This window comes from Leptodactylus fuscus, chromosome 10 (genome assembly GCF_031893055.1).
Source record: "Leptodactylus fuscus isolate aLepFus1 chromosome 10, aLepFus1.hap2, whole genome shotgun sequence".
Lineage (NCBI taxonomy): Eukaryota > Metazoa > Chordata > Amphibia > Anura > Leptodactylidae > Leptodactylus > Leptodactylus fuscus.
This window is the reverse complement of record NC_134274.1, coordinates 19,004,023-19,076,111: the sequence shown is the minus strand read 5'-3', so window position 1 is coordinate 19,076,111 and position 72,089 is coordinate 19,004,023. Positions and strand designations below refer to the sequence as shown.

The window sequence follows — 72,089 nt, the reverse complement described above, 5'->3', positions numbered from 1 at the left end:
TATAAAACATAGTGTAGAACACTGTCAGGGCTCCTAGGAACCTATCTATAAAACATAGTGTATAACACTGTCAGGGCTCCTAGGAACCCATCTATAAAACATAGTGTAGAACACTGTCAGGGCTCCTAGGAACCTATCTATAAAACATAGTGTATGACACTGTCAGGGCTCCTAGGAACCCATCTATAAAACATAGTGTAGAACACTGTCAGGGCTCCTAGGAACCTATCTATAAAACATAGTGTATGACACTGTCAGGGCTCCTAGGAACCTATCTATAAAACATAGTGTATGACACTGTCAGGGCTCCTAGGAACCTATCTATAAAACATAGTGTATGACACTGTCAGGGCTCCTAGGAACCTATCTATAAAACATAGTGTATGACACGGTCAGGGCTCCTAGGAACCTATCTATAAAACATAGTGTATGACACTGTCAGGGCTCCTAGGAACCCATCAATAATACATAGTGTATAACACTGTCAGGGCTCCTGGGACCCTATCTATAATAACATAGTGTATAACACTGTCAGGGCTCCTAGGAACCCATCTATAAAACATAGTGTATGACACTGTCAGGGCTCCTAGGAACCCATCTATAATACATAGTGTATGACACTGTCAGGGCTCCTAGGAACCTATCTATAAAATATAGTGTATGACACTGTCAGGGCTCCTAGGAACCCATCTATAATACATAGTGTATAACACTGTCAGGGCTCCTGGGACCCTATCTATAATAACATAGTGTATAACACTGTCAGGGCTCCTAGGAACCCATCTATAAAACATAGTGTAGAACACTGTCAGGGCTCCTAGGAACCCATCTATAATACATAGTGTATGACACTGTCAGGGCTCCTAGGAACCTATCTATAAAACATAGTGTATGACCCTGTCAGGGCTCCTAGGAACCTATCTATAAAATATAGTGTATGACACTGTCAGGGCTCCTAGGAACCCATCTATAAAACATAGTGTAGAACACTGTCAGGGCTCCCATCGATAAAACATAATATAGGACACCGTCAGGGCTCCTAGGAATCCATATATCCAACTTCTAGCTCTCTAAGGCATATCACTGTAATAGTGACATTACTATACTCTGGAGTCTCTTCAAAAAAAAAAAAAAAAAAAAATTCATTACTGCCCTTCTGTTATTTTTTTGGGGCTTCCTTGCAGTGTTCTCTCTCCGCCTCCTCTGTGAGGTCATGTTCCCAGGGTCACCGCTGAAGACTGTAATTGGCCTCAGTGGAAACTTCAGCACATCGAGAGTCATGATTCACTGGTGGCTCAATCACAGGGCTCAGCATTGACCCCATGCACATGACGTGACCAGGAGAGTACCAGTTGCTATGAGAAGGCCCAGAAGAGGTAGTGGAAGGGTCTAAAAATAAAAAAATAAAAAATTGGAATATTTGAGTCGAACCTGACTTCGTACAAGTCATTTTGCCCATTTCTAAACAAAATATGCCCTGGGTCGAGAGTATTTTGTGGGCGTTTTACTACAAACTTGAAGAAAATAACATTAAATGCCTTTAAAATGTGCATAAAAGCAGCAAAATAAAAATATGCAAAAATAGACATCAATGTACTTTTCACTTGTTTTCTATCATAGTCTATAATACGATCATGCATTGCACAGAGGTGTTGTGAATTCTGCAGCTGCTTTCATTAAAGTAAAATGTTCTGATAAGTCGGAGTCTGTTCTTCTCTCAGCTCTAATATAGTTTATTATTAAAAACTTTTTCTACTCGGGTGCATAACTTTTCCAGCATACACAGATGATCGTTGTCATGGAATTCGCAACTGAGACATTTTATGGAATTTGCTGTTCACCTAGAACTTAGAAATGATAAAATATTCCCAAAACATTGCATGTGTAGAGATAAAACCAGGGTCAGAACACGGCTAAGTATTTACCACAGCTGCCAATGTACCAAGATATGTTCTTATTCTCAAAAACAAGACGAGCTGAAGATTGGATGGGAGATTTGGACACTCAAGCTTGGATTCAAGGTCATGGACAAGGGCAGATTAACACGTTTGTTGTCTTCTGCACTTTATATTCCTTATATATTGATAGATCCGAATTTCAAGAACTGATGGGACACTAGAACATATTGGAGGAAATGTATTAATAATGTCATTCTGTACGCCAGTCTTAATCCATTCCCTGGCTGGTAGGAGATGAGCTCCGGGCTCTTGATAATTTAGGCAAGTTTCTGGTGTGCCAAAATTGCAATCTACACCAGTTTGGGACTGGTGTAAATTTCAAGAATAAATTTTACAATCCAAGGTGGCCTACTTTAGTTCCCACTCTGCTCATTTTTGTAAAAAGTGGGACACAGAAGGAACAATATGGCACAAATAAATGGGTTGGGCAGCAAAGATGAGCCCCATCTGTGTTAGACTAAGGTATGGTAGCCAAAGAGTCCCTACCGGCAGGTCCAAAAAGTTGGAGTCTAGAGCCAAATGCTCTGCACAGGTCTCCTACCTCCAAGGACAGGAAACGCCAAGAGAAGGTCAGAAAAGATTTATGGGTATCCTCTCCTTGGAGGTGGACCCTTCTATATATTGGAGCCATCATGGTCAGTATACAAAATCCACAAGTGTAAGCATACATGACAAGGGCCAAGAAGTGTCAATTATACTGATTGACACTGATCTATATTGCTGCTCAACTCTCTGGAGAAACGGAAACACTCTCATTGCTACAAAGAACCAGTGCCGCACCCCTCATGAGGCGACCTGAAGCGACAGCTTCAGGCGGCGCTATGCCAGGGCTCCGGGGGAGGGGGGGTGGCATTTTTGCTGTCCTAAACCAGTCCAGGACAAGCTGTTCTGGACTGGCTTAGTGTAACAGTCACCGAGCGGTGGATTGGGGCTGCCCTGTGGACGCAGCGCTGCTCCAGCAGCCGCCCTCTCCCTACCTGCTCTCTGCCTGCTAACGTAACGCCGCCCGCTCCGCTCCCTCTGCTCCGATCCGCCCCTACGCTCTGCCCCCTCCACTCGGCTCCGCCCCCTCCTCCGGGGGTGTGTGGCTTTCTGACGTCCGCCTCAGGCGGCACAAAGACTAGGTTCACCCCTGCAAAGTGCTTATCTGTATATTGAGACCACCATATCATGGCAAGAACCATTGACTCAGGTGAGCCTAACCCATCTCTGCAAGGTTGGGTAGATATATTGGGGTCTAGCGACACAATCCCTTTAAGGAGCAGGAAGCCGATCGTAATGGACCACATTCTAGTCCTTCTACATCTACAAGGATCACAAAGAAAGCCGAATCTTCGCCATAACGCATATTGGGATATAAAATTCAAAGGTGAACCCAATGTGTGCATTCATACATGCTTTAGCACTAGGTGGTATATACGTCACGTCCTACATTATGCAAATATAAGCAACCTTTAAAATGACAGGAAAGGTTTTCTACTGTTTGAATAAATTGTTCACAATTCGGGATACATTATGCATTCTGCATTCTCATTTTACTTTCAGACGCACTTTCTACGGCGTTATAAACTTATTTCTCCTGCAAGAACAATGAAGGCATTAACATGATCTATTTAAATAAATTGTAGTGAAGCGGCCGCGGTTATTTCCAAAGACGCGATACCATATTTTAATACAAACAAAGTGAGATCAATTTAGCAAATGAATTTAAAGAATCATAAATTTATATTGTCTGTAAACCCCCGACCTTTAGAAGTTAGCACATTTACATTGGAGATGCCACAATCATTTTTGAAGCAAAACGATCTCGCGAAATAAGACGAACAATGAGGGTGATGAATTCATGGCGTGATCTCTGTCCTATCTGAGGTACTCGAAGAGACTGTCAGCTCTAAAACTTCCTAAACTACAGTAATCAGAGACTAGCTTAATAGACCCAGATACTGAATGTCATTTTATGTTGATGTTCACTCGAATTCACCTGCATGTATTTTGACATTACTCTATTGCTCCTCCTGAAAACGTAGGACTGAACTGACTGGGTTTTTTCCAGTAAGGACGGAAATATAACAGTGCTTGCTCTATGTTCAGGGTTTCCGTCCCCAAATCCACTTAAAAATGCAAAGAGTAAAGTCCTGTAAGCAGGACTTCTCTCCACTGGCAGAAAGCGGGTGGTAACCCAACAGACCTCATTATAGACTGTGAAGTCCACAGGTTTCTGCAGGTAACCCCTTTTTAAGCGAATTGGGTTTCCACTTTTTGGGCCCCCAAGTGGATCTGGAGAACGGAAACCCAAGCTCAAGTGTGAACCTAGAGTAAGACATGTCCTTACTAGAGATGGCCGAATCTCACGAGGTTTGTTTTGTCATTTTGGGCCATACTTGGTTGGCTCATACCAGAACTGCTATTATACGGTCTTACGATCCCAGAGTATAACAAATGGAGGCCCCGGGGAGGTAGGTAAACAGTGTTACACCATAACCCCCCTCTCCCCAAGAAGGACTACCTGTGACGTCTCGGGGTCACTTACTGATTCTGCCGATTGGCCACAGAAGTCACGAGTGGTGAGGACTTCCACTGGAAGACAACAATGGACCGGCAGGATTGGAGGTCATACTGTGGCTTCAGCAGAAGGGACCTGGGACGTCACAGCCAGTTCACTTCTAGAAGACACCCAAACAGAACGTCCTACTAGACCTCACCACCACCAGAAACTATCCTACAATTAAGCAAGCTAGTTATTTAATGGGGCTCTCAGGACTATACCATAGGAGGAAGGGGTTTAGAAAGTTGGTGGGAGGAGGTTTCCAGTTTTTATCTTGGACCACCAATGGAAGAAGAATTAGTACCGGTATTAGTATTCTGAAACATTGCAATGAGCAATATATGCAATAAATTGCTAAACTATAGTAAAGACCAAATCAGCGGATTCCTATGTACTACTAGGGGCCACGGCCTTACATTTCGGATCTGCTCTTTGCATTAATCTTTTACCACCGGTATATCCTCCGCAGACTTGTACTGACAGAATGATTTTAGCCTTCTAGTATAGATCGCGCTACACTTCTTCCCCATCTAACATCTGTCCGCAGAGTCTCCAGAGCTCAGTTTTATGTAATGTATGCCTTTATAAAGTAGTATGGGAAATAAGAGCAATCCGGAATGTATGATAAGATCTAAGAAGTGGGAAGGCTGGCGAATTTCCACTAAAGGTTCACAAACCGCTCAGGTTCAGAGGATTTGTTAGACAACTCGCCGACTCCCCTGATACCTGGAGAGATCATACAGAGAGATCAGCCACATTATTCATTCATCTTTATGATTTCTTTATGAGGGGTCACATATTTCAGATTTTCACTTTCTTAAAATGGATTTTTTCTCTGTTGACTTTGCTCTGGATCAACTAAAGAAAGTAATATGGCAGCCGATGTTTGTTTCTTTTTAATCTCATCTCCGGTTTACTGACAGAATGTTAAATTGTTCGAGCTTGACCTTTTCTATGGATCACATTGACCAACAAGAGTTACCGTAACAAGTTATTACTGTCACTTATCAGTTACTATTTCCTGGGTTTGTGGTGGGAAGGAAACCATATACGATGAGCTGCTCAGTCATAACAATTACCACTCTATACTAATGTACACTATTTCCATTTCAATATAGATCTCCATCCATGGTTTCTGGTAGGTGTATCATGCACTGAATCCTTAGAGGTGAACTGACCAATGTTGCACCAAAGGAGAAGTTGTTTGTTGCTTCCCTGTGATGCACCTCGTTGAGGTCAGGCATTGCCCAGTCTACCCAGGGTGGAAATGGCTCGATATTGAAGGGCCCATTTCTGTGAGTGGGCCAGCTTGAAAGACAGTTTAGGAGGAGGACTGCTTGTAGGAGCAGAGTAGAACATGGACCATCACTAGCTTGGAGAACTTTGAAAAGTGAAACCTTCTCTTATCCAAAAGTGCCATCACCATCCCAAGACTGAACAACTAAGGACACTTGTGAGTAAGAGGACGGGGATCTATGGAGGCGGGCACTGAATCCTCCAAGTCAGCAGAAGCTGGTTGTGACCATTACCCCTGACCTTACATGCTAAGCCTTATATCCAAACATTACTTCACTTCTGTCATTGTAGGCCACTGAAGAGCATCAGCTGTATAATATCTATCCCAGTAAAAAGGACTACAGCGAAGAGCAGAGTGTCCATGTGTTCTCTCATTGCCGGTGGGTGATTAGCAATGAGCATCAGCTCAGGAGAAGACAGGTTGGATACAATGGCATGTTGACCATGGAGGAGTGCGGTGCCGGCAGCAGCAGACCAGTCCATGACACACAGCATATACAGATTCTGCCTCCCCCCCCCCCCAAAAAAAAAAAAAAAAAAAAAAAAAAATCACTTTGTTCCCTCCCAGTTGGCTAGTAGACTCTGTATCAACACTAAAAAGGCTTATATCTTTGGAATGGCTGAACAGATTTGGATAAAACAAACACTGAAACGTTCAGGGTGACAGTACCTATCAGGTGATGCAAGTCATTGGGATTTTGACACCTGGTCATAGCTTCTCTTTAAACATACATACCATACTATATAATGTCATAATATACTGTATAGTATTGTATCTCAGATTATCTCAGTTATCACAGCTTGTGTGTTCACAGTTGGCCACTCATTGTATTGCTAACAGTATCTTACATGTAACAACCCTGTTTACTGGAAGGGTTCTTAAGTGAGGCTGGCTATAAGGAAGTCATATATACACACACACACATTACAAATCCTCTATTATATGCTCCATCTAGTAAACTGACTTCATTAAATACTCTGGATTGGCAATGCCTGAAGGCATTTACATCATCTCCAGTCTCATAATAGATGCATGAAGAAGGATAATAAACAGAACGATGGCATTATATTACATAACATATGAAAAATATTCTCTTTAAACCAGCAAATATGACAATTCAAAGTAAATTATACATGTACACAGAACCTTCAGACATTTTGAGTTTGCACAGAAAACCTTTATTTCTCCTTATAGGTCAAGAATTTTTAAGACCATTAAAATGCACGGATGAAACAAGTGTTAGAGGCGGATTTTGCTGATCAGGGACAGTCAGTGGGTTCCACTTTATTGGTAATTGAATATATTTTGCTTATAAGAAATTCATGTCATCTACCTTGTCCCTACTCAGCAAAACACAAACAGTGTGATTTAATCTCAGCCGCTGCAATGTATCCAAATACCTTCCATGTTCAGCGTGTAATCTGCATCTTGTGCAGTCTGTTGGCAAACACCTAAATACACCCTGGGGGCTTCATAAGAGACAAAGAGGGCAATTTATCAAAGTTCTCTCACTGCAAAACTTGTGGAAAGTAAAAACGACATAATCCCAAGCTTGGAATCAGTGATAAGAGTGACAAAGCAGCCGATACATTCTCGTATAAATTCTATCCCAATGTAGAAAACGGTTTTTAGTTACAAGTGTGTATTAGATATTTGTAGCATGCGGCGGCCCAATCCCTCTTCTTTACCGGCATTTGCATGGAACATTGAGTAAGATGGTGATCTATACGCCTTTATTGTCTACAATGCATTCCTTTTACGCTCCCGGCAGTAGAAATGAGGGATAGCTGGTGCATAGAGTTCAATACTTAAAAATACAGACTTTTATATTGGATTTTTGGCATGCATAGGAGAAGCATTATGGTAAATTCTGTTCATCAAACTAAAAGAAATGTCACTCATGAATAAACCGGCTCGGTAAATCAAGGTCTTTGCGAGTTTTCCAAAAATTTCAGGTTAAGGCCAAATCTGTGATTTTTATTTATTTATTTATTTATTTATTTTTTTTGGGGGGGGCAACAATCACAAATAAGACCCTAGACCAGGGGTAAACAACCTTTGGCACTCCAGCTGTTGAAAAACTACAACTCCCAGCCTGCATGTTCTTAGAATTCCCATGAAATTAATGGGGTATGTTGGGAGTTGTAGTTTCACAGCAGCTGCAGTGTCAAAGGTTGCCAAGTTGCTGACCCCTGCCCTAGAGTAAAATAATAGTCGGAGGCCCAGGGGAGATGAGGAAAATAAGTCACACTCACCTCTCCTGGGCTCCCTCATGGTAGCTGACATTCTTTGCCAGGCTTCTTCAGACCTCCTGGGTGATGTCAGGAGACCCCTGAAGCCTGTGATAGGACCTCATAGGTTATGTGGGGTGTGGTCATCGGGATGTTGGCTCATCCCTTATGTCTACTAAGGTCCAAAGATAGGTCTCCGCAGTCTGCTGAGACTGGTAATGCCACCCAGAAGACTGGAGAATGGTCAGGCATGGACAGATGCTACCAGGGAGTTCAGAAGAAACTAAGTATATCTGTTTCTTTCTGATTATTATTTTTTGGAGTCTGAAGAGGCCCCACAGTATAATAGCACTTCCAGTTCAGACAGCAAATTTCTCTCAAAGCTAAACTGGTGGGTAAACCTTGGAAATAGTCACAAACCCAATCCCAAAAGCTTTGCCCATCTCTATTCTTGACCCTTGGTTCAGCTGAGCTTGCATGTGTTCTGAATAAGGAGTGAGCAGTAAGTGTTGGAAACTCCTGTCTGAGGCTTATGTTCCCCAAGAACAAAAGGATTGGGCATTAAGTATTCAATCTGCCCGATCCTTCTTTCTCCTGATATTGTTCCATAGGAAAATTGGAAATCCCTCACACACAAGTTAGTCAGCTGGTCCCAATGAAATAGGCTTGGCTTATGTTCCTCTAATGTTTATTGGGGGGAGGGGGGTAGCTTTTCAATAGAAGGTAACTGGGACAGACCACTATATAAATGGACTTTGAGTAAGGGATCACTGCCACTTTTCTGAGTAACGCTTTAGGGCACTATACAAGTTATTCATGGCAAAATACTCAACTGAATCCCAATGGGCTGCCCAGTTGGATCACTTCATTAGAAATGAAAAATTGCCAAGGACTAAATAGTGCACTAGTGCCTCACCATGTACAGGCCTCCGAGCACTGGGTGAGACACCAGGAATCAGAGTTGTGAGGTGTAGCGGCCAAACCATTGACTTAGGCTCCTCAATTTGTCAAGAGTGTGACTAGTACTCCTTGATAATTGGCCATGGTCAGACAGAAGCAGTAACGCTCCTTTAATGCAGCAAGACACAAACGATGGAATTCCTATGAATGTAACAAACTAAACATCTAATAAATTATAGAATATCAATATCTGTATAATACAATGGAAAGTAGTGACTCCAACTCCACCCAAAATTGCTCCCAATTCCACAGCCCTGCCAAGAAGTGGATCTGCCATTACCAGTAATGGGCACTGTACTATTGGGTGGATTGGGATTACATCCCATGGCCACCAAGAAAACTGTATTAAACAAATGAGTCTTGAGACTCTAGGTCACCCTAGATGATATTGTACCCCCTCCTCCTTCCTTAGATTCCATACCCCATGTCTTTATATATTTATAATGAATGCATTCAGGGCATGAAAAGGAAATATAACACAAGTGCGGCTCACCTGGATTTGAAGCCACATTTCCAGACTATTCTAATGACACTTATAAAATTGCTGGGATTTTGCAAAGAGCAGAACGGATGCATCTGTCTATGAAGAGCATCAGATGCTGATTATAATTATTGGTAGGCATCAATAGTAAAATCAGCATCTGCATATTCAATCAGGAACATTATTTGTGTGTATTCATGAGCCCAACAATATTAGTACGCTCCTATATAAAAAGAAAAAAAATCAAGTATTTTTACTATACCTGTAATATCGGAGCTCAGAAAGTTGTTAACCCCCTCCTGAAACCTCACCAAAACTTTCAAACAACTTTGCCTTTCTAGTGTTTGAGACATTAATATTGTAATATACTTTATTAATAAATTGTAGCCCCTTTGTTGGACCTAAAGCCGAACCCTCTGAAACCGAAACAAACGGTCAAAGGTTCAGCCATCTGTACTCTGCATATATTATATATACTGATGTATGATACAGGTTGTTCATGAGTCCTGGGGACTGAGGTCCCGGAGAGTGGGTGGTTAGATGTGGTATCTGCCATTCTGGGTGTTATGGCGCCCCTGACTCTGTGCTTGTGGCGCGTGGTGGAACAGATTGGCGCCCGACTTTTGTAGCTCCAAGGACCTCCCCCCTCAAGAGGAAGGGGTTAAATAAAAAGTTAAGTCCTGGTGTTATGAATTCCCCCTTCTGTGTTTATTTTACTTACTGTGAGTTTAATAAAGCTGTGGCCATTTTGACCCCCAAAATAAAGCGTTTTATTCCAAAGTCAAATGTTTATCATAGTTTGGGTGGCTTTAAGAAGGAGTGAGGGTCCATCCCATAGCCAAAAGTCAACAAAATGAAGCCAAATGTAGTTTTTTTTCTTCAATTCCACTTCAATTTTTTTCTAGTTTTCCAGTGCAATGCATGAAATATTAAATGATACCCTTGCAAAGTAGGATTTGTCCCGCACAAAATAAGCCATCATTTGTTCTGTAGATGAAAAATAGTTATGGATTTTGGAAAGCTGTAATTAAAAAAAGGTGGGAAGGGGTTAATGGAAACTTGCTCATAGATTCTTCTCCATTCTTGAGCAGAGATCTTTTATTTATCACAATTTGTAGTTATATCGTCTCATACATACGTTACTGTATTAAATGTGTTTGCTACATACTGTGCAGTCTATTGACTTGTGTAATGTGCTCATCTCTCCTGACCTTAACATCTCAAGGACTTCATCATTGATGTGTGATAACACTTATTGACTCACGCTCGCTCTAAACCTCCTATTGTGATCAATAATTGTGACACTTGATAGAATAAACAGTATACAGTGTCATATATTACACATGAAATAGCGCAACGTACAGCAGATAACACCAGTAACATTCATTGTGTATGAGATGTACAAGTTATCAATGTAACAGGAGTGAACTATGGAGGAACACAAGCTAAACAACCTTTCATCTGGAGGAATGGTGGCGGTCATAAACATTTTCGTTAACTCAGGTTATTTTCTATTAATCCCAAAAGTTACAGGGATTTGAGTTCTCCTTACGACACTCTATTCAAGCTGCCTCTCTATAAGCAGACCACCCCTTTATCGAACCAAAGACAACTTATTATAGACAGTTTACAGTGGGAACCCCTTGGAAAACACCATACACTGGACTTACATACAGAGACTAATATGGAAGCAGGTCTGTGCGGTGCCGCAACCCTGGACTGCAGCAAGGAAGAGCAGGAGACTGAAAGGCTATATTCACATCTGTACCAATGTCTCCATTGAAGACTCCGAAAAATTAGAAAAGGAAAGTCCTACATGGAAGACAACTTCCTCCACAAGTTTCATTTTTAAAATAATGGACCCAATCTAGTCGATGGCGGCCACCAGATTCCGTGTTACCACTAATTTAGAAGCCCATCTCTCCATTGTTCTAGTCCTCCAACAGACCAGAACAATGGGGTAGTGATGCTAAAGTGAAGAGACAACAGGCGGGGAGGGAAGGGAGTCACCGTCATCACACTGGAGCAAATGTCAAAGAAATATAAGGTGCCCAGTATACACGCCAACAATCCCAATTTTGCCAGGATTGTCTTAGGAATTGGGCCACAAACAGAACAGGTTGTTACTTTCACCCCACATCAAAGTGTGAATTTTGGGGGTGCTCCCAGGACGGCTTAAAGATTTTTAGCCCAAGTATTGTCAAGTGTAGTAGTTAAAGAGGGGAATGGAAATGGGAGCCATGTTATGGTTTGGAAATGAGAGGGGTATCCATGCTGAGGACCAGGGTTTAATGGATATTGTGCAAGGAACAAAGAATGAAATGAGAACAATTTAAAAGTGATACTTTGTTGGGGAGTAGAAGGGAGATCCCCCCCCCACCATGCTGGTCACTAGGAACTAGAGGAAAGCCATGCTGTGGACCAAGAAAGATGCCATGCTAGGGACCAAGAATGATGGGACCTTCTTGAACTAGAAGTCACCAGGAAGCAGAAAGAAGTTGCACCCTCTATTATGTGGGTTACAGCAACTTGTGTGGGCGTGTTATTAGTTTCAGTTTGGCCCTGGTTCTGTGCTGGGGCATAACATACATTTTTGGCTCTTTCATCATTATATGGGGGCTATTCATGCTTGTTGACCCCATTAAATTCTTTATTCTGCATAAACCTCCAATTTAAGAGACCATTTTCTGGGCACATTTGGGTGGTCGGCTCAAAGAGGTTTCCTTGGAGTAATAAATATTCTACATGATGTATGGCTTCTATGATCCGCGCCTCGTGTAATCCATAAATCTTGTAATTATTAAGCAGAGGTTATTGGAGTTGGACTGAGAATGAAACAAAATCAATTCCTGTCTTTTTTCTCGATACAAAGTATTTGGTGCCTCCTTAATTACTGACAGAAATCACTTAATCTTCTCATCTCGCGCCCGGTTTTAGCCATAGGAGAAGCTAATGATGAGACCCTTCCATGCGATCTGCTTTAAAATCATTATGGAGAATTTCATTTTCTAGCTGTGAGCGTTCTCCGGGCAGATATCGCTCTACCGCTAGCTGGGAATTATTCCTCAATTCAGAATCTGTGCTTGTTTCTTAAAAGGTTTGTCAAAATGTGACTTATTATGCTTTTAATGCAAACCATTTTTACCCTGAGGTTTTACTTCGGCTAGATAATATAAAAAAAAAACTAAATTCTATAATATCCTCAGAGGACTTAAATGAAGTCATGACCCATATACAGACATAGCTATGCTATACGGAGTCTTCATTATGAAGCATCACATTTGACCCAGTAATATGTAGGTCAGGAATATTTAATAATAGATAAAGTGATGAAGATGTCATTACTGGGTGTAGAGGTAGTTACAGGCAGTGCAGCATGTAGGTGTCTAAATTTATATATTGGATTTAAAGACCTGTCATAAGGTGCAAAAAGCCCAATTACATAAATCACCTGATGGGTGCTGTTACCCTGAGCATTTTAGCTTATTTTTATCCAAAGCTGTTCAGTTATTCCAAAGATATAAGTCATTTTATGGTTGATGCAAGGTATACTAGTCAAGTAGAATTAGGGCCTGCTAGCCAAGTGGGTGGCAAAACTGTGATTGGGTCTCTGGGTGCTGTATGTCATGCAGTGTTTCCAACCATTTGGCTAGTATACCCTACAACAGGGGTGCCCAATAAGTCGATCGCGATCTACTGGTAGATCGCAAAGGACGTATGGGTTGATCGCGGGATGCAGGGATCCCCGGTGTCTGCTTGTTCACAGTGCAGGCTGAGAGTCATCTCTGGACACTGGCTGCCGCAGCCCGAGCCTGCGAGTGTCCAGAGATAACTCTCAGCCTGCACTGTGAAGAAGCAGACAGCGGGGATCCCTGGGCAGCCACAGAACGCCGCTGTCTTGCTCTCGCGATCCGCCCGGCCCCGCCCACATGCCCGGCCCACAGACATGCCCACCCGGCCCACAGGCCCGCCTGACCCCGCCCACAGGCCCGCCCCGGTAGATCTTTTGCCTTGGTAGCTAATAAAGTAGCTCACACACTGAAAAAGTGTGAGCACCCCTGCCCTACAACATTGACAAGGCTTATATCTTTGGACTAGCTGAACAAAACCAATTTGGAAAACCAACAAACCCAGGATGCCCATCAAGCAAGATACCCCCTATCAATAGGAAATGGGGATAACTTGCAGATCAGTGGTGTTCTACTTAGACCCCACTGATCTGGAGAATAAAGCAGTGGTTGGGCAGCATGCACACCCTTCCACCCCTCCTTTAATTTCAATGGTAGCCAAGGTACAGCGCTTGATTGTCTCCAGTACACCCATTGAAATGGGTGGAGCGGTGCGTCGCCTGACCACCAGTCCATTCACGACAAAGGACAAAAATCCCCCGTTCTGAATGTGCCCGTTCTGCAAAACCCCTATAGGCTGTGGCCTTACATGGCACAAACTGTCTGTTTTATGGTCCCTGATAAGTGGATGGGTTTCTAGTGAATCCCATCTACACATTGCAGAACAATACACAAAGTGGAAATACAAGGACTTCCAAAAACATAGCGTTTTTGGAAATCGCAGCATGTCAATTATACCTACGGAAACGCCGGTGGTTTCCCACAGCGCTTTTTAGCTGCAGCCTGCTACGTGGGGCCTTAGCCTTAATGTATCCTCAGGGCTAGTGTCATGGACTGGTATCTGATAACACGATAGAAAGACAACAGTAGACAAGACCAAGAGCGTCTGTAAAACATCCCACACAGTACGGGTATGACCGCTAAGGAGTATCAGATGAACATTACACAGATCCTTAATCCCAAGGACAAGACTTTCAAACTTCCTTAAGAGATAAACAGAGCATTTCATACAATTTCCATATATCTTCCCCGAAAGATGCACTTTTAAATATTCTGTCACAAAATTTCTGCATGAACTCCTGGAAATGAATTCAGAACATTTATAATGGATTAGTGGATGCACATTAAGGAAAAAATGATTGCAAATGTCATCCTGGCGGAGCTTTATGATGGAGTGCGTGCCTTAAAGGAAATGCAAGGTAAAAGGCAAGTTGTTCTCATCAGAAGGAAGTGTTGGTAATAGTCACATTTCTTGAGGGAGCGTTTACCTTGCACTTGTAATGTGAACTTAATCTCTGTAAATGATTTTCAATTCCACTCATTTCCAGAAGACCCTTGTTGTACGTTACGATAGCGAGAAATTACACCTTGCATTGCCCTCCACATAAAAAGGAGCCTTCCAATAGGTTCGGCCGAATGATTCCCAAAGACACCTCCCTGTGGTTAGAGTCAAACTAAGTGTTATTGAGCCACTTCATGCAGTGTCTTCTGGACAGTGAAGGAGTTAAAAATAAATCTGTTCTTCACCTTGATGTCCCAGCCATGGAGCCCCAATGTTCTGTGGCAGTATCTCATACCTCCCAACTTTTGAAGAACCGAAAGAGGGACAAAATGTGCGGTGCGCGTAGCGACAAATTTAGCCCCGCCCACTTTTGTGTTGACTCCGCCCACTCGTTAATTTTCCATGTGCCCGCACACAGTATAATCCTCCTACAGTCACCCGTAAATTATATGTCCCCCCTCTATCTCTCCCCCAGTTTCATATATACCCCTCATCTGCCCCCAGTTTCATGTCCCTCTTCCATCTCTGCCCCCAGATTCATGTCCTCTCCATCTCTTCCCCCAGATTCATGTCCCCACATCTCTGCCCCCAGATTCATGTCCCTCCATCTCTGCCCCCAGATTCATGTCCCTCCATCTCTGCCCCCAGATTCATGTCCCCCATCTCTGCCCCCAGATTCATGTCCTCTCCATCTCTGCCCCAGTGTCATGCCGTCCTCTCCTTCATCTGCCCCCAGATTCACGTTCCACCTCCACATTAAACTTACCTTCTCCTCCGCTCCCTCGCCGCTCTCTGCCCGCCTCTCTCGCTGACACATGCGGCTGAAGGAAGGAGCTGACACAGGTCAGCTCCTCGCTTCGCCGCTGCCCGCCTCTCTCCCTGACACATGCGGCTGAAGCTGCTCGCGTGCTCGCTTCGCCGCTGCGTCTCTCTCTCGCTGACACATGCGGCTGAAGCGAGGAGCTGACCTGTGTCAGCTCCTCGCTTCACTGCTGCCGCCGGCTCCTCGCTTGTGTCAGCTCCTTGCTTCAGCCGCATGTGTTCAACTCATATCTGCGTCCTCTGGACGCAGATCTGAGTTGAAATCGGGACATACCTCCCTCCAACCGGGACCGCGGGACATGTCACCCAAATCGTGACTGTCCCGCGGAAATCGGGACGGTTGGGAGGTATGGTATCTGGTTCCAGCGCTCTAGTGACCCCCTCACATGGCTGGTGTAGTCAATCACTGTCCTCAGTAGTCACATATGATAGTTGGCTATATCATAGATGGAGTGCTCTAATCTCTGCAATATTTTAGCCAACATTTTAGGAAAAAAATAAGACCTGGAACATCCATGGCCCATGCCAGGTGTAGAAGCCCAGTAGCTACTTCATGGTGACCTCTGAATAGTACGTGGTCCCTACTTTATTGGATGCGGTCCCTCATGGCAACTACCACATAGCACCCACCTAGTAATGATGTACCCGACTATGGCATATGACTGATGAGTGTTTGGGTGTGGTGGCCACATGATGGAGCACCACAACTGGAAATGGATAGAAGGGACCAGGGTCTTGCCAAAGATACAACAAGGCAAAGAAGAGTCGTCATAAAAAAATTAAAAAAATGTTTCCCTGCTGTTCATTTTTAGGCACCCCGAAACCCCCTTTAAAAACATAACTGTTAAAATCCAAAACATCTTAATCTTCCCACTCTCCCCAACATCTGCCATTGAGGAGGGTTGTGATACCACCATACACAGAGAGAATCATAAGTGACAATTACATAGACATCTAGATAACCATGACTAGAGTTGGGGAGAACCTAGAGAAATTCATCTTGTGAATATTTGCAAGATTCGTCCAGTTGTTTCCTTCTGGGATAAACTTATTGAGTCCAAATTGAAACTGCAATTATTATACACTGGAGTCTTTTCTGATTACAGAGTGTAATAAGCAGGGGTCCTTGGGGGAGGGGGAGCATAAACATGACCAATAGCCTTACTCTCCTCTCCTGGTCTCAGTCATAGCATCTAACAAGTCTCAGTCCCCTCCCGACCTCTTGAAAGACACAAGACCTTTGCTTGGGGTTCAGCAATCGTGTGGGTCACACAAACATCATAGCTCTTACACACGTGTCAGGATATGCACCTCATGTGATTTCATTTATGACATAGCCCAGGAGAGATGAATAACTTGGTTTGGCTACATTAGGTTTACACACCTCTCCTGGGCCTTTGCCTACTTTACTTTGGGGTCTGAAGAGAGGTTATAGTGGTACGGGGGTGGCAAATTCCAAAAATGGAGTTGGATTTCTTTTAACAAATTTCCACACTTGTTTTTCAATGAGATTTTCAGGGTTCCTGAAAAAAGGCAGAAAAGGGTTAAACCAAAAAATAACGGATACCTCCTCTTTCCAAAACTTGAAGTTCATCCCAAAATTTGCAATGAACGTGAGTCGTTATCTGCTTTGCTTATCCCTACCTTTGACTATATTAGAAACATCTCTAAATGGCTACATTCAGGTATCATCAATCCAGATATTCCGCTTCTGTAATCATTCTTTCCACCAATTCCTCATCACATTTGCCTGTACACAATGTCCTCTCTCCTGGATTAGTTTCTATTGTTTTATAGTAAATGAGCCCATAAAGTAGAAGCATTTTGATTGCAAAAGAAACCCAACCAAACCGTCTCTCAGCAGACGCTTTACAGTTTTGAGAGTTACAGAAGCCACGGGAGGTGATTGCTAAACTGCAAGTTACCTCACTCTCCATTATCGTTCTCATTGGGATCCCGCTTCTCTATCTCACTTGTTATTATCAGTTTCTTTTATTTGGAAAGTGTGAACATGTTCTTCAGTCCTGACAGAGACAACAAATGAACAGAACAGTAAAAGAACATACTAGTGTAAAGGTGATGTAAGAGCACAAAGAAAAAGGGTTTGAAGAAGATCAGAAATCGACTGATCTAATAGCGGCCCTCGGGAGATGTGGCTGGGCTTATGTATTTGAGGAAATTTTCTAATAAACCAGTTGATCAGAGCAAATCTACAAATTGGCCTTAATTGTTTTGCCAATATCTGTGTGTTTGCGTACAGTAACCATATAGACCCGAGGCAAACCCAGTTGCGGTCTCATTTAGTGAATACACCTGTAAGCCAAGTTTACTTTTTGGATTTCCCTTCAAACTATAGTGGTGCACACCAATCAATCATAACTAGAGACTAGCAAACTGGTTTGGAATGAACTGGAAGGGTTAATAGTTTGCCAATTAACAAAATTAAGTTAACGAAGGGAAGAAAAACGTACCAGATTTTTAGGACTATAAGGCACACCTAGGTTATATATATATATATATATATATATATATATAATTTTTTTCTTTAAGGGGGGGGGGGGAAGAGTTGGCTGCAGCAGATCATAGACTGTGCTAAACACTATTGCACAACCTGAATGGCTCTGCAGCTGTTGCCAAAACTACAGCTCCCAACTGTGATTTTGAACAGGTGCAGGGCCACCTTCATAGATAGCTCTGTAGTGGAATATATCTATGTTAATGTGGGGCACACCAGTCACAGAAGGGCATATGGGCAGTGCTGGCTTTCTTCTTCTAACATGCCTGCACCTCACATTGGCTCCCCCATAGTACAATATGCTCTCCACACAGTACATTGTGCTTCCCACAGTGGCGCCCACACAATACAATGCACTCTCCACCCAGTACAATATGCTCCCCACATAGTATAAGTTGCTCCCCCATTAAGTACAGTGTGCATAAATTTGGCACAGTACCAAATAATGGTGATGGGAATTAGTTATAATCCACCCTCTAGAGCATAGATGTGGCTAAGCTTTGGATATTTTATTAATAATTGCTGTGTTGGTGTTAGGATGGGGTCCTGCAGGTTTTCCTTCCGGCACATAGCGCCACCTGCGGGTCGATCCAGCTCTCACCCTCGGATGGTGAGGTTTGTGGAGTCTAAATCCAGTGTTTGGCCTACTGAGCATGCTCGGACTTTTTGGAGACGCTCAGAGGCTAAGTCCCATTCGGCCCATACTGGGCATGCCCAGTGAGGTTACGGCCACTGCCCTGTGGGCGGGGACTTGCCTTTATATGGTGTGAGCCGAAGCCCACCGGGTGCTCACACTTTGACTATTAATTTTGAGACAGGAGGTCAGGGCTAGGTTCCTGTGAAAGGCAGGTCGTCAGTTCAGGGATTCTAGATAGGAGTCCTGGGTACTGCCAGTAGGGAACTATTAGCCTGATTGAACTGTCCAGTAGGCTTGTAGCTCCAAAGCGGTTTGTGGAGCCTTTGTGTTGCTGACCAGGGGTGACATTTAACCCTTGGCAGCCTTTGTTGCAGCCAGTTCACATTGGAAGCTGCCTAAACTCACTTGCCCAGTGAAGCCAACTGGTGTAAGCCGCATTGCAGCCAGTTCACATTAAAGCTGCATAAATACACTTGCCCAGTGATGCCAACTGGTATAAGCCTCCTTGCAGTCTGTTCACATTGGGAGCTGTGCAGACACATTCATTCAGTGAAGTTAAGTGGTGAACGTGTGTTGCTCCCTGTTCACACTAGAGTCGCACAGAGATACTGCTGCCCTGCTTAGGTGGACGGCCGCCCTCCTAGGGCTTGTGGACCTCGACAGCAGCCACTACCGCAGTCAAGAGGTTCTGTTAAGTTATAATTTATTATATATAGACAGAACCCTAACAGTTGGTTGCATAATTTCAGTCTGTATTGGCCCAGTGCATGCTGATAAAGGTAATAATGCCACTGCAGGGGATATATGCCGAACATTCCTCTGTAGCTGGTAATAAGATTTGTGGGTAAAACCTTGTGAAGTTTACCCCCCCCCCCCCAGCTTGTTTAGTATAAAATGTCGACAGACAAAATGACATTTTTGCAAATTGATAGACTTTTAAAATATATGTAGCCGGTCTTGTCTGTCGTCTAACTGCTGGAGATTTTTTTTCTATATTAAGCCGTCCTTCAGAAGATTGATAATCGCCATTTTTCTCAGGGACTTGTTCACAATACCTTTATTAACCTTCAACCAAGTCCACCAGTTAATAAGTTTTGCTGCGTGGGGCTTAGCTCTAACTAAAGGAAAGTGCCGAGAAAAATACTGACAGTTCTAGGACTTGAAGTGTTCAAGAAATGGAGCATAACTTAGGAAATTCTATTTAGCTAGCAGTTCCTCAGAGAAGATGCAGATTATTGACCCAAAAAGACAACATATAGTTATTTTTATGATGGCCATAGACATGGATTTTTCTACGTTGAGTTCCATAGGGTAAACAAAGTGCACCCCAACTTTCATGGTGGTGGTTTGGGTTCGTGGAAGGTCTAGATATGGGTAAACGTCTCAAGAGTTGTTTTGTTTCAGGTTCTGGTGGCTCACACAATTTACACACCTTCTGTTGCAGATTCTGTGCTTTCTCTCCTCCTTGAGACGTTGTGAGCCTGGGGTCACCGCTGCAGCCTTCAATTGGGCCTCAATGGTGACATAGCAAGTGCAATCTCAATACTGATACCAGTGATTGCAAGTTACTCTCCTGTTTCTCCATAGGAAAGGTTCTAGTTATTTATGGCCATTTCATGACATCATCCATATTGATTGACCGTAGACTGCATGCAGCTCATGTACGTAAGTTTCATACAAGTCTCAATAGGAGAAATTCTTGTTCTGGCTCTGAAGAGTTTTCAATAACTAGTTACTAGAAAAAGTGTAGCCAAGCTCAAAGGACCTGAGGAAATGAATATCAAACGTTATTGCAACATGTTGGTTCCCATTAATAATCAAAACTTATTTCGGTTTGGTTGGCAGCGGTGGTTAGAGAGAACTTAGCGCGGCATCGATCTGCTAATGTTATGAAGCAGGATCAATGTTAGTAATCTGTATGGACTGTGACAGCGCGGCTCCAGGTGCTCATGATATTATTACACAAGCTAATACAATCTTAATGGCTCGCAGCGATACTTTGTAATTTATGTCTTTACAAGCTAAATGGCTGGGGTAATGTTATTGATCATGCACTGAATATGTCAAGTTCATTCTTAGCTTATGCTTTTTGGAAACATCCAACTTTTTCAGCACTGAGAAATTAAATCAGGGTAATTTTCATTCTAAACTATAGCCCAAAACGGACAGAGAGTTATCTATTCATGGAAATAGGGAAAAATAGATGAAAAAAGTAACAAGAAATAAAAGTAAATAATAGTTTATATAGTTTGTTGCTGTTGATAGCCAGAAAATGGACACGGGCTCCTCACAAAGATTATTGGACAGTCTGTCCCCCCAATACTTTTAGGGAGGGTTCACACGGTGTAACGTGCTGCGTGATGTGGCACGTGTACGCCGCGGGAGCCTTTGCGGGCCGTACATGCTCCCATTGATTTGAATGGGAGCGAGGATCGTATGCGCCGCGCTAGTTTGCGGCCGTGATGTTGATCACGGCCGCAAACTAGTGCGGCACATACGATCCCCGTTCCCATTCAAATCAATGGGAGCGTGTACGGCCCGCAAAGGCTCCCGCGGCGTACACGTGCCACATCACGCAGCACGTTACACCGTGTGAACCCTCCCTTACAGAACCTGGTTAGTAAGAAGTGCTAGTTTACCCACAACTCCTGTCTAAAAGGAAATGCATAACTAGAAATATATATCAATTATTATTATTGTGTATCTGTAATGCCAGCATTTGGCTCCTCCTAGTGGCAGCTCACCACTGACACGCTCATTTCTCTGCTCCTCCCCACTCCCCTCCCCATTACCCTAGTGGGTGCCAGTAATTCTGTCCCCTGCTGGTCCACCTCCGTATAAATCTGCTCAGTCCTCTGCTTGACACCTTAACAATAACCTTCATAGCGTACTTGATCCGATCCCGTTCTTGTTATCTGACCTGTTATTGGCCCTTGGCTAGCTCCTGACTATGTACCTGTATGTGCCATTTCTGTCCTGCCTCCTACCCGTTTCTGACCTTGGCTTGATCCTGACCTCTGTGCCTTTGCCACCTGCCCTGACCATCCTATACCCTGATCCCTTATATTCCACACTAGTGTCTCTTGGTCCAGCTCTACCATTACTGGGGTGGTAGTGGCCTAGAAGTCTCCACATGGCAAATAGCAAGGAGAATACTTAGAATTTGAGCCATCTCTTAGGGCATTGTCTGATAGGGTCTGGTATTACTGCAAGTCCACATCCTGTGATTGTCAAAGTTTTTTTGTTTTATTTTACTAGGTGATCAGTCCAACACGAATGTTGTAGCATTTTACTCTGACCACTGGAGAGTGGGTGGAGATCTAAGCACCACACCAGGACATATAGTGTTACCTTACCAGTAATATTCTATGGTGTATTTTGTTGCATCCCAGCTCAGCTACATCTTTACATTAGATCCCTTTAATAATGGACAACCATATTAGGTGATCCCTGCCTGAAACCAAGTTCTCTGTAGACAGGAGGTCTGTCTCTCCTTACTGAGCCCCTACCTTACACAAAAGACTGGCGTCCTTGTCTTTGTCACAGTCTTTGTCGCTACCGCACCCCTTATTTTATACACATCATGCACACACAGCAGGTCTCACCTGAGCCATCTGAAGCTTCCACAAGACGCAAATATTGTGTACACATCTCTCTACTAATGGACACACAAGACCATTTTGCCGGAGCCCTATATCCATTCTTGGAATTTGTATTTGTCTAAAACCTCATACAGATTTTCACTGGGGATTGGTGTATTAAGAGACCGAGTGTTGCCCGCGATGTCACTCACGGCACAGATCTGTATAATGCTTGTTTAAATTGGAAGATGAAAAAGAGATCAAGGTGAGGCCAGATTGTGATTGTTAGAAGAGTATATTGGAGTCAAATCCACAGCTGTGCGCTTTACTGCTGACATTATAAACACAGACGAGGGGATTTTTATGTCCTGGTAGACTGAATCGCCATAGATCTGAAAGCGAAAATGTGTTGTATTTTACAGCTTACTTTGGAAAGTTATCAGCTGCCCTTAACCCCTAACAATCACATTAAAACCGGGAAATAAAAATCCCTTTTTTGCAACGTAAATATTGAATGCATGTGTACCTATAGATACTGCATAACCCATCTATAAAAACTCAATTCAGAATTGGTCAAGGGCTCCAATTCCTCATGAAACCAACTCAATCCAATCTGACCATACTAATAAACCCCTTGAAAGGCTGCAATGCACATCACAACCACTGGGTGGCCACACGTGCTATAGATATCATGTGACAAAGTATCACAAAATCAGGCTGTTTGGAAAGGTAAAGAAGGAAACCACTGTAGAGGATACTCGTCCTGAAGTCAGATAACATTGTACAACTCTATTGCTGAGTATGCTTTTTTTTTCATGAATAAAGTAGGATTAGATCTTATTATAGGATGGCTTTTAGATTTTTATGAATCATATTTCAGAAAGCCTATGCTGCATTAACTTTATATTATAGGGAACATAGATAAATATGCTTCTACCACTGTTTTTACTGCCTACATTTACCGATTTTATGCATTTTTTGGACAATTTTAGAATATATTTGTTACATTTTTTTACCTTTCATATTTTTCATGTATTTTAGTGGCTTTGCAAGGGTTTACTCAAACTCAGTAACAGGAGGTGAAGGAATATGGAGGAGACATGAAATGTAGATTCAAAGACAAGAATCATGGATAGCAAGCCAAACACGTGAAGGCAGAAGACATAGGAGGCTTTAATATCTACAATTTCAACAGAATTTGGGCACCATAAAGTTACTGGTACTTGAAACTTTGGTTGTTCATAACCTGCAAACAGAAAGTGAACTATTATACTCCATTATATTATACTCTTATACCTGAAGAGAACCCAGAGTGTGTTAATTTCACTTCCAGTTCTTTCCAAACTTGTTTGAATCTTGAATCAAAACAATCCCTGAGAATAAGGAAGATCGGGATATGATGATGAATGCAGAGTCTGAGACTAAGCCAAAAGGTCGGTAACGGGAATCAGGCAGATCAGGATAACTCTTGCAGGAACAAGCAATACAATGAACGTATAAGTAACATGTTCAAGCCGCAAACAGAGGATAGAGCAGGTATGAATAGGCAGAGACTGGTAGAGAAAGATCCACAGGTTCAAGTTGCAAGGAATAAGGGTACCCTGCCATATGGGGTGGACAGAGTGCAGGAACAGAAGGGAACTCAACGCAGAGAAAGTTGTTTGCCAGGCGAGAGAACATGACATTATACAGACCATTACAACTAGTTTGGCTATTCTTGAGGGCATTGTCCAAATTGTCCACTAGTTTTCAACCTTTAACTCCTATATAAGTATTTGATCTTTGCCGCTGGGAGCCGCCGCTAGGTGTAGGTAACAGCTGACCCTGGTAAGTGGAGAGATGCATAATAGTGAGGAATCAGGCAAGAGAGTAGTTGAGATACGGTCTGAATGTGTTAGTTGCAGCCATCCAGGAATGGTGGAGGAAGGCGAGATAGTCAATACGGTAATCTAGGCCAAGATCAGGACGGGCAGCACAGAATCAGGGAGGAGAGACAAATCCAAGGTCAGGTAACAAATAGACAAAGGAGACTCTTAGTACTTGTTGTGCACTTATTTGCGCCTGTCAAGAACTGGCATAGATTTGTGGCATAGGTTTGAGTTGGTGCAACAATGGCATCCCCATGACTGCCGTTTAGATTCCTACTTTGCTTGGTCCACTGTCTAAACAGGGGAGTATAGGAGCGGAGATGCAGAACAGGCTAAGTTAATATGGGTCAAAAACACCTAGCAAGCTAGGAGACAGATCAAGATGCTACAGGCTACCTTAAATAGCCCACCGGTACAGGAGATTGGCCAGGAGCGGACCACAAGGTTTAGAGCCTCCTAAAGGGCCAGCGCATCCTACACGCAAGAACTAAAACACAGCACCAGGAAGAGCGGCCACAAAGCAGGACCAGGTGGCACAACATTCTGTATAGATCATTCCCAACAAAGCGCAGCCCGATACCGTTGACTGGATATCACTTCTGAGCAGCATGGAGTCCTCCTGCAGCCCTCTACATGGCAGGATCATCAGCTTGATCATCGTTAAATCTGGCAGAAAATTCAGCCATCTGTACTCCGCTTTATTTATTGCCATCATATTGTTTTCTTCATTGCCTGACATTTATGTTCTCCAATTTCCCTGGATGTAAAGGTCCGCCAAATGACATGATACATATAAATAAGATTAACTAATCCGTCCGGCATAAAACTAGAACATTGTGATTATAATGAGGACGATGACCACCGCGGATCTGTCACAGCAGGTAAGTGCTGAGTATACAGATTACAGCGGCTGTATATAGGCAGTGATATAAAACAATGGGGATCTGACAATGTTTGTATACAATATATTTCCAGCTGTTTCCACGTATCCTGACTGCACATTGACCCATAGACGATAACCCGTGTGGGTAATGAGGCAAACATTGCTTTATTGATTCGCTAATGGAATCTGCTGCTTGTTATCTGCTTTACAGGCTCCTTCCACCGATTTCATTTCCAGGACATATTTGCAGTCACAGCTATCGAAGGATAATCCCATTCTGGAAGCAATGTTCTGCAAAACGGAGCGCTGGGTTGGGGTGTCATAGGGAGTCGTGTTATAAGCAGTTTCCCACAAGGCTCTTAATGTTTTTCCTTAGCCATATGAAAAGGGATAACTTGTAGAGAAGTGGGGGTCTGACCACCCAGACCACCATTGATCAGGAGAATGAGGGACCTTCTTGGTCAGGCAGAAGGGGTCCCACTCAATTGGAGTCTATTTATCTTCAGCACTGTCATTGAACTGAATGGAGTGGTGCACGTACCTGAGGAGAGGGGGGGGGGGATAGAGTCTGTAACTCTCCTGATCAGTGGGAGTTTGAGCGGTCAGCCCCCCCCCCCCCCCCTTCCTCACCGATCTGCAAGTCAACCACTATCCAATGGGTAGGGAACAACTTGAAGGTTGTCGACTTGTATTTTCAGGAAAAGCCAATTCTGAAACTCTTGCAGACGCAGTCAGCATGGTATGGCCTACTTCTGCGTTTTTGGATTTTATTCACTAATTAAAAAAGTGACAGTACTGTAAAAAAAAAGGTTTAGGTAGGTGTGGAAGAAATACAACAAAATAAGAATGTTTTCAGAAAGTTTCTACAGACAGAATTTCCCTAGCAACAGGGAGTGAACAGCAAATTAGCTAGAAGGGAGACACCTAGTGGCAGGAACTTTAGAGCGGTTTTTCAGGCAGAAAACAGCAACAAGTTTATTAAACGAGCATTGCATTTTGTTCCAGAATAACATGCTCTATGGAATGAGTCTAAGTAGTCTGAAAAGTTAGCAACCATTTAAAGCAATATCCAGGATAAGTTGACTTATACAATTGCATCATGATTTATGCAGGTTTGACCTGTCTGCTGAGGCCTGTTATCTGATCACCCATTAAGGCGGAGAGGGCCAAAGAGAACCAAAATGAACCCTGAAGGAGCCTAGGAGAGATGAAGGAAGAATTTTGCTGCCTACCGATTACATGCAGACCTTGCGTGGTCTTGGGTAGCGAGATACTGCAGCAACATATTACTCCATGCAAATGGATGGATATGGGAATAGGTTAGACCAGGCTGCATTATTCTTGTATTACTCCGTGTAGGAAGAATTTGTGACATCATAACTCCAGGTATATGATCCTTTCCGTCACCTATGGAAGGTTTCACAACAACACCTGAGTTTTATCAGGTTCATCTGGTCAATGCTGACACCTAGTGGTAAGAAATCAGAATGGCCGCATTCTTTTTGACAGTCACGTTCCAAGTCAGGAATACAACAGGGATCTATAGATTTAGATAAATATGGCTGATATAAAAGAGCACATGAAGTGTTATAACTCTATAATATAGCTTGCATTAAATTACCATATGCCTGTCTGTAGATTCAGCTATAAAAAGCCAAATCCATGACAACTACTGATTGATTCGGCAGTCTGGATGGAAATGGATGTATTAAACAATATTTCCCCTGGAGTGCCAGCACTGGTGCATACCTCCCAACCGTCCCGATTTCCGCGGGACAGTCACGATTTGGGTGACATGTCCCGCGGTCCCGGTTGGAGGGAGTTATGTCCCGATTTCAACTCAGATCTGCGTCCAGAGGACGCAGATCTGAGTTGAGCACATATGTGGCTGAAGCAAGGAGCTGACACAGGTCAGCTCCTCGCTTCGCCGCTTGTAGACGCGATGTACAAGCCAGGAGCTGGCGGCAGCGGCGAAGCGAGGAGCTGACACAGGTCAGCTCCTCGCTTCAGCCGCATGTGTCAGCGAGAGAGAGAGACGCAGCGGCGAAGCGAGCACGCGAGCAGCTTCAGCCGCATGTGTCAGGGAGAGAGGCGGGCAGCGGCGAAGCAAGGAGCTGACCTGTGTCAGCTCCTTCCTTCAGCCGCATGTGTCAGCGAGAGAGGCGGGCAGAGAGCGGCGAGGGAGCGGAGGAGAAGGTAAGTTTAATGTGGAGGTGGAACGTGAATCTGGGGGCAGATGAAGGAGAGGACGGCAGAGATGGAGAGGACATGAATCTGGGGGCAGAGATGGGGGACATGAATCTGGGGGCAGAGATGGAGAGGACATGAATCTGGGGGCAGAGATGGAGAGGACATGAATCTGGGGGCAGAGATGGAGAGGACATGAATCTGGGGGCAGAGATGGAGAGGACATGAATCTGGGGGCAGAGCTGGAGAGGACATGAATCTGGGGGCAGAGCTGGAGAGGACATGAATCTGGGGGCAGAGCTGGAGAGGACATGAATCTGGGGGCAGAGCTGGAGAGGACATGAATCTGGGGGCAGAGCTGGAGAGGACATGAATCTGGGGGCAGAGCTGGAGAGGACATGAATCTGGGGGCAGAGCTGGAGAGGACATGAATCTGGGGGCAGAGCTGGAGAGGACATGAATCTGGGGGCAGAGCTGGAGAGGACATGAATCTGGGGGCAGAGCTGGAGAGGACATGAATCTGGGGGCAGAGCTGGAGAGGACATGAATCTGGGGGCAGAGCTGGAGAGGACATGAATCTGGGGGCAGAGCTGGAGAGGACATGAATCTGGGGGCAGAGCTGGAGAGGACATGAATCTGGGGGCAGAGCTGGAGAGGACATGAATCTGGGGGCAGAGCTGGAGAGGACATGAATCTGGGGGCAGAGCTGGAGAGGACATGAATCTGGGGGCAGAGCTGGAGAGGACATGAATCTGGGGGCAGAGCTGGAGAGGACATGAATCTGGGGGCAGAGCTGGAGAGGACATGAATCTGGGGGCAGAGCTGGAGAGGACATGAATCTGGGGGCAGAGATGGAGAGGACATGAATCTGGGGGCAGAGATGGAGAGGACATGAATCTGGGGGCACAGCTGGAGAGGACATGAATCTGGGGGCACAGCTGGAGAGGACATGAATCTGGGGGCACAGCTGGAGAGGACATGAATCTGGGGGCAGAGATGTGGGACATGAATCTGGGGGCAGAGATGTGGGGACATGAATCTGGGGGCAGAGATGGAGTGGACATGAAACTGGGGGCAGAGATGGGGGACATGAATCTGGGGGCAGAGATGGAGAGGACATGAATCTGGGGGAAGAGATTGGAGACATGAATCTGGGGGCAGAGATGGAGAGGACATGAATCTGGGGGCAGAGATGGAAGAGGGACATGAAACTGGGGGCAGATGAAGGGTGTATATGAAACTGGGGGAGAGATAGAGGGGGGACATATAATTTACGGGTGACTGTAGGAGGATTATACTGTGTGCGGGCACATGAAAAATTAACGAGTGGGCGGAGTCAACACAAAAGTGGGCGGGGCTAAATTTGCCGCGGCGCTCTATGCGCGCCGCACATTTTGTCCCTCTTTCGGTTCTTCAAAAGTTGGGAGGTATGCTGGTGCCCTTGGCCATTATAGTCTGATTCAATGATGCTTTAGTTGGGTAATGTTGTACATTTCCTCTGCAATTCCACAATCTCCACCAGGGGGTGTAATAACCCAGGATCTGCATGTTTAGAGGCCCCCACCTTAGGCTATATTCACATGAACATGCTGATTCTCAGCCGTGTTTTTTTACGACCAAGTCAACAGCATTGACTTTCATGTTCTACTTTTTCACAGATCATGGACAGCACTCTGACGTTAACATCGCTAGTGTGAATAGAGCCTTAGTTCTAAGAAGACTGATAGGAGATTTTTTTTTTTTTTTAATTTCCCGACACCCCGAATGTGACATCTAATGCTTTATGTGATTGTCAGAGTACTAAGTGATAGATCCTGAGCCAGACAGGAAATCCTGTGACATCAAACAGGTTTATCCCCCACCGGGGGCGCCGCTAAAAACTGCTCTACAGCATGTATGTTATGTATACCTGAGCAGAAAAGATACGGACATGCACTCTATGTATACAGCAGACCCCTCAATAAAGATATAGACCCCAGGCCAGCCCTGTATACTCCTACCCCAAGACCCCTATACACAGAGATAAGTGATCACTGAAGGAGCTTGGTCTCCAGATTTTTCAGGACTTTGATGAAGATGACTTATCTTTATATCCTTTATACACCTGGGACCCCAGACACTGCCCTAGATCTATGGCATCGCCTTCCTCAGGTCACATGGTGCAGCAGCTCAGTCTCATTCAAGTGAATGGGGCTGAGCTGTAATACCAAACACGGCCCCTAAGATATGAATGGCGCTGTGCTTGGTATTCAATGGAGAGATCACATTGCTCACTTGAAAGGTATATGATCTGTGAGGGTCCTTGGGATCAGACTCCCACTGTATCTTTATGATAGATCATTGACATACAAGTTGTTTAACAGATCCTGGAAACCTTGTATAGTAGATAAACGCTTCGATACATGACCACTTGGACTCGATTGTTCAATTATCATTTGCCCAAAGGATTTAGAATTAAAAAATTTTTACAAAACCGATTCTATTTTAAATTGCAATGGGTAATTCCTTCTAGTCCCTCTGGGGGCGCTGCAGATAAAATTGAACAGTTACTGCGAGATTTCTTCACGGAATACAGCTGAGAGCTGGGGTCTCAGCCAGGGGACACATCCTGATCCATTTATCTTCATGGACCCTACTAACAAGTAGTAGAACCCCTTTAATATCTGTGAACATCCCTTTAAGTGTAATAATGCTTCCTGTGAAGCAGTGAAATTACATTATAAGAAAAGATGCCAGCGGTATAAAGCAAAATGTTACTTGAGATGGAGGACACTTTGTTACACAGAACATTATCTGTCTCCCAAGAAAGTCACAAGAGAGACATATTTTAGAAACGTTCTCATGTCCTCAGCGGACGTCAGCAGAGGCCTTGACGCTGTGACATTGACTCAGGAAACACCAAAGCTGAGAGCGAGCCAAAAACATCTCGAGATGGATCACAGCATCTTAAGTCACATTAGTGAGAATCACCCAACTCCTGACCCGGGCAAGAGACGGAAGGAAAGGTCATGACAACCCCTTTAAGTCGCTCTGGTCACGGTCCCCGTGTTCCTGGAATGACAACCAACCACTGTCACAGGGCGGACAGGTGCAGCCCTCGAAGAAATGCAGATTTCATTTATCAGTTCACAAATGTCTCTTAACCCCTTAAGACCCAAGACTTAAAATTATATATATATTATATATATATATATATATATATATATATATATATATATATATATATATATATATATATATATATATATATATATATATATATACACACACATACACACACACACACTTTCAGCCCTCAAGAACCTCACCTTCCTAAAGAAACTTTTTGTTTTGCTTCCCCAAATCCCATTTTGTCTATCGCACCATAGACTACAAATAACATGTTAATGGTACTGTACAAGTTGTCATAATTCAGAGGATTAATGGCAGAACACAGAAAGGACACCAAATGAGGAGTCCAGGGCGGATTGAGGAGCGGGGTTATATGGGGAGGCCTGGTGGGGTCACGTTCTAGATACCATTGACTTTGCAGTAAAGCACTATCCTACTGCTGTGAAGAGACTGCGAGGAGTAGTTCCATCGAGCTAAAAATCTACAGTACCATATACATAAGTGTAACGTGCTTGAAAAGAAGAAATGTCCCTGTAATATTTCTAAAATAATATTTGATAACATTGTCTCCTTAATGGAACAGAGTTAAACAACTACATATGTAGCGATTGATGGAATTGTGGAAGACACAAGAATTTTAAAAAAAATAAAAAATGTATATATCACACTATTTCTGTATCATACACTGACCCCTTTAGACCCCCAATATTAGTGTCTGTACATGAAGAATAATTCTATTTCTGGCTATTGTTTGACTTGCATACTATATATATTTTGGGGGGCAGTTTTATCCTTTGTAATTCACAGTTCTCCTTGAGCTGGTGGGTAAAGATTTGCTTCAAACACTTCACAAAAGAAAAGCAAAGTAGTATCTGCTCCATAACCACCACCACCCCTCTTCACCCCACCTTATTCTTAATCACAAGCCTCAATAGTATCATATAGGACATTATAGAGTAAGTACTGACCTGTATTGGTGTAGATAAAGCACTTGACCTTAGACAGAAACTTCCTATTAGCTGCTGCAGAGTCTATCCCCATGTACCATACATCTCTGGCATGGTATTGTTTGGGTCAGATATCTGGCAGAACCACCAATGAGTTGAGCCCCCACCAATTGGATATTTGGTTTGCCCATTCGGATCATAGATTCAAATTTGGATCCAAACCAAATCCATTATCAAACAGAAGTGCAGCTTGACTTAGATTGTGGGGGACACTCTGAGGGCTACTAGGTTTCTAACCAAAAGGTCCCATTAGACCTAAAGAGATTTATGAACGAGCCGCGAATGTTACAAAATGTGAAGATCCATGCATGTTCTGCAGCGACCTGAATCCTGTTTCGCTCATCTCTACAGCAGACCAGGTCAAGTGCCATTACTTTCTAAGGAAAACAGAAAGAGAAGACTCCAGTGGGCTAAAGGGGACAAAAAATTGGGTTTCGGAGAAGTGGAAAAACGTCACCTGGTCAGAAGAACCCTGGTTTGAGTTGTACCATGCTGGAAGGTCAGAGTGTGGCCCATCCCTTCATGGCAGGTGTCAAGTGGATGGTGGAGTCATGGTGAAGGTTTCCTTGGCCTCCGATCCCTTTGGATGCCATGAAAAGTTACTGTGGATCTGAAGGCCAAAGGAGGTCCAACATTCAACAAGATGGCCGCCTCTAATAAAGTGACCATTCAATGTTACCAGTGCAGTACAGAAAAGAGTGGAACTCCACAAAGAGTAAACCTACGATACTGGCCATATGACTCTATATCACTCCCATAGCTGTAGCTGGGTACAACTAGCGTGACATGGTAATGTAGGAGATGAGGCTTCACACAAGTCATTGTCCATCAGAGCACATAATCGGAGCTGTGAGCATTCACAGCAAAAATAACATTCTGATTAGATAATAGCACCCATGTATCAGAGGGCCAAGGAAGCGTGCCGACAGGCGCTCCCTCCCACACCACAGCGCGCAGGGCTTCAAGGAATTTGCAATAGACAATTTATTATATTTCTGTGCTGTAAGCAGATTTAGGTGCCGCTTCATTCCCAATATGTTTCTTAAAGCATAGGTTCACTGTAGAAAGTCATTAGAGGGGAAAAAAAAATATATGGAAATTTGCCGTCAGATGCATTTTCTATTACAGAATTGTAGCTCCACCATCTAAAACAGTAGAGGCTCATTCACATTCTAGCTATGGAATACTCATGCATTGGCCATTTATTGGAAAGGTCGGCAACAATACTACAGGATCGCAGGATTTTGGAGTGCTACCACCATTCGGGGGTGAAATAGCTTAAAGAGGTTGTCTACAAGTGTTTATACTTACTTAAGCCAAAAATATCTGATTGTGGGGGCAGACAGGCGTATGGATTAGCTGATCAGTGATACCTCTTGATCCGTTTATTATATAGTGCATGGAGCCGGAAACGGATGGCTCTGTGCCCTGTATAATGGCTGGGCACCGGCACTGCAGTTCCCTTTAATGAAGACCTTTCCTCACCTCCACCAACCTGCATCCTTCAGTAGGCACCGTTGCACTGATAATGGGGCACTTTAAAGAGTCCCCAGAATATGTCTTTCACATTGACATAACTTTGGCTGTTTGCGCCTTCGAGAGCTAGAAATTGGATATAGAGGTTCTACACTATGTTTTCTAGATAGGTTCCTAGGAGCCCTGACAGTGTTCTACACTATGTTTTATAGATAGGTTCCTAGGAGCCCTGACAGTTCTACACTGTTTAAAGCCAGTTTATGGTGTGGCTCATACAAAACTTGTTCATCCTGAAATACTGTAAATCTAGGACGCCAGTCCCTTGAACCCAAAACAAAAAGCCCTGAGAGGTTCAACCACCTCTATAGACTATAACCATTTGTTATTTTCACTTGCATCCCCAGGGCCTCCACTCTTGGATTGGAGGAATCCCCAGAGTAGAATAGTGTTTTGTTGAAGAAACCCGAGAGTTTTGCACTCAGGTTGAATCTATTCTTATCAGTTCACTGATCCCTACTTCTCTCCAGAAGATCTATTGAAACTTAGTCTCCATTGTCCTTATGCATAGCACATATGAATGAGCGCTGCTCTTACAGTAAACGCATTGTAGGTAGTTCTGTCTCCACTGTGTAGACAGAAATTGTAATGCTTACACTAAACTTCCATTACATTACCAACATTGCTAATTGTGGTCCATAAACCTTCAGTGAAAGGGGCTGGTATATGGCTGCCAGCCATAACTGTACTTTACAAAGGGTTGTTGACCGTCCATCCCTGCTCCGGTCTATCGGCTACACTATAATTACTTCTATATGCCGACTAAGGACGCAGCCGCCACTTTGGCCATTTTCACATAACAATTATATGATTATTTTAAGTGAATGTTATACTGGAGACAAAAACAATGCAAAATACACCAAGCCGATATAAAACTAGTCTGGTCCTCCCAGCAGGAGGAGATCTCCCTGTACAACAATATAAGCCGGTGCTGCTCATATATAATGTACAATGTGCTGGCAAGATCCTGAAATATAAATGAACAGATAATACTGCAAAAAGTAATTTATAGAAAAGATGTATCAGCAAGGTGACTCCGAGGAGCAGCAGAGACTCCATTATTCACTGCTCAGTTATTGCACTAGAGGTCTATGGGGATAAAAATCAATGTATACTGTACAGATACGGAGCAGATCTGCGCAGAATTATGGGGAAAAATTTGTTCATGGAGCATTTTGTAAACACAATACAGCAAAAAATACATATATATATATATATATATATACATACATACATACACACACACACACATATACACACACTTACACAATCAAATGTGTCCAGAAAAAAAAAATGCATTTTGTGTTACAGAATTAATTTTTTTTGTTGCAAAAGTTTAAATTTTGTTGCAAGACATCCCCCTGTTCTGTGAATGTGGGGTGAAGAACAATGCAGGGACTCCTTGGCTTGTCACACCCATTTTCGAATCCTGCCAAGGGCAACATCTGCAAGGAGTTTGTATGTTCTCCCTGTGTTTGCATGGGTTTCGTCCAGGTTCCTCCCATACTCCAAAGACATACTGATAGGGAATGTAGATTGTGAGCCCAATATGGGACAGTGACTGACAATGTCTGTAAAGCGCTGCAGATTATGCCTGCGCTATATAAGTAAAGGCTGCAGGCATTTTTTCGACTTTCGTTTTTGGAAAACCTGCCTGCCAAACCCCATAACTTTTTATTTTTTTAGGTCACTGAGCTGTATGAGGGCTTAATGTTTGTGGGTCAAATAATGGTACCATTTAATATTTCATACGATGTACTGGGAAGCTGGAAAAAGATTCAGAATGGGGTAGCATTGAAGAAACACTGTTTCTGCAACTTTCCTCTGGGCTTCATTTTTACTGCGTTCACTGTGCAGCTAAAAATTACATGTCAGAGCTCGTTCACATCTGCGCCCGGGAATCCGTTCTGCAGGTTTCCGTTTCCTGCACAAAACTGGGCAGGAGATGGAAACCTGCCAGTATCTTTTCAAACCCATTCATTTGAATGGGATTGAAAAGTGTCCGGCCATGAGCGTTTTCTGCTCTCTGTGGCAAAACCGGTTTCTTTAAACCGGACACAGAGTCGGACATACAGTATTCGGTGTCCGGTTTTAAAAAAAACCAAAAAAACGGTTTAGCCGTGGAGAACATAAAATGCTCACCGGCGCTCACGCATTACAGGTTTCATTGAGAAGTGAAATGGCAAAAAAAAAAAAAAAAATTAGCTTTTTATTTAATTTCCTGCTATGGCATTCACTGTATTGAAAAAATATTTTACATTTTTACATGTTTGTAAACTGGACATTTTTGGAAGTGGGGACGTAGAATTTGTTGATTTATCTTTACAAGAGATCTAGGGAAATGGGAGTGATTTGATTTTTTTTTTAAGTTTTATTTTTAAGTCTCCCAGGTGGCTTGAACCTGCGATCTTTACATCACTTCAATCATTGACTGCAATACTACTGTAGAATGAGCATATTTCTATATGCCTATAAGGCTCCAGGCTGCCAAGATGACTGGACAGCTCCTGCTAACTGACCTCGCGGGTGCAAGACTGGAAGAAGTAGTCACCAGGCTGGTGGAGAAACAATGGTAGGGCATTTATTTTAACTTTGGGGCCCACAATACAAGAATTAATACCCGTATAATACAGAGGACACCCAGCTATGATGGTTGCTGAGCTCCTGAGCGACCACCATACGTTAAACTCGACATTTGCAGGAATAGTATGGCGGATTTCGGGAAAGGGCTAAGAGGAAGGAGCCTCTTTGATAAACCATGCCTGCCTTACATACGTTTTATAATACCAGCTTTACCCAAGTGTTACCAACTAAATTCCCTTTGATAAAATACCCTTCTGTGCCACAAAATATCAGTCAACAAACAAATGGCGCCCTAGCAGTGCAGTTTGCTCCATAGTTTTGTGTGCAAAAGATGTATTTTTTCAATTCTGTGGTCACAAAAATAAATTGTCACAAAATAAATTGACACTAAATGAAGTTTTAGGCCATCTTTAACCTATACCTGCCCATGGTGCTACTGAACGGAGTATAAATCACCATAAAACCGTGTGGTGTACAATATTTTTATATATTTCTACATAAAAAGCCTAATATGACAAGTACAATAATTTATTACTACACTTCAGATTTTTTTTTTAATAAATTGTTTTTCAGTTCTTGAAACTTGCTGAGCTCAGTTAACCTCAGGAGGAGGAGGAGGAGGAGGGAAGGCTCAGTGTCCAGGAATGTAAGAGCCAAGGTCGGAGAGTGGGCTGGAGCTGACTGTGATGTCCCAGTCGGGTGCTCAGATTTTTTTTTCTAGATCTTGTTTTGTAGGGTGAAAAATCTGATACATCACTAATGATAAAAACTTACAATTCTGATAAAAAAAAAATTGTGATACAAGTGCTGACAAAACTTTTCACTGGTGTTTGTTTCCATCCGGCATATGTCCGGCTTGCGTATGTAAAGCAAATGGCAACATAGAAAGCTGTATATCCTCTATTTTATTATCTGAATTATTATTGGCAAAAACATCTGACATCTTAAAAGCTTCTTCTATCCCTTTAGAATACAAGGATTGGGCATGTTGAAAGTCAACATGTGCCACCTTTCTTTTCCCCCAGTATCAGGAGAGAGTTAGGACACCCTTTATCCTAAAACATAAGGGCTGAAAGTAGGAAGTCTTAATTGGGTTGGATTCTCTCCTGTACGCTCCTCTGCTTTCCTTTAGTACCTTTGCTCTAACATAACACCTGAGGCTCCCTGGGATTCCATTACATGGAAGCAAGTAGCAGGGAGAGTCATGGGCACCCCTTACCATCACTGGCACTGTGACAGTCTGCCCACTGTAAGAGAATATGGTGCCATAACCCAATATAACCAGTAAGGATGCCAATTTGGATCTACTAACTACACCATCTCCACACACCTGCACCATGGGGCATTACAAAGGTTTGTATATGATGGCCAGTGACAAGTTATCACCTATTCACTACATAATGACTAGTAGATTGGTGAAGGCCCAACTGCTGGGACCCCATTGGATTGCCAAAACGGGGATCCAAAGACCGAGCCAGAAAAAAAGTTTAATGAAATAACATGGAGCTGGGGGAAGAAAAACAGATCTGTAGTTGGCTTCTCTTCTGCAGTCCCAGAGGGTCGCATATAGCAGCAACACAAAGGGTGACCATCATTAGATTCAGTAGCTCCTGGCCATCATCTTGCTCTCAATGGGAAATGAGGAATATGGAACTTACATTCTGGCTTCCAATGGGGGTCTGAACTCCAAACTCTATCCAGAGTATCGGTGATAACCTGAGATTGCCAAATGCAACAAAAATTATGTATTGACCATCTACAGGATAGGTGATCAATGTGGGCCCTTCTGTTGGGACTTCTATGACTACTGGAATTGGGGTCCGTAGCCCTCAGTCCAAAGGATTTTGAATGGAGCGGGACCCCTGCTACCTTATTCAATGTCAAGGACTGGTGGAGATGGCAAAGCTCAGTAGAAGGCCACTTGTGTATGCCTATTTATCCTACATCTATTATTCCACAGGTATACGTAGACTGGTTGAGTGCCCGAGTGATGGATTTTACTGAGATTTAATTCTCTCTCATCGTCCTTGTAAACCTTTTTTATGAATTTATTTTTCCTTCTCGAAATGCTTTTTTCAGTTCTCTGAGCCATTACCTCTGAAGCTATGAGGCTCCCAAGCACAAATGGTCTGTCTAATCGTCCGTTATGTGCTGACAATAGGATATGAAGACCTTACGACCGTCTGTCTCTGCGGACAGAATTATGCTTCGCTTTATACAAAGGCTGTTCCTATCAAATCCGTTGCTAGTTGCCCCAGGGGTTGTTGACAAAAAGGGCTAAGTAGCCAGCCAAAGTGCAAAGGACATACTGTATACCAGCCCTTGTACTAGTCATGAATATCCCAACATAAGATACCAGACAATGGAAGAGGAAACACAAGGCAATAAATCATATGGGAGGAGAATCACTGTACAGGTAGGAGAGGTTGGGGTATTACACCTGTCTCCTGCTCCCATTAAAGCTCGTCTACCCTCAGAGATGTCTCTAGAGGAAATGGCCACTTATGGTAGAGAATATGGACACACATAGTAAATGACACCAATAGATGCGAGAATAGGCCCTGCTTTGTTAGTAGTAATGATCACTCCAAGTTATCTCAAATCTCCAAAGCAATCTGGTGGCCTATTCAAGGAGGTCTAGGTAGAATGGCAGGCCATCAATGGTAGATGTCCTTCAACTGAACAAAATTCTGAACTAAATAACATATCGTGAAGCTTTTCTATTAATATTATGACGACGATAGTAAACTAAACATGAATCACAAGGACTTATGTCGGCCTAGATGAGGACTTTGGCCACTTCCCCCATTATGACCAAAGACCCCCATTTTGCCTCGCGACTCCTTCCAATGTCTAAGTGAACAGAATAACACTGTAAGCCCATGAACCAAAGTGGAGATTACCTAAACAAGTGGCCCTTGCTCTTGTCAATTAGTCAACCAATATAGGATTGATTCATTTCCTCGGCCTCCATGTTCCTCTTGTAGTGGCTGCTTTTTGAAATTTTGTGGCTGGCTACATCTTCCCCTAGCAATATCAGCTGATAATGGAGACTTCACAGCCAGAGACTCTACAATCATCTAATTGCTGTCATTAATACGAGATTGGTGGGGGTCGTTGATCAACTGATCATCACACGTAACCGCTCAATGAGCGCTGTATACACAGCTATGGACGCTGCCATAATTCAGCTGCCCTCTGACCCAGCGGACACGTGATCAGCTGGGAGCAGAGTCTTGCAAAAGCTGCTGGGTCCTACAGGACCCCAGATCAGCTCAGTAAGCTGTATATACAGCGTGCAGGAGGCTGGATTTCTCCTGCAACTGGGGTTAAATGTAGCAGCCCCAGTTATAGGAGAAATCAGCCTCAAGTACAAAAAAAATAAGTGATCAGATGTCCCCAAAGGTCTCTTATCACCTTATGGGGACACAATCTGGAAAAAATATAAAATAAAAATATAATAAAAAAAAGTTTTAAAAAATGTAAATAAAATAAAAAATAAATACGCTAATAAAACGCCGTTATTAAAGGTTATAGCCCCACCTCCGACGACACCATACAAAATAAATTACTGTAACGGAGAGGAAAAACTTTTATAAAGTTTTTCAGTGACACTTTGTGTTATTAAATAAAAAAAATAAAAAAAAATTTAAAACCAGACACAATTTCCCTCCTATTTTGTTTATATTTTCCTGGATATAAAAAAAATTAAAACACATTTGAAAATAAAACAAAAATAAAGCCCTATGTGTCCCCGAAAAAAAGACGCAAAAATTAGTTGACAGACATACGAGAAAATTTTTACAGACCTCAAAACCGCACATACAAAATAAACCTAAAATGTGTCTGGTCCTGGACCACAAATTGGCCCGGTACTGAAGTGGTTAAATTCTGAATATACCAAAGTAAAACAGAACTAATGCAGGTATCGAATAGAACAAGAAAAGTTATATTTTAAGGCAGCAGTTTCCTAGTTGGCCAGGACCGCATGGCCCAGATTGGTGTAAAGGGCAGCAATGTGGATTTTTAATCATTTGCTATACTATTGCACTCATATTATCATGTTTTTGGAACAAGACGAACCTGCTCCCGAAGAAACCTTTTCTTCATTAGTTATGTCTGTCTCTTCTAGATGACAGTAAATGTCATTCTAACCTGTCAATAGCTTTTCCGAGTGCAGAAAAATCTGCATGAGAAAGCCCGATATCATTTATTAGCCCAACCTTTATATTTTTCCACATCCAGTCTCACATTACATGGACACTTCGTCCTATTTAAATGACCTCTGGGAGTGTGAACAAGTCCAAGTCTATTTTATGGGTAATATCATGATTGCTACCAGTTTTTATTTCCAGTTTGTAGTAATGTTCTGCCTGCAGTTTATTACTTATGTTGTAATTCCGGAAAGGTTACGGGAGACAAGTGTGTCCACTGACATTAGATCTACTCAAGATATAATAGTAGAAGAAAAGGACATTGTGCTGGAGAAGACGTAATGAGATCATCAGATATGCAAAACCCTGCTAAGTGTCATTTAAGGAGGGATGTCTAACATTGTGAGAGATGGGAAGTTGATTCTGTAAATTTAGACACTTCTCAGTCATTAGCAGAAAGAAAACGAGAGAGAAATTGACAGTAAGGAAGAAAGGAAGGGAAAGAGAGAGGAGAGGGAGCAGTGGCGGATCCAGGTTTTGCGGGGCCCTAGGCAATTGACTTTGACGGGGCCCTACTTACCGGGGGGTCTGGGGGTCGTCCCCCCCCCCAGGATTTTTTGAAAAAAGTAGCCCTAAATATGCGGGGTTTTTTTAACTAGTTAGCTGTGTTTGACCAACTAGGGGGAGGGATAGTGGCTAAATACACGGTAGCGAGCCTGGGTCTGTAGCTGTTCCTGTGTCTGCACCACACGTGATCTAGCTTCCTGCTCTCAGATAAAGGAGGAGGGAAATGAGTGAGGTACGTGAAGGCTGGGGGACTGGTCTCACCATCTATTTATAGAGCTGTATGTCCGATGCCTAGCTTCACCTTTAATTAAATAAATATATCCTGCACACCCCCCTTTAATGTTCCCCAGGCTATTGGCTTCCATCACTGTACTCCCATGGTTTAATGTCCTCCAGTGACCCCCATTATTTAATGTCCCCCTCCAGTTGTCTCCAGTTTAGTGACCCTCTTAAAGAGGACCTTTCATGGGTTGGGGCACATGCGGTTTTATATACCACTAGGAAGCCTACTGTCAGCTTTCATGATCTGTGCCCCATGTGAAGAGCTATCGGTGCCGGTACCGTAGCTCTTCACAATCAGAAGGGCGTTTCTGACACTCTGTCAGGAACGTCCTTCACAACAGCGCCTATAGCACTGTACTGTGAGAGCGGGTAGGAACGCCGCCTCCCCTCCTGATAATACTAGTCTATGGATGAGTACGGGGGGGGAGGCGGATGTTCCTCCCCTCGCTGCTGTGAAGGACGTTCCTGACTGATTGTAAAGAGCTACAGTACCGACACCAATAGCTCTTCACCTGGGGAACAGATCGTGAAAGCCGACACTGAATTCAGCGCACTGTTGGCTTTCTGGCGATATATAAAACCGCATGTGCCCCAGCCCATGAAAGGTCCTCTTTATTGTCACCCCAATTTTAAGTGCCCAGTTTCATCTGCCCCCCCCCCAATCTCTGCCCCCAGTTTCATGTCCCCCCTTCATCTCGTCACTTGTCTAACGGAAATGCTTCTCACCTTAATCACTGTTGTTCTCCCAATCTTTGTAAAAACAACTTTACCACCCCAAACCAGCCTTGTCAGTAAAGAAATCCTCATCTCTCCCTCTCTCCTACCCCACCACATAACTTTCTCTGCCCCAGGCATATACAAACCCCCCGCACCCTCTCCTACCTACACCTGCTGTCCTTCTCCCTGCTCCTCCTTACTTCTGGAGACATATCTCCTAATCCTGGACCTCCCCAGCAATTCCACACTGTCGACCTTTTCCCCATACCTGGCGTTAGTGCACGGAACCCCCGAAATCTCAAACCAATCTCACTCCCTCCTCCCCCTGTCCTTTCTGCTGCACTATGGAATGCCCGCTCCGTATGTAATAAACTTGCCTACATCCACGACCTTTTCATTTTCAATGAATTTACATTTCTTGGTCTCACAGAAACATGGCTGACCCCCTCAGACAGTGTCTCCCCCGCCGCCCTCTCCTATGGAGCTCTGCAATTCTCATACTCCCCCGGCCCAACAATAAACCTGACGTAGGCGTCCTCCTGTCTGACAAGTGCTCGTTCGCCCCTATCCAAGCACTACCTGCCCTCACCCCCTCCCCTCCTCCTTTGAAGTGCACTCTGTTCTTATCTACTCACCCTCCAACCTACAACTGGCCATTATATATCGACCGGCGGGACCTATCGCTGCGTTCATCGACCACTTCACCACCTGGCTCTCACACTTCCTATCCACCCCCACCATCATGGGTAGGGTTGAGCGATCGTGGTAGGAAAAGATCGGATTCCGATTGGTGATCGAGAAAAATTCTTGATCGCGATTGGAATCCCGAACACGATCTTTTCCAGCGGGATCGAGGTCGGAGGTTAAGTTCCCACAATGCTTAGCTACTGGCCAATCATTGTGGGAACAGCTAACATGATGCCTGAAACTCAAGCACCATGTTAGCTGTGGGCAGAAAGCTCATTGGTTGTCGGCAGCATCATCACACCCCTCTATATAAGGGCAGTGATGATGCAGACGCCACCATTGTGCTGCACATACTAACTAGGGAGAGGAGCTCAGTGGTAGCTAGGGTCAGTGTAGGCAGGTAGCTGTGCTAGTGAGGGGGTTATACTGTATATACCTTTCACAAAAGGCATCCGTTTATTCCTGACAACCAGTGGCTGCCTATAATCCAATAGGCAGTCCTGTCCTCAGATATATATATATATATATATATTCCTTAGCCAAGAAGGTATACGTCCGTTCCTGACAACTAGTGGCTGTTATAATCCAATAGGCAGTCCTGTCCTCAGAGATATACAGTATATATTCCTTAGCGAAGAAGGTATACGTCCATTCCTGACAACCAGTGGCTGTTATAATCCAATAGGCAGTCCTGTCCTCAGAGATATACTGTATATATATATTCCTTAGCGAAGAAGGTATACGTCCATTCCTGACAACCAGTGGCTGTTATAATCCAATAGGCAGTCCTGTCCTCAGACAGATATATATATATATATATATATACACACACACACAATTTTAAAATTTTTTTAAAAAAACACGTGCCACCAAAAAAAGTAAAAGGACCCAACAGTCGTGCTCTGGCCAGTGCTCAACCACCTGCCATGAAAGGCAAAAAACAGACGTCAACATTGCGTGTGTGTGGCGAATCCGGTATTCTGAATGCTGATAAGCCAGTCCATAGACAACTAATTACTTGATATATTGAAGCATCTTCTTCTGGAAGGACTTCCTCCTCATATTCCACTGAACGAAGCTTTGGGTCATCTGCTGTGCCAAATGTTCAATGGGGATCCAGTTCACCCCCTTCTAAATTAACCTGTCCAACAAATTTGGCAGAAGCTGAGGGATCTGCTGCATTATTTGATCATTCAATGTCCAAGTTCACAGACATACAGCTGTCATCTGACGATGAAACACAAATTCCAGATGCGGCTCCTTCACCATCATCCAGGCCAGTCCATGTGTTCGTGTGGAAGATTGTTCAGAAGAGCCAGTAGATGATGACTATGTGGACAAAACTTGGTCTCCACGTGAAGAGGATCAGGGAACTAGTTCTGATGATGAGGTTCAAGTTCATTTGCCATTGCCACCAAAACGTCCTGCAATTAATGCACAAATCCCAGTTATAACACGAACACCAGTAAACGCTTCTCCTGCTGACACTCTGCGACCCAAAGCGCTGACACGTGCTAACCTGAAAAAGAAAGGCTCCAAACAAACTGTGTGGTTATATTTCACCAAAGATGAAAATGACCCAACGAGGGTGATATGCAAGACTTGCAAGCAGTCACTTAGCCGAGGAAAGGACACTAGGCACCTCAATACAAATGCTATGCCTAGGCATCTGAAATCTGTACACCCATCACTTTTTAAAATAATCAACAAGAAAGTGGAGAGGGATGTGCCTGTGAACGTTGGCCCACCACGAGCTTTGGCTAGTTCTTCAACCTACTTGTCCAATGCCAGTGCCACGTACACACCAACTTCATGTGCGCCAGGCAGCCGTGCTGGGCAACAGTCAAGCAATTTGTATAAAAGAACTACAGGAACCACTGGCCAAAGAGCCACATCTGAATTCTGCATGCCAATTGCTCCAACATGTTCCTCTCTTTCTGACTCTAATATTCAGCCCACCCACCAACAAGTATTGGAAAGAAAAAAAACCTATCCAGCCACACATGAGCGTGCTAAGCTGCTTACCTCCAGTATTTCAGAACTACTGGCCTTGGAAATGGTCCCTTTCCGCTTTGTGGAATCAAAGGCTTTTTGCTCCCTGACGGCCCATGCTGTGCCCCAATATGTTGTACCCAGCCGCCATTACGTTTCACGAAAGGCGGTCCCTGACTTGCAGGAACATGTCAAGCAACAGATAAAGCGTGCCCTAAAGCAATCTGTTAGTGCATGTGTGCATTTTACAACAGACACGTGGTCTAGCCAGTATGGGCAGGGCCATTATCTATCTCTGACCGCACATTGGGTCAACATTTTTGATCCTTGTCAGAATATGGACGGCAGTTTCTTGTCTGTTCTTCCAACCCGAAGGAGGGTCCTTTCAAATTCATTGAGGGTTCCAACTTCCCCTTCAACTAATTCGGAAACTTAATTTCCTGAGAGTTCCGGGAACGGAATGACTTCCACACCAGAACCTCCATCACATCATGGGTCTGGAAATGAACCTCATTTGTATCAGCGTGCTAGCGGGCGAAGGGAGCAAGCAGTACTGAAATTAATTAGTTTGGGGGAACTGAGTCACACTGCCGAAAACATCAAAGATGCAATAATTGCTGAAACTGAGTTATGGTTTGGTCCGCTTGACAAAGTACGAACATTGTGTGCCCATATACGGCGGTCCAAGGTAGCTTCATCTCTCATGGCTCAGTTTCAGCGCAAACACCGCTTGCCCGTTCACAGGCTCATATGGCATGTGCCCACCAGGTGGAATTCGACATTGAATATGTTGCAGAGGTTTGTCGAACAGAAGCCAGCAGTAATAGATCTTTTGATGACGAGAGGAGCCCGACGTACAAATGTTGCCCCAGTAAACCTCCATCTTATGGCTGTGGAGTGGGCACAGCTGCATTACGTGTTTAGTTCTTCAGTGTCTGGAATACTGCACAAAAGTGGTCAGCGCAAACAACACCAGCATCAGCATGACTGTGCCACTTTTGTGCACATTGAAGGACAGTCTCATAACTTTGAGGGATCAGGTATGTCCAACAGAGGAGGAAGAGGATATTTTCTTGGAAGACAGCCAGGACTTGGAAGACCAATATGGCCACCATGACTCCAGGGCTGAACGGATCAGGCAATGGTTGGAGACTGGGTCACAGACTCGAATAGCCTGTGTGGGTACTTATTCAGAGGAGGAGGAGGAGGAGGATGATGAGGACAATTTGGATCAGGAGATTGATGTCAGTGTGGAGGAGTCATTCCAGCAGTCCCAGTCAACAGGCATTGTGCGTGGATGGGGGTGGATGCAGAAGTGACTATAGTCCGCTTAGATGAGTTGGACAGTGATGAATCGCCACCAGGTACATTGGCACACATGTGTCATTTCATGCTTAATTGTCTTCTGGAAGATACACACCATTGGTGTAACACTCAGGAGGGCCAGGGCTGATATCACAGGTAATATGTCAGGTGTGGCCCTTGATCCCAAATGTGCACAAAGCCTCCTTTTTGATGTCCCCAACTACCCGCCCCCACGTGGTACCTGATAATGACAACAGACAACCAGGTCTCGGGGGTAGTCGTTGCTCTTTTACTAGCAGGACAAGGTAATACAAATGTACATATGGAGTAATTCTTCACATACAATACTGTGATGCCTGTAGGTAGTGTCCAGTTAGCAGGTGATGGAGCTTGGAGCAGGAAATTGATTGGGTAGTTAAACTTGTATATACTTGTAAAGATGGCCTGTATCCAGGGGGTTAGTCCTCAACAAACTGGGCACACGTATGTAGTAGAGGAAACAGAGGTGTCGACAGCGGGAGACCCTCAAATTCTGTCAGACTAGCTATGGGCTCCTTAAATATAGATTTGTCCCAAAGACTTACTTGCAGAGAGATACGTGCAGAGGTCCCAGATGAGATGGATAGCAGGTCAGCATACTTTAGTACTTGCAGACTTGGAGCTTCAGAGTAAAACATTCTCTGATGAGAATCTTGAGCACAGAGGAAAAGACATCTCTGGTTGAAGTGCCCTGATGCTTGGCTGCCATTTTCAGCTGCACATGTCTAAATCTCTTCACACAAAGGAACACAAAGGGTTCCCAACCCCCTCTAGAGAGGGGTGTAACTCCTCCTCCTCCAGGCCAGTCAAGGGAGCTTGATTGGTCCTGAAGGTCACCTGATCATACTGGACACTCCTTTACATTAGCAACATAAATTACAATGGAAAGTATAGGCAGGTGCAGTTCACAAAACATCCACAAGATGGTGCATTAATAGACCCCCCTGTGTGCTGGCTCTGGTAAAATAGAAATACTGTTAAATATATAGTAAGAAATGGGGAAATACCTCTTTACCTTATATGCAAATGTCCATATCATCTCAGTCTGCAAGGACTATTAAAGGGAACGCAGTACCGGGACATTACATTGGCATTATAAAGAAATTGATGTTGTTAAACGTATCATCGATTTTCTGTAGCTCCTCCTGCACTTTTTTTTTTAAGTTACAATTTTTCAGAGGCTCATGTGCTTCAATTTTTGGACTCCACGCTGTGTAGTGATTAGAAAACAATGTTTTTTGGCCATTTAAGTGTTCCCTTGCTGTTTCTATGTCTTCTAAGAACTTGTATGTGTTTTTGGGTACCTTTTTTTGCTTTTAAAAAAAAATCCCATAGACTTGCATTGTGATCGGTATTGGGATCAAGATCGGGTTCGAATGAAAAATGATCGCAAATCGGATTTCTAAATCGATCCTGAAAAGTTAAGATCAGCTCAAAACTAATCATGGTTGATTTCAACATCTCCATTAACACAGACCACCCCCCTGCTTCCAGCCTCCTGTCCCTCACCGCCTCCTTTGGTCCTCCTCGGCCACCCACATAAAGGGGCACACGCTAGACCTCATATTCACCTGCCTCTGCTCCATATGCAGCCTCTCTAACCACAACCTGCTGACATTCTCTGCCCTCTCCTCTCCAATAGACACCCCAACCTCTAAACCAACACGCCCCCGCAGGAACCTCAACCGCCTTGACACCTGCACGCTCTCAGACTCTCTCCTACCACTCGCTGACATATCCTCACTCCAGGACACAGATACCACTTCTGCCTTCTACAATACCACCATCACCTCAGCCCTTGATTCTGTGGCCCCCTACACCAACACCAGAGCCCGACTGATCAATAGACAACCCTGGCACACCGACCTGACTAAAAAACTGATACGTGCCTCACGGGTTGCAGAACGCCTCTGGAAGAAAAGCCACTCCAAGGAAGACTTCCTCAGTTACAAAGAGGCAGTTCTCACATTTAAGAATGCACTCCCCTCCACAAAGCAGGTCTATTTCACCACACTCATCTGCACTCTTGCAACCCCAAACAGCTATTCTCCACCTTCAACTCCCTCCTCCGTCCTCCTGCCCCCCCTCTGACATCACTTATCTCAGCTGACGACTTTGCCTCTTACTTCAAAACTAAAATTGACACCATCAGAGACAGTCTCACCCTACACCCCGACAACCCCTCTACCCAACTACTTGCTGCTCCTCATCCCTGACCTGTTTCCCCACTATCACTGATGAAAAACTCTCCTCCTTAATCTCCAAATCCCACCTCACCTCCTGCACGCTTGACCTGATCCAGTCACATCTCATCCCCAAGCTCACTGAAGTCATTACTCCGGCACCAACTGATCTCTTCAAACTATCCCTAGCCAATGGATCCTTCCCCTCAGCCTTCATACATGCCACTGTCACTCCTATACTTAAACCGTCCCTAGACCCGTCGTCCCATCTCACTGCTCCCGTTCGTCTCAAAACTACTTGAGCAACACATCCACTCTGAACTCTCCTCCCATCTCTCGTCCAACCTGCTCTTTGACAGACTTCAATCAGGCTTCAGACCCCGGCACTCCACTGAAACTGCCCTAACAAACGTCACCAATGACCTAACCGCCAAAGCCAAGCGCCATTACTCTGTCCTCCTCCTCCTTGACCTCTCCTCCGCCTTTGACACAGTTGACCACTGTCTCCTGTTAGAAATTCTCTCAGACCTGGCTCTTTCCTGGATCTCCTCATACCTCATCGACCACACATTCAGCGTCTCCCACTCACACACCACCTCCTCACCATACCCTCTCTCCGTAGGTGTCCCCCAAGGCTCTGTCCTAGGACCCCTCCTGTTCTCCATCTACACCAGGGGTAGGGAACCTTCGGCTCTCCAGCTGCTGTGAAACTACAACTCCCAACATGCTCTGTTCAATTCCATGGGAGATCCAAGAACAGCAGAGCGAGTATGCATGCTGGGAGTTGTAGTTTTGCAACAGCTGGAGAGACGTACATTCCCTACCCCTGGTCTACACCCTTGGCCTGGGCCAACTCATAGAATCTCATGGTTTCCAATACCATTGCTATGCCGACGACACCCAAATATACATCTCTGGACCTGACATTACCTCCCTGCTGGCCAGAGTTCCAGTTTGCTTAGAGGCCGTAGCCTCCTTCCTCTCCTCCCACGTTTTCAAACTCAACATGGAGAAAACAGAGTTCATCATTTTCACCCTACCCCGTATGGCCCCTCCACCTGACCCATCTATCAAAGTTAACGGAACCCCACTTTCCCCTGTCCCACAGGTCCAATGTCTTGGGGTTACCCTGGACTCTGACCTATCCTTCAAGTCACACATTCAGACCCTCAACATCTCCTGAATGGAGTTCAAGCTATTAACGTTAACATTCAAAGCGTTCCACAACCTGTCCCCTCAATATACCTCTGACCTAATCTCCCGCTACCTGCCCACATGTAACCTCAGATCCTTCAACAACCTCCTACTCCGCTCTGCTCTCATCCGCTCCTCACACAACCGCCTCCAAGATTTCTCCCGTGCATCCCCCATACTCTGGAACTCCTTACCAAGACACATAAGACTGATCCCCACAATCACAGGATTCAAGAAGGCCCTGAATACTCACCCATTCAGGAAGGCCTACAACCTCCAATAACACTATCACCACACTACATCTACATCTGAACTGTCTCCCCCTCTGCTTCTGTCTCTACCCCCTTCCCTCATAGATTGTAAGCCCTCGCGGGTAGGGCCCTCTACCCCACCGTGCCAGTCGGTCACTGTTAGTCTTATATCTGCCTGTATATTTTGTGTATTGTATCTAACCCCCAAATGTAAAGCACCATGGAATTAATGGTGCTATATAAACAAACAATAATAATCTCTGCCTCCAGTTTCATCCCCCCTTCAGTATTCTATGCTTCACAGTGACCCCTCACACAGTATTATATGCTCCACTTTGGGCCCCCACTCAGTATTATATGCACCACAGTAGAGCCCACACACTCAGTATTATATGGACCCCCGGAAGAAGGCACGTGCCGAAACACGCGTCGGGTGGGCTATACCCATACGGTGGGGTCCTGTGCAGCATTCTTCCTATTTGCTATTTGACATCATTGTGCATACATGTTTGTGCAGATATTTCACTTAGTTGTCTCTATACTGGAGCGGTCGTTCACCCTATATTCCTTCTTTTCTACTTTTTCATGTAGAGGTATAGGATATCTACACACTTGTGTTGTCATAATATATTAAGGATATTAATGCTGTTCTTTTCACTTGCTTGTCTCTTATGGTGATTTGTGCCACAGGCTCCCTTCCTGGGTTGCCCTGTTTTCTACAGTATTTATTGTTAGTTTCCATGTGTTACATTTTCATGTTTATATGTACATTTTTAGATATTTCTATGAATACAAATATATCTTTACATTATTTACATGTTGAATGTCTTGACTAACTAGACTTTTTAGTGTTTTTCGTTTGTATTATATGGACCACAGTATGGCCCCCAGACTCAGTATTATATGCACCACAGTAGGGCCCCCACACTCAGTATTATATGCACCACAGTAGGGCCCTCACACCCTGAAAATTATACTTACCTGAATTTCCACATGACATGTCCTCCTCCATGTTCTGGCTGCAAGTGCTGATGACATCAATCCATAGCAGGCGCTTCGTCGGGGCAGAGGTCACTCTGCAATCAGTGCAGGCCGTGGGCCGTGCGACCACGGCCTGCACTGACAGCTTTCAGTGGTATGTGCATTTGCACATACCGCTGAAAGTAACGATCGCTAACTAACGGGGAATCCAGTACAGGACTCCCCATTAGTTCTGTGCTGGGGCGGGCAAGTGCCGGGGGCCCCCAGAGGCTCTGAGGGCCCCGGCACTTGCCCGACTATGCCGTGTGCTGCCGCTGGCCCTGTGACCTGCATTTTATTAGTTCTGGGCTGCGCGCAGCCCTGGATCTGCCCTTGAGAGGGAGGAAGGGAAAGAGAGAGGAGAGGGAGGAAGGGAAGGAGACAGGACCAGAAAGAAGAGAGACAGGAAAGGAGTCAGGAAGAGAGAAGAGACAGAATAGACTATTGTGCAGTGGCACTAGATTAAACTAAATTCTCATTAAGGTTTTGCTTTCCGTTCCTCTGGTCTGTTGGAAGGCAATAAGAATGCAAAAACAGACCCATTCTAATGGAGCCATGAATGGAGCCAAAGTGATCCCATAGACTGTAATGGAGTCTTTCTGGTGTCCGTCTTTTTGAATTGAAATTACCAGGTGAATGAGACCAGGCTTGCAGAAACTTTTTTGTCCACATTTCTTAAGACAATCTGTGTCACAAAAAAGCTAAACCTTTCAGCCCTCAAATACATATGCACATACCTGTTCCCCTTATCTAAATGTGCATATGTTCTCATTAGGGAATAGATAATATAACTGTCAGGCATCTTTGGTACTGGCTTATCTGCATAAGGACAAAGCACAGTATATAGAAATCCAGTATACTAAACCAGTCGGGCCAGTGATGTCATCTGTTAAGGGAAAGTCAGGACAGGTACCGAGACAATAGATGGTTGGGAAACCTCCCTCAAATCATTGGCTTTAGTTAATGCTTACGTTTACCACAAAGGGATAATGCCATAAACAAAGTTATACTCTAGCCTCTAAGATTTGGATGAGCATTGAAGTCCCCACCAACCTTGAGAGTGTTTTTAATCCCTTGTGAAGTAACTGAATCCATTGTGGATACTTCAATGGAAGTGCCAACGATGGCCTAAGTACAGCACTCCGCTATCTCAAGCACTCTCATAGAAGTAAACAGGAGCAGGTATGTTTCCGCATCCACCAGGAGTTCGGCGGCCTTCACCTCGCCTAAATTTAGTACATGGGTTATACTCCCCAATTCTTGAGATCATGGGTGTCTCAGCAGTCAAACCCCCACTGAGCAGCAAGTTATCCTCTATCTTATAGTTAGAGGATGAACATTTTTAGTGGCATAACCTCTTGAATGATCATGGTGGCCCCATAAAGATCTGATGGTTGCTTATTCACCTACATTGAACTGATCATATATGTATATAGAGGAATCAGGATGAATTATCTGTATGCCGACCAAGCGCTAACACAACGTATAAGCCTATGGACCCCTCTAATCTCTTGACACGGCCCAATACTGGACGAGGAAACAGAGCACCCTGGATATGAAGTGGTGCCATGATGTGTTCTTCTATATTAGAAACGTCTTTGGGCTCCTTCAGGCCCCCAGTAGAGATTGCTAGGTATGCATTCCCTCTAGCTACACCCCTGCCAATAGGGTCACCCTGTCCAGATTGCTACCTCAAGGTCTAAGTACCTCAAAATTATATGATGGGATAGGTTGACATTCATCTGGCCAAATGCTCATTGGACTCCTCAATGGGTTGAAAGACCATCAGGCAGCCCCTATAGATGACATTTTTTAGCAAATATCCCATCAAATATAATACAAGGAAGACCACTCAAATAGTGATTTTATCAGAAAGTAGCAAAAACTGAAAACAACAAATGTGGAGACCAACAGATTCATCTGAAGGACCTCCAACTGTGTACAGATGTTTCTACCATACTGAGTGATACAAGACTATGGGGCTTACATAGTAAATAATGGATAAAATATATCCACAAATCAGTAGAGTAAACGCTAGCTTATTTTGTAGAGTAAAATTACACTTGTAAATTTTGCTATCCTATTGACTTCAATGATATTTTACAGGCATATTTTTACACTTGTAAAAAAATATCATTGAAGTCAATGGGATAGCGAAATTTACAAGTGTAATTTTACTCTACAAAATAAGCTAGCATTTACTCAGTGTGAATGCACCCGAGGGAGGGTAAAACATGGAGCTCTGAATGACCAGGCCTGATGACCATTGTCTGCCCACAATGGACCAATGATGGATCTTCTAGACCCCAAACATTGAGGTGTGGTATAACAAGCCCCTGATTCCTTACATATTGAGGTGTAAACTCCTGGCTTTCTGTCTATTATAATGGAAAGTTTTCAGTCTCGTTTACATTCAGTAGAAATAGATATTGTGACAGAACTAAATGAGCAACTAATATGAGCTAGAGCGTTGGTTTGCTCTGTGACTGTGGCCTCATCACTTTTACATTTGACAACAAGAAATATAATCCTATCATTTTTTACTTTTTTCACCAGATTCCACCAAAATAAGCTATTAGTAGTGAATATGGGCCAATAGTTCTCCAGGATTTGGAACAAATTTAAGGGGATTGTACCAGGTTTTGATCAGTGGGTGTCTGATCACCGAGACCCCCTCCGATCCTGAGTATGAGGGTCCACGTTACCTGCCAGTCCAGATCACTGAAGATAGTTCAGTAGAATGCTTGGCAATCTCTGGCACTCCAATAGACATCATATGGAAATGCCCATGGCTTCTCTATAGGTATAATTGAATCAAAGTTTTTCTATTATATTACCCATATGGACATGTTATCTGCTAGTCATAGGATAGGGGAGAACATGCAGTTTTGGGGGATTATCAGGAGAATGGAGGATTCTCTCTCCTACAGTTTTGGATGGAGTGGTGGTCTTGTGGTGGTCGGGCTTTGTACACACTGCTACATTCGTTTCAACTGGAGTGCCAAGGTTAGCCAAGTACTGTCCTTTGGCCATTTCCAGCAGCTCTATTGAAATGAATGGAGTGGTGCACAAAAAGGGCCGTACACCAAAAATGTGTCACATGATCAACCAGCCAGACTAGGTTGGTAAATTCCCCTTAGTATAGATCTCAGGTGGGATTGCTCATGTTACTATTCAGTAGGCTGACACACTTAAGACCCATTCTAATGGAGCCATGAATGGAGCCAAAGTGATCCCATAGACTGTAATGGAGTCTTTCTAGTGTCCGTCTTTTTGAATTGAAATTACCAGGTGAATGAGACTTTTTTGTCCACATTTCTTAAGACAATCTGTGTCACAAAAAAGCTAAACCTTTCAGCCCTCAAATACATATGCACATACCTGTTCCCATTATCTAAATGTGCATATGTTCTCATTAGGGAATAGATAATATAACTGTCAGGCATCTTTGGTACTGGCTTATCTGCATAAGGACAAAGCACAGTATATAGAAATCCAGTATACTAAACCACTCCGGCCAGTGATGTCATCTGTTAAGGGAAAGTCAGGACAGGTACCGAGACAATAGATGGTTGGGAAACCTCCCCAAAATCATTGGCTTTAGTTAATGCTTACGTTTACCACAAAGGGATAATGCCATAAACAAAGTTATACTCTAGCCTCTAAGATTTGGATGAGCATTGAAGTCCCCACCAACCTTGAGAGTGTTTTTAATCCCTTGTGAAGTAACTGAATCCATTGTGGATACTTCAATGGAAGTGCCAATGATAGGCTAAGTACATCACTCCGCTATCTCAAGCACTCTCATAGAAGTAAACAGGAGCAGGTATGTTTCCGCATCCACCAGGGGTTCGGCGGCCTTCACCTCACCTAAATTTACTGCATGGGTAATACTCCCCAATTCTTGAGATCATGGGTGTCTCAGCAGTCAAACCCCCACTGAGCAGCAAGTTATCCTTATAGTTAGAGGATGAACATTTTTAGTGGCATAACCTCTTGAAGGATCATGGTGGCCCCCATAAGGATCTGATGGTTGCTTATTCACCTACATTGAACTGATCATATATGTATATAGAGGAATCAGGATGAATTATCTGTATGCCGACCAAGCGCTAACAACGTATAAGCCTATGGACCCCTCTAATCTCTTGACACGGCCCAATACTGGACGAGGAAACAGAGCACCCTGGATATGAAGTGGTGCCATGATGTGTTCTTCTATATTAGAAACGTCTTTGGGCTCCTTCAGGCCCCCAGTACAGATTGCTAGGTATGCATTCCCTCTAGCTACACCCCTGCCAATAGGGTCACCCTGTCCAGATTGCTACCTCAAGGTTTAAGTACCTCAAAATTATATTATGGGATAGGTTGACATTCATCTGGCCAAATGCTCATTGGACTCCTCAATGGGTTGAAAGACCATCAGGCAGTGCCTATAGATGACATTTTTAGAAAATATCCCATCAAATATAATACAAGGAAGACCACTCAAATATAGTGATTTTATCAGAAAGTAGCAAAAACTCCAAACAACAAATGTGGAGACCAACAGATTCATCTGAAGGACCTCCAGCTGTGTAGAGATGTTTCTACCATACTGAGGGATACAAGACTACGGGGCTTACATAGTAAATAATGGATAAAATATATCCACAAATCAGTAGAGTAAACGCTAGCTTATTTTGTAGAGTAAAATTACACTTGTAAATTTTGCTATCCCATTGACTTCAATTATATTTTACAGGCGTATTTTTTACACTTGTAAAAAAAATATCATTGAAGTCAATGGGTTAGCGAAATTTACAAGTGTAATTTTACTCTACAAAATAAGCTAGCATTTACTCAGTGTGAATGCACCCGAGGGAGGGTAAAACATGGAGCTCTAAATGCCCAGGCCTGATGACCATTGTCTGCCCACAATGGAGCAATGATGGATCTTCTAGACCCCAAACATTGAGGTGTGGTATAACAAGCCCCTGATCCCTTACATATTGATGTGTAAACTCTTGGCTTTCTGTCAATTATAATGGAAAGTTTTCAGTCTCGTTTACATTCAATAGAAATAGATATTGTGACAGAGAACTAAATGAGCAACTACTATGAGCTAGAGCGTTGGTTTGCTCTGTAACTGTGGCCTCATCACTTTTACATTTGACAACAAGAAATATAATCTTAGCATTTTTTACTTTTTTCACCAGATTCCACCAAAATAAGCTAATATTAGTGAATATGGGCCAATAGTTCTCCAGGATTTGGAACAAATTTAAGGGGATTGTACCAGGTTTTGATCGGTGGGTGTCTGATCACCGAGACCCCTTCCGATCCCGAGTATGAGGGTCCACTTCACCTGCCAGTCCAGAGCACTGAAGATAGTTCAGTAGAATGCTTGGCAATCTCTGGCGCTCCAATAGATATCATATGGAAATGCCCGTGGCTTCCCTGTAGGTATAATTCAATCAGAAAGTCTATGAAAAGCGCTACGAGAAAAAAACGTGATTTTTCCTGCAGCACTTTTTTTCTTGGGGATGCTATGTGGGGCCTTAGCCATAAATGGGTTTACCCATATGGGCATGTTATCTGCTAGTCATAGGATAGGGCAGAACATGCAGTTTTGGGGGATTATCAGGAGAATGGAGGATTCTTTCTCCTACAGTTTTGAATGGAGTGGTGGTCTTGTGGTGATCGGGCTGTGTACACACTGCTACATTCGTTTCAACTGGAGTGCCAGGGTTAGCCAAGTACTGTCCTTTGGCCATTTCCAGCAGCTCCATTGAAATGAATGGAGTGGTGCACAAAAAGGGCCGTACACCAAAAATGTGTCACATGATCAACCAGCCAGACTAGGTTGGTAAATTCCCCTTGGTATAGATCTCAGGTGGGATTGCTCATGTTACTATTCAGTAGGCTGACACACTTATAGAGTAGTAAGGAGATGAGCCTCAATGAGTGGCTGTGTAAATGCAGCAATATTCTGTAGACAGAAGCATAGTCTGTATAGCGCCCTATAACAACAGTTCATAAACACAACTTACTTACAATGCTCGTATCTTAATCCCTTATAGAGCCAACATGACATTAAGGGCTGCAATGCATTTGACATTTCAGAAGAGATTTAGATTACATTTAGCCTTGGCAAACAGTAAGGAGTCTCCGAGGTGCCATGATAAGGCCACAGAACATTGCCACAGAACATTGCAAACAGACCTTGATGTCTGAGCAGAATCATGTTTGCAATGAAGGACATAGAAATAGATAAAATGAACAAAACACACATTTGCAAGTAACTTTTCCTTTTTTTTAATCTCTAGTCTGTATCCTGGCACAATGACGTATTGGGGGGTAGACAACACAGATAATGGACATACCAGATTTTTTCAGTCGGAGTTGATGTTCCTGGATGTGTTAATTGGTTCTTAGTACAACTCCCATCCTTAGAAGTTCTATCAATTGGAGCTTTATTCCAAGGCGTCTTGCAGGTGCAGGAAGGACCTTGATGAAGAGAAAGCGAATTAAGAATATGATAAACTGTTACAGTGTTATGTTAATATTCCTTCAAGGTCCTAATGTGCCATAAATACCAGAAACTTGAAGTATGGTCATCACTACATCCAGCAGAACATCAGGTAAGCCCGCAACCTAATATACCACACCTATTATTTTACAAGATAAATACAAATATATATATATATTTTTTTTTTTTCATTATTTTTATATATGATTTTTTTCAGAAATAAATTATATACAGTTATAAATATATATAATTGTTTTACAATATTTTGATTAGTTTTCCTTTTATAATTGTAATGTTAATATATTCTTTTATACAGACAACAAATATATGTGAATTAAATTACCAGATAAGTAAGATTTTTCTTTAATTTTATACTTATTAAAAATATAAATATGGACAAGTATAAAGATATAATTTCATATTTTCCACCATTTCTCATATATATATTCTTATGCAAAATAGAAAACAAAAATATATATATTTGGTTTTTATTCATTGTCACCAATTAATTTATAAAATGTATTAGATGAAAATTATTAATTATTTTCATAAGTTAGAGTACGACAGGGAAATACGGGAATATTAATGAGCAATTTTGTTTGAAAATCTGAAAATTCTTTACAGTATTTGAATATTAAAAGTCTAAAATAAAAAAAAAAATTACATTTAGTTGGTTTATGTTTAATAGCATATTGTCACTATATAGATTCTGCTACATGTTAGTAACTGTATCTCTTTGTCCTGTATCTGTTTCCTAGACTGACAGCATACACTCGTTGTTCCATTTTCCTATGCATATACTTCTTTGAAAATCAGAGTTAAAGAGGCATAAGGCATGGGAAAATGGGGCTCTGGGGTCCTCGTCCCTACAGCCGCTGCGCCCCATGGGGTTTGGGGGAAATCAAGAAGCCGGGAGCTGAAAAAAATACAGCGTCCTAATATCTGACACGTGGAATCAATGCTGGTTTTATGCATGTTACACAATTTCGTATGCTTCATTTTGCTAAATTATTTCTTCTGTATACCTTGTATATTAATGATTATACTGAGAACTAAAATTGAGAATATATATATATATAAAATTTTCAATTTTTTTTTCTTTTCTTAGAAATCAACAATTTTAATACCTAGTCAAATAAAGTTCAATATAAATGTTTGCTTACTGGTCTAATTGTTTCTATATTAATTAAATAATTCAAAAACATTAATAAAGTGTAATTGTATCTGTAATTCATATATAAGCTCCACAATGTTATCTGCATTTCTGTGTATACTGAATATATATAATTTTTTTTTTCTCACAGTCATAGTAAGAATGCAGGCAACATTGCACTTGCTATATCAAAGTAAATTAGTAATAGATTAATAGATACAACTGGACGTTGCCTGTACAGCCAAGACACAACTCATTCAGCATATTATTATTATCATGAAATAAGTAATAATATTAAGTAGTAGTATAGGGGGTTCCAGTTCAACTATATTCTTGACCTTCCCTTGAGAAGGTCATCAATACTAGAATAGTGGGGCTCCAGCACCTAGGACCCTGCTGATCAGCTGTTTCCAGCAGCTACTACACAGACAGTGGAGCTAAAAACAAACAGCTCCATTCTCTGTGTAGTGGCCAACAAATGTCACTGCAGTTCAGTTCCAATTCAAGTGAATTTGAACTGACCTGCAGTACCCGATCTGGCCACTACACAGAATGGAGCCATTTGCTACTTCTCAATTCATTGTATTGACTGCTGGAAACAACTGATCAGCAGGATCGTAGGTGCTGGAGTCCCACTGTTCTGATATCGCTGACCTATGTGACTGTTTCAGGGCCCAAGTATACCATTTTGCATCCCCTATAGTTACTGCCCTGCATAGGACAATTGCAGCAGTCAGGCTCAGTTTATTTTTAATGGGAGAGTGATTTGAGGGCTCCACCAACTGATCGGTGACACCAAGTGTTGGACCCCCATTGATCTCATATTGATGGCCTATTATAAGCAGGGGCGCTTATAGGTTATCTACTGCCTGGGGAACAAATTAATGTTCCTTATAATAATAGTGCCCCCTCCCACATAAGCAATACACACGGAGCAGTTACCTCCTCCCCAAAACAAGCAATGTGATTACCTTTTGGGGGGCACCATTACAAAAATAGTGCTCCTTCCCCCATGAATAATGCTAGTACCTGCTGAGGGTGGGGGGGCACCATTATAATAGTAGTACCCCTCACATAAGTAATGGGGGCTAAGGGTAGGCCATCAATATTAGTTCTTTGGCTACGAAGAATACTGTATTTTATTGAGGAGAGCACTCCCCACCTCATTATACCCCACCCCCAAACCTTTCTGGCAAACTGCTGTGTGTATATGGGTACAGAGGAGCCGATGATGGGGGGAGGGAGGGGGGGGGGCTAGTGAGGCATGCAGACTCCAGAAAAGAACACAAGCTACACGTATACATAGCATTTACATTGACCAAACCTGACAATTTTGTCAGGACTGACAGACAATCTAATGTACACTCACCGGCCACTTTATTAGATACACCATGCTAGTAACGGGTTGGACCCCCTTTTGCCTTCAGAACTGCCTCAATTCTTCGTGGCATAGATTCAACAAGGTGCTGGAAGCATTCCTCAGAGATTTTGGTCCATATTGACATGATGGCATCACACAGTTGCCGCAGATTTGTCGGCTGCACATCCATGATGCGAATCTCCCGTTCCACCACATCCCAAAGATGCTCTATTGGATTGAGATCTGGTGACTGTGGAGGCCATTGGAGTACAGTGAACTCATTGTCATGTTCAAGAAACCAGTCTGAGATGATTCCAGCTTTATGACATGGCGCATTATTCTGCTGAAAGTAGCCATCAGATGTTGGGTACATTGTGGTCATAAAGGGATGGACATGGTCAGCAACAATACTCAGGTAGGCTTTGGCGTTGCAACGATGCTCAATTGGTACCAAGGGGCCCAAAGAGTGCCAAGAAAATATTCCCCACACCATGACACCACCACCACCAGCCTGAACCGTTGATACAAGGCAGGATGGATCCATGCTTTCATGTTGTTGACGCCAAATTCTGACCCTACCATCCAAATGTTGCAGAAGAAATCGAGACTCATCAGACCAGGCAACGTTTTTCCAATCTTCAATTGTCCAATTTCGATGAGCTTGTGCAAATTGTAGCCTCAGTTTCCTGTTCTTAGCTGAAAGGAGTGGCACCCGGTGTGGTCTTCTGCTGCTGTAGCCCATCTGCCTCAAAGTTGGACGTACTGTGCGGCGTTCAGAGATGCTCTTCTGGCTACCTTGGTTGTAACGGGTGGCTATTTGAGTCACTGTTGCCTTTCTATCAGCTCGAACCAGTCTGGCCATTCTCCTCTGACCTCTGGCATCAACAACGCATTTCCGCCCACAGAACTGCCGCTCACTGGATGTTTTTTCTTTTTCGGACCATTCTCTGTAAACCCTAGATATGGTTGTGCGTGAAAATCCCAGTAGATCAGCAGTTTCTGAAATACTCAGACCAGCCCTTCTGGCACCAACAACCATGCCACGTTCAATGGCACTCAAATCACCTTTCTTCCCCATACTGATGCTCGGTTTGAACTGCAGGAGATTGTCTTGACCATGTCTACATGCCTAAATGCACTGAGTTGCCGCCATGTGATTGGCTGATTAGAAATTAAGTGTTAACGAGCAGTTGGACAGGTGTACCTAATAAAGTGGCCGGTGAGTGTATATGGGGCCTCCTCACTGTTCTCAGACAGTAGATTTTGGGGGATGAAGAAGGGTCAGGTGGTTGATTTTAGGATGTCTTACCGTTTTTTGCCTAGAGAGAATACATGCATACTTGGCTGAGCTGACTGTGCAGGTGTATTGGTGAATTTGCCTGCACAAGTCTTAAGCAAGCCTCAGTCTATGACGGCCCATCCAATTCCCATCCCTATAAAACACACTGAGAAAGTATACAGGTATTCCCTACAGTGACCCTAAACATAAGGGAAGGGGGCTGCTCCAGAACCTATAAGAAAAGCCCACTGAGATGTGAGCATTCTCTGTGTGAACTGGGGTATGAATTATGACTATAGAAGTAGACCACATGACAGTGTTCACATTGGGTTATTGCCTCATGAGCAAGATTTTCCAGAGGGTGGGACACTATGGGACAGGGGAAGCTCTCTCCACATGAGTCCTCTATAGCAGCAGTTCCCAACTTTTTTTTTTGTTTGTTTCAAGGACCAATTTTAATGTAGACAATATCTCTATTGCCTGGAAGGATGGAGGTGGAATTTGGAGGGTGGTGCTGCTTGTGGACAGGGTTGGGTTGCAGCACCACCTCACATGTAGTAGTGCCCCCCTCCAAGTGTAAACTCTTCACATAAGTAATGGCATTACCTGCAGGGGTACACTATTCCTTTACTAGTGATCTAATAGCACCCCCACATCATAGTTCCCTTCCCCACATAAGTAATGCTGTTTCTTATTGAGGAGGGGGGCACTATTACAATAATATTGGCCTATTAGTCCCCTCCACAGGTAACCCCCCCCCATACACACATAAGGTAATGCTGTTACATGTAAGAGGGCACTATTTCTCCAATAGTGCCCTAATACCCCCTCCTCCTCACATACACACATGTAATAGTCTCCTACCGAGACATGAGTAATGCTATAACCTGTGGGAGACTGGGAGGCACTATTATAGTAATAGTGAGCTAACAGCACCCCCTTCCCATAAGTAATAGTCCCCATACCTCACAAACTAAACAATATTTTGTTGCTCTGTATAGTTATATTGTAGTTAGAGTAGTGATGGAGTTGGCGGGACCTCCCCTCTCACACAGTCTGTGCGCATCTTCTATTTTCTTCCGACTGGAAACATAGACTAGGGGGTCAAGCTTTCGGGGGGGGGGGGGGGGGCTCCTCTTGTACACAGCTTGTGCGCATCTTCTGCTTTCTTTCTGGAATCTTGACCCCCTATTCTATGGTACCAACGGGAAGAAAATTGAAGATGTGCACAAGTTATGTGTAAGAGAAAGTCCCGCCAACCCCATCACTGCTCTGTAAGTACAATAATTGTACATCTCAGAGCACACAGAGAGGTCGCCTGAGGGAATCTGTGGCCCAGTACCACATGATCCACGGCCCGGGAGGTCGCCGCTGCCTTGTGTTTGGGAACCTCTGTTCTATACGGCCGAATGCAGTGGGCCTGTGATACTATGGTTTGACAATCAGGAGCCCATTGACACGTTTCTCAATGATTGGCGCTTGTGTTGGCCAAGATCAGAAAGTGTAATAGCATCTCAAGGATTCATCAAAGATTCACTAGGGTCCATCTTTAAAGCCTATTGAGGCCTCAGCCTAATTGAGCTTTTTCTTTCCAAGCAATGGACATTATTAGGGGAAACATAGCCTGAGACATGTAGAATATGTCAAGGCATGTCCACCATTGTTGACAGACCCAAGATTAGATTGAAGAAGTCCAAACAGATTGTAGGGAGACATTGATGTCATCATACAAACAACTTTCAACCCTATGAAAAGCTTTAAGTTCATTAGGTCTATTTACTTAGAATGATACTGTCTAAGCTATAGCAATTATCATGTCTTCCAAACTGAGTCAATATTCTTCTAAGGTGCCCTAGAGGACATGTCCGGTACAAGTATTTGGTGAAGTTTGGAGACAATTGAGATTTCCCAAAGCAGGTTAGACCCAGATCGAATAAGACGCTGATTTGTTATCTACATCCTGATGCGATCTCTGCCTCCCATTGAAAGCAATGGACGGAATCTGACATGGATTCCGTGGTGGAATCTACTCTCAAATCCATGATGAATTCCTACGTGTAAACCTAGCCTAAGTGTTTATTGTGTTTCTGAACATCCCCTGGGCCCCCACTTATTATATTCTGGGGTCTGTACAGACTGCAAAGTAATTTGTGGATGGCGAACCCCAAAAAGTATGTATGTATCACATACATGCCACACGTGGAGCCATCTTAGTGTGGACAATGAAGGTATGTATTTAACATATACTATATATGCAGAGATTGATCACAATGTACAGGACACTAGACAGGAGCCAGGACACACGACTAATCTTGGAAGGCGTGAACTTGATGCATTCAAGTCTTTGTTGCTGAAAGGAAATTGTAATAGTCTTTCTAGAAGTGGGCAGTAGATGAAATATAATGAATTGTGTATGACAGGATGAGTAGCTCCTTGGCAGGGGGTATGCTACCTGTGAAGGAATACATAGAGTGGTAGGATAGAGGGTTCATGGACTTCTAAGGCAATCATAAAAACCAAGCCATGATAGAGTTATGTATATAATATCTTAGAGGGAAAAAAAATCCTCCTGGTGAGATTAGTTCAATAAGAGCGACATGGGAGCACCTTCCATCCACAAGTAGTAGCCTACTGCCACGTTACATTGTATTGAGTACATCATGTACCTGCTATAGAGGCCCATGCACCACCACGGAAAGTCTATTATGGCTTCATACAGACCTGCAACATTATACAACTCTATACCTCATCTTTATGCTCCTTGTAGGCTTGTTCTCCATTACATTTTGGATTTTACTTTTCTATTGGCTAAAACACACACACAGCATCATCATACCAATGCTAGAGGTCTCAAAACTCACACAGTTTTTTGTGCAGTTTTTTTCGCACCAAAGCTTAAGTGGATCTAGCAGGAAGGAAACATCATGAACTTACATTTACCTTTTTTTTTCCATGGCGTTTCTGCTGTAACCAAACCGCAGTGTTTACACAACATGGAGCCCCAGTTTAAGGTTGAGGCCTGACATTACAGAGATGTAGCTTTTTTTTAGTTGCAGATTTTGCTGCAGTTTTTTATGCCAAGGCCAGGAGTGGATTAAGCAGAAGCGAGAAGTATAAGAACTTCCTATATATTTTCCATTCCTTTTGCAGTCAGGCAGTCTTGGCGTTGGTTCAACAAACCGCAACAAAAAAAAAAGCTGCGATTCTGCAACATGGGGCTACAGCCCCTCGTTCCGGAAATGCAGCTTTTTTTGTGTTTCTTTGAGCCAAAGCCAGGAATGGAATGAGCAGAAGTATAAGAACTTCCCATTCCTTTTGTAGCCACTTTGTTTTGGCTAAAAAAAAAAAAAAACACAGCAAAAAAAAAAACTGCATTTCTGCAATGTGGGTCCTTAGCCTTAGGCCCCACATTGCGGAAATGCAGCTGTTTATATAGCAAATTTTGTTGAGTTTTTTTTTTTTTTTTTTTTTTTTGAGCCAAAGCCAGGAGTGGCTGTAAAAGTAATGGGAAATTTATAGAAGTTCTTATACTCATCCTTTCTGTTCACTTCACTTTTGGTTCAATAAACCACAACAAAATCTGTAACAATCAGCTTCACAACACCTGAAAATTCTCCCATTGACGTCAATGGGAATCAGTTTTCTTTTTTCAGTACTATTTTTTTCAGCTAGCTCATCCAAATCTCACACATGCTGGTTCTAAAATTTAAAAAAAAAAAAAAAAAAAAACGCTTCTGATGTTGCTTTACGCTTGACATAGACTATGTATCCAAAACCAGGAGGTGATTAACAAAAACTTTTTTTTATTTTTTTATAGTTTCCAGCCATTTATGATCCATGTCTGACTTTGGCTACAAAAATTGCATTACAAAAAAATTGAGAGAGGATGTCCATACAAGTTATATCTTTTGCAACTCCATGATAGCCATAATTGTTTTGTGACTCTGGTTTCACCATACTGTCAATTTTGACAAAAAAAAAACCACACACACACACCACAAAAGAAAAGAAATCCATATAACCATGTAAATATATATAATATAATATATAAAACCCTATAATCTCATTCACACTGTAGTATGTCAACAAACAATAAGGATTTAGTTTTTGCAAGTCTTGCAGAATAATTACCAACAATGGAACTGTGAAGCTGGAGACAGGCATGGAGGATTGTCTGAAAAATAATCTGTCAAACATTGCAGTGTCTCTTTAATAAGAAACAGTATCACCTGATACAAGTACAAGAAGGTGGATGGTATATCTATATACATATATCTTATATGAAATACACATCTTAGACTAAGACTAGTTACCATGATTCAGTCCTTCTGCTACCAATGTAGGAACACTTGTAGGGTCAGAAATCTTCAAACATATCAGAAGTTTTGATGGGTGGGGTTCGGATACTGACACCTGCAAGGATCACTGAAATGAGATCTGTATACCTTCAGGTGTGTTTTATTCTGCTCAGCTGTTCCCCAGTATAGAGTGAATGAGCTCATAGAACATCAACAAGCTGAAACGTCACAAGGTTTTCTAGTGCAAAAGGCCATAAATAGGACTCATGTTTGGTGCATGGGTCTTTCTCACTCCAGAGATGTCTCACATTGTCCCTTCTGCACTCTCTTTGCCCCTTTTATTTTTATGAAAGTGGATGGCGAAGCCTTGGACTGAAAAATTTACTATGACTCAATCCATAAAGCTGGTACCATAATAATTCAGATGCAATCTTAATGCTCCCCATTGTTTCTAATAGCAACTTTTTGTTTTTGCAAGGCTTAAGACATTGTAAGCACATGCTACATCTCTAGATCCATGTTTTTGGTAGTGGTTACACAAAGACCCAGATTTATCACAGTGCCTGGCGCTGGATGATGAGTCTGGTGTATCTTTATACCATGTAGTCGAAGTTAACACCACTTTTTAGTTGGCTTACTTTGAGCCAGCATTTTTCTACACCATTTTGGGGAACGGTGTAAATCAGGTCAAATGGTGGAGCATCCACACCTCCATGTCTAGTACGTTGCAACAATGTAGCCCAAATTAGATAAGTCATGTCTATGCCAATGTCTAGTCATAACCACAATGGTAAATCTGGGCTGTAGACTTTTTTTTTTTTTTTCCTCAAGAGTCGAGGTCTATTCAAATATAATAAGTCTTGCCAAATATGAAAGACATGGAGGGCAAAAAAAGCTGCAATTACACAACATAAGTAGGAAGGTCCTCAGCCTGACCATTTCTGGTACCAGACCTTCTAATAGCAGACCTCATTCTACATAATCTCACCTATAATGTCTACCTTTACGGCTTGTTCACTATTCAGGCTGCACTGAAAGTATGTAAACATTGTCATTGAGTCCCAATTTGCACCCCTGGAAGGCTGAAGTGTCTACAGCCGAGACAACAATCCCCCTTTGAAGACTAAATATCTACTTGACTGTCTTCTTACAATCTGTTTACATTAGAAAGTTCCAGTAATTTTACTCCTTATCATTGAGGTTAGGTTGGTGCCAGTTTACTCAGACAATACTAAATGAGGTGTTTACAGGGAGGGTGGGGGGATCGCTTGTTGGTCGTTTAACCCCTTCCACCCTGGATACGTCAGACCAGACGCCTTATTGCTCATTAGACCTGTGCAGTAGTCTGTAGGCATGGAAAGGGTGGAGTAGGAAGGTCTTCAGCTGAGATCTTATCTGGGGATCACCTGAGAAGACCAGGTCTCTTTCACAAAATGTACCATTAAGTGTTTGATCTGGTTCATAAAAACATCAAGCTATTGGCTTTGAAATGCACCCAAGTACACATTTGCTGCCATGTCAATGGCCCTTCCCTCATTTCCTATGTTACTCCTTCCTTAATAAACCACATTAACATTATTCCCTACAAACACTACATGGCTCCAGAGATCAGATAAACCTGTCTCTTTCCAGAGTTCTTTCCTGTTCCAGGAACCTGTATGAAATAATTATATGTTTAATATCCCATAGTTTCTACAACTATACCTAAGACTCAGCAGTGACAAAGCAAAAACTGATCTCTGGGATCAAACAATCACCATTAATTCAATTAGATCCAAAGTATCTACTGAATAACTTGAAGACTCTGATTAAGTTTCTCCAGACTGTCTGCCCTATAGAGTCTTATCTGGAAACAATGAATCCCAAAATTCATTAGCTGCCATGATATAAGACTATCTAATCCTTAAAGGTAATTTAATTACTTGACAGTTCTATCATTGGAGGAGGGCCTTCTACAAATGAACTTGGAGCCAGTAACTTCTGGATTGAGGGATTAAGAGGATGTGACAGCCCCCTGACAATGGAAATTACAGTAACACTCAATAAGCCTATTGTTCTAGACATTATTACAAGTGTTGGCTCATTACACCCCACCTTTGGTCAGGGGGCTTTAAATATGCTTGAAAGACAGTGAGAAGGTTAGTTGGACATTGGAGAGGAAGTGAAGAACATCTCAGATCTGGAAATGGAGAAGAGGCCTTATTCTGTGGAATGGCTCTCAGAAAGCAGTCTCAAGACCCCTTCTACCACTACTCTTCCCAATATGGATTTATTAAGATGCAGGCTGGGCCAAGCTTTACCCTATGGAATGGAATCTAATATCTCATTGCTATCAGGAATGGAGAGGTCTACTGGGGGGACAGGCTATAATGAGAAGGAGAACCACATTGACAACAAAACTGCACTTTACCAAGCTCCAAGCACCCCACAGGACACGCATGGTAAGGGATTTTTTTTAACCCCTTTATATTTTATAATTCTTCTTATATTATGGGACAATTTCTTCTTTTGAGGTTATAGTTCTTCTTATATTGTGGTGGGGGGAATTTTTTCTTTGGTGGTTATAGTTCTTCCTACTATCATAACCTTTATGTAGTCATGGCCATAGGTGTAGCCTTGCTGTAATGGGTTTTCCAGCTGTCTCTACACTACAAATCCCAGCATGTCCCAAGAGCCTTGTTTATGAATTGTAGTGTTGCAATAGCTAAAGACTCAGATGGTGGATACAATTGTGTTGGTCCATGTTAGCATGAGATGTTTTTGCACCTTCTTCGGGTTTTGACTTGCAAAATACTAAGCATGTTAAAGTGGTTTGTATTTATTGGCAGTGTGCAAGTTAATGGACCCCTGTTCTCAAAATTGGTGGGGGCCAGTGGTCAGACCTCTATGATCATCAAGCTACCCCCTATAATATCTATGAGAGATAAGCTAAGTTTATTTTAACTCCTTTTAATTGGAACCCTGACTAAGGATTTCATGTCCACATTTGATAATATTTGATGCTCTGTGACTCTTCTAAGGCTGGTCTTATACCATAGATCAGGGGTCCGAAACCTTTCACTATTGCAAAACTACAACTCCCAGGATGCATACTTGCACTGCTGTTCTTGGAACTCCCATAGAAGTAAACAGAGCATGCTAGGAGTTGTAGTTCCACAACAGCTGAAGTGACGAAAGTTGCTGAAACACTGGATTTCAACTGTCCAAGCCGACTGTGTATGGGGAGGGGGGTTGAATCATACAATGTAGCTGTCAGCCAAATACGCAGTCAGGCCATAGTCATTACCTGTCAATGGCTACAGTATCTACAGAGTTTGGCCAACTTTAGACTCCCCATGAGCAGATTGTAAATTTATTCAATGATCCTGATCCTTCCATCAGCATTTCCACTGTGTAGTAGAGCATAAAGTTATAACAAGGAATATCACTGCTCTTCAACCACAAATCCCAGCATGCCCTGACTCTGGAGGTTGCATTACGTCTCATATACAACCTGTTTTATTATTTACATGTCCTATATATGACTTTCTTCATGTTAATTTTATAGGTTTTTCCGTATCTCGAAAGGCATTTCAGGAAGTATCTGCCCAAAGGCCAAGCTCTGTCCAAGAGAAGTGTCAGCTCTCTGACTCTGAAAGTCTGAAGAGCCCTGAAGCCATGTCTGAGGACTCGGAGGAGTCTACATCCAGAACCAGAACTAAGTTCACTACTGAGCAGCTGCAGGAGCTAGAGAAAAGCTTCAAGGATCACCGCTACATTGGGTCCAGTGAGAAGAAGAGACTGTCCAAGGTGCTGAAGTTATCAGAGAACCAGGTGGGACCTCTAGAGATTATTATAACCATTCTTAGTACAGTTGGTATGTCTTGAGTATTGTAGCTTAACCAGTGAAGTAGCTGTAAGGGGTTTGGAGGTTTTGTGTGGTCCATGACCCACTATAGGCCTTGGCACCACAACATACTTATGTCTTCTTATTCCTTTGACAGATAAAAACTTGGTTCCAGAACCGAAGGATGAAGTTTAAGCGTCAAACTCAAGATGAGAGAGTTGAAGCTTTCTTCTCTGGGCTGTACCTTCCATATTACAATTACTCTGACTTTCAGCCTCCAAGTTACTCTGTACAGCCAAATATGACTGTACCACTCCCCCATCCAGCACCAGTCCATCCTTATGGAGCGCTACCACCAGCGGTCATCAGGCCTACACTCAGTGTACCACCCATTGCTCCAACAAGCCTTGGATCCTACCCGTGCCACCCTATGATGATGCACCCCATGATTAATGATCCAATGAGCCACAGGTACAACCCATATTAATGGACATTTAATGGACAATAAAAAACCAAACCTGCACATATTTTATTTTAAATTATTTTGTAAATTTTTTTAATATTCCTGTATTTTTAAAGAAGAGTTTTAAAATAAATTGTATTTGATTTCTAGATTACAATTGTTTCCAGGACATTGTTCTGTCTGTGTTGTATATGTGAAGTTCTTTTATACCGGACAAGGATCAGGAGAATAAACACTCAGAAGAACATTTGCCCCCAATAAAAGATAAATGGTTGGATAGTCTTAAAGGGGATGTTTCTCTACAGACACTTATTCCTTGTCCTATGGATAATGAATAAGTGTCAGATCGCTGGGGTCCAAACATTGGGAAAGTTCTCTTCTATTTCCTCCATTAGGCTAGATTCACATCTGCGCTGGTCTCTCTGTGGACACTGGCAAACCCCATAGATGATAATAGGGTCAGTTGGGTGTCCATCTTTTTTATTCTTAAACTGATGGAGAGAAAAGTCCACTTTTCTCTCAGTCGGAGACTCTGGTGCAGATGTAGTCGCCTAAATGAAATGCTTGTGTGGTTGATAATCCATTCATGACAAGTGAATTGAGTGTCAGTCATCCAAGCGCACTGGAGTTTTATTCATGGGGGGGCTCTACCGATCTTAGGGGTCCCAGCAGTTGCTTCCCGTATGGATCAATCAGTTGCACCAGTCCAGGAAGCGATTAAAATCTGGTTTCTGTAGAATGTATTTAGTGGACATTGTTCGGACAACCCATGTTTGTGTCTTTGCCTGTTTTTTTTTTTTTAAAATCGTTTATGTTCCCGCTATGGGTATTACGAAATACTTGTATATATATATTATTGAACGACGGTGTGGGACACACCCGTAGACCCTATTTAAATGCATGTAGTTTTTCATTATATACGCTATGATTAAGGGGACGCGTTAGTGTTTGTTCTTAACGCAGTCATGTTATGATTTTTTTTTTCTGTCACTTTTTGCTTTTGTGTGGATACTGTATTTTTAATGCACTAAATTAAAAGTGGAATTTTAATATAACAAGAGTGTTGCAAGCCATCTCCTTCTCTCAACCTGTTCGTGTGAATTCCCCTCCTTGGTCCGGAGGGTTGGTTTGGCACCTCGAGCTTCATCTATGGATCTATGGATGTGGTAAGGAACAGTCTACTACTTTATATTATCAATCACTTGCACCTGCTCTTCTTCCATGTAAGAGGTTATAGGCCGCAGTCATGGGCCTAGCTCCAGGACCCCTCTAACACATAAGATACCCGTAAATGGCACAGGACTGTGGCCCCAAAAACATCTTATGACACAGGGGCCTTGTTTAGAGAACGTTGTTGCGACCAACCACAACTCTGCTTTCACAAACAGAAACAATGTGATATGTTGATCTGCGCCATTCCTCCATTTTCTTTGCACCAGTATCAATAAATCTCCTACAGGGTCAAAATTTGATAGTAAAATGAACATAGTAAAAATTTAATGCAACGGTTGTGCTAAATTTACTACCCAATATACAACTGAACTGCAATACCAGACATAGCCTATTCACTAAAGTGGCGCTGTTCCTGAGAGATGGAATACAGGCAAAAAAATTCAGCAAAGATCATTTAATGTCATGTTCCCATCTCTTGCCCCAACACAGAGGTGTAACCTGAAGTTCCTGGTCCCAAATGCTAAATCTTTTGTGTTCTTTAGAATACTTATATATTTTATATGGGGGGGAGGACCTTTTGGGGCCCATTAACTTAGTAACCATCTATAGCTAGACCCATCCGAGGAGACAAAGCCTGGGTGGCCAGTGGTCTGGTTACAGGTGCCATTGTGCAACGCTGGACGTGTCTCCTGTAGTATCCATTATAAACACTAGGAGGCAGACTTCTGAAACGGGGTGATATATACAATGTCTATGGGCATAGATGTTGGAACTGTCACTTGCCATTGTCTCCTATGTGCCAGAGGGGAAAGTTCAGCTCTCACTTACCTCCCCATAACCTTATATTGCATGGTCTCCCAATTTAATACCTATCCCCAGCAATGACCTCTGATCCCCAGGGGTAAGAGAAACATTATTCTAAGAAGAGGTCCACTTTACATAGATAAATAGCATTACTTTACTATACAAATATCTCACATGTGTGATCCTATCCTTAAAACACACTAGTAACACCTGAAGGAGGAGCGAGGCTTCTAGAATTGGAAGAGGCCAACACCCCCGACACTATAATATAAATGTAATAAACCCCCCAGGACACCATACACACAGATACACCATTCACCACCATATTTACACCTCTCCACACAATGCTCACTTCTCACACCTTTCTATTCAATCCATCTCCAGGCTAGGATGAGAATTAGCACCTTGAGGTTTAGCAATGGTAATCTAAACCCTTAAGAAGAAACAATGACACATTGGTATACAGAACCCACATTACCATGATAATACACAGTGCGGGCACTATACCCAACAATGTGCACTCTATCTATCCATCTCCATCCATTTGTCTATCATTTTACCATTGACCACAGCTTAAAAAACTATGCATTCCTATACCTGTATTCATTTATAAAAGGTATAAATCCTACTACAGGGATAATACACACAGTGATGTCACAGTACAGAGATAATACACACAGTGATGTCACAGTACAGGGATAATACACGCAGTGATGTCACAGTATAAGGGTAATACACGCAGTGATGTCACAGTACAGGAATAATACACACAGTGATGTCACAGTACAGGGATAATACACACAGTGATGTCACAGTACAGAGATAATACACACAGTGATGTCACAGTACAGGGATAATACACAGTGATGTCACAGTACAGGAATAATACACGCAGTGATGTCACAGTACAGGGATAATACACGCAGTGATGTCACAGTACAGGGATAATACACACAGTGATGTCACAGTACAGAGAATACACACAGTGGTGTCACAGTACAGGGATAATACACGCAGTGATGTCACAGTACAGGGATAATACACGCAGTGATGTCACAGTATAGGGGTAATACACGCAGTGATGTCACAGTACAGGAATAATACACACAGTGATGTCACAGTACAGGGATAATACACACAGTGATGTCACAGTACAGAGAATACACACAGTGATGTCACAGTACAGGGATAATACACACAGTGATGTCACAGTACAGGGATAATACACACAGTGATGTCACAGTACAGGGATAATACAGTGATGTCACAGTACAGGAATAATACACACAGTGATGTCACAGTACAGGGATAATAAACACAGTGATGTCACAGTACAGGGATAATACACACAGTGATGTCACAGTACAGGGATAATACACACAGTGATGTCACAGTACAGAGATAATACACACAGTGATGTCACAGTACAGGGATAATACACTGTTAGGATCAGGGTTCCAGTCCAGCGCATAGCGCCACCTGCGGGCCAATCCGAACCTCGC

The 72,089-nt window shown here is 43.1% G+C and overlaps 1 protein-coding gene across 1 annotated transcript; it reads left to right on the top strand.

Annotated features, from left to right (window-relative positions):
• Nucleotides 1-14,455: 14,455 nt before the first annotated feature.
• Nucleotides 14,456-68,634, top strand: VENTX (VENT homeobox). Its single transcript, XM_075288092.1, is given in 5 exon segments — nucleotides 14,456-14,526; nucleotides 66,382-66,474; nucleotides 66,476-66,762; nucleotides 67,869-68,134; nucleotides 68,305-68,634. Coding segments are annotated over 5 exon segments (1,047 nt in total).
• The last annotated feature ends 3,455 nt before the right edge of the window (nucleotides 68,635-72,089 follow it).